This window comes from Saccopteryx leptura, chromosome 5 (genome assembly GCF_036850995.1).
Source record: "Saccopteryx leptura isolate mSacLep1 chromosome 5, mSacLep1_pri_phased_curated, whole genome shotgun sequence".
Taxonomy (NCBI): Eukaryota; Metazoa; Chordata; class Mammalia; order Chiroptera; family Emballonuridae; genus Saccopteryx; species Saccopteryx leptura.
The window spans coordinates 201771559-201832961 of record NC_089507.1 but is presented as its reverse complement, the minus strand read 5'-3'; the positions used below and the strand labels follow the sequence as shown (position 1 = coordinate 201832961).

The 61403-nt window shown below is 47.5% G+C and overlaps 2 protein-coding genes and 1 pseudogene across 2 annotated transcripts; all 3 read left to right on the top strand.

The window, feature by feature from the left end:
- The first annotated feature begins 9811 nt into the window (after positions 1–9811).
- On the top strand, positions 9812–29882 carry RNF114 (ring finger protein 114). Its single transcript, XM_066387528.1, has 6 exons — positions 9812–9976; positions 15034–15184; positions 18108–18214; positions 19301–19415; positions 25407–25514; positions 28132–29882. Exons 1-6 carry the CDS (start codon positions 9837–9839, stop codon positions 28195–28197), a joined length of 687 nt encoding a protein of 228 aa, XP_066243625.1. The 5' UTR covers positions 9812–9836; the 3' UTR covers positions 28198–29882.
- LOC136405660 (microtubule-associated proteins 1A/1B light chain 3B pseudogene) lies at positions 20928–21584 on the top strand (annotated as a pseudogene).
- Positions 29883–48158: 18276 nt separating the features above from the next.
- On the top strand, positions 48159–54448 carry SNAI1 (snail family transcriptional repressor 1). Its single transcript, XM_066385883.1, has 3 exons — positions 48159–48315; positions 48995–49522; positions 53524–54448. The coding sequence occupies exons 1-3, from the start codon at positions 48234–48236 to the stop codon at positions 53706–53708; spliced, it is 795 nt and encodes a 264-aa protein (XP_066241980.1). The 5' UTR covers positions 48159–48233; the 3' UTR covers positions 53709–54448.
- Positions 54449–61403: the final 6955 nt, after the last annotated feature.

Sequence of the window (61403 nt, the reverse complement as noted above, 5' to 3'; positions counted from 1 at the left end):
AAATAAAAAACTAAATGACCCATTGTTGTTGTAAGTCAGAAAGCTTCCACATTCTTCTCCCTCCCCTCCCCAAGGAAAGGATGGGACAGAAAGCCTGACCTTTCTTTCTAAAATATCAATATTAATTTTGCAACATTTTGGTACCTTATCACAGGTGTATCAGAACCAACTGAGCTACCCAGCCAGGGCTTGTCAGATCTTACTGGATCATTGCTTTTACCTCACTATGTGGCTGATTTTTAAAAACTTTTATTTATTGATTTAGAGAGAGAAAGAGGAAGGGCAGGGAAGAGAAAGAGAAACATCAATTTGTTGTTCCATTTATTTATACATTTATTGGTTGATTTTTTTTTCTGTTTTTTCCCCCCATCAGTTGATTCTTGTATGTGCCCTGACCAAGAATAGAATCTGCAACCTTGGAATATTGGGACAACTCTCTAACTAACTGAGCTACCTGGCCAGGGCCTGTGCAGCTGATTCTTTTTCTTTTTTAAATACTTATTTATTGATTTTACAGAGACAGGAGAGAAAAAGGAGCATGGAATGGGAAGTATCAACTCATAGTTGCTTCATGTTAGTTGTTCATTGGTTGCTTGTTGTATGTGCCTTGACCAGGGCAGCCCAGGGTTTCGAACCAGCAACCTTGGCATTCCAGGCCGAAGGTTTATCCACTGCACCATTACCGGCCAAGCCAATTCTGTTTTTTTTAATTAATTTTTTTTTTACAGAGACAGAGAGAGTCAGAGAGAGGGATAGATAGGAACAGATAGGAACGAAGAGAGATGAGAAGCATCAATCATCAGTTTTTCGTTGAGACACCTTAGTTGTTCATTGATTGCTTTCTCATATGTGCCTTGACCGTGGGGCTACAGCAAACTGAGTAACCCCTTGCTCAAGCCAGCGACCTTGGGTCCAAGCTGGTGAATTTTGCTCAAACCAGATGAGACCGCGCTCAAGCTGGCAACCTTGGGGTCTCGAACCTGGGTCCTCCGCATCCCAGTTCGACGCTCTATCCACTGCACCATTGCCTGGTCAGGTGGCCAATTCTTGATGTAATATAAACTGTAAAATGCTATGTGAAAACAATGAGCTGGTAGAGCAGGGGTAGGGAACCTATGGCTCGTGAGCCAGATGATGTGGCTCTTCTGATGGCTGCATCTGGCTCACAGACAAATCTTTAATAAAAAAAATAATAACGTTAAAAATATAAAATAGCCTGACTGGGCGGTGGCACAGTGGATAGAGCATCAGACTGGGATGCGGAAGACCCAGGTTCGAGACCCCGAGGTCGCCAAGCTTGAGCGCGGGCTCATCTGGTTTGAGCAGAAGCCCACCAGCTTGAGCCCAAGGTCGCTGGCTCCAGCAAGGGGTTACTCGGTCTGCTGAAGGCCCGCGGTCAAGGCACATATGAGAAAAGCAGTCAATGAACAACTAAGGTGTTGCAACGCGCAATGAAAAACTAATGAATGATGCTTCTCATCTCTCCGTTCCTGTCTGTCTATCCCTCTCTCTGTCTGTCTCTGTAAAAAATAAATAAATTTTAAAAATTTAGAAATAATAATAATAATAAAAGCATAACTAAAAAAATATAACATAAAAATGTTTTTTAATGTCAGAATAAATTTAATTTTGTCGTATTTATTTCATTTAATTACCATAAAAGCAAGCTTGGACTTTATATTTTTTTCTTTAATACTTGACTTAATTATTATAACATATTTCTCAGAAATTTGTATATAGTGCATCTACAAATATTTGTAGGATTTTAAATGCGCCCCAACTTCAAAAACTTTGAGAACCACTGCCTTAAAGAACTGGAGAAACTAAGGCAGGCAGTGTTCACCTACGTAGTTGGGCCAGGTGAGTCTGTGAGGTACTCATCTGCCCCCTAGTGGTATAGGGGGAAATTCCTCTTGGCTCTTACCAGTTGGCAATCTAAATCTCCTCTTACCAGTTTGAAATCAAAATGAAATTATCTGCCCATAGATTAATAAATGTAGTAATACATAATGCTGTAAATTCTGCCTACTTTAAATGAGTATAGCAGTAAGTTTTACACGTGACCCGAGGCTGAGAGCTAGGGCTTGAGGGTTACATGATTTGAGGGCTGGGGTCATGTCTAATCATCTCAATTATTCTCCCACAGGGCCTAATGCAATATTCTTTCATTTTTACCTAAAAAGCAATGCAGGAAAGTTTAGAAAATACAAGAGGGGAAAGTTTAGATAATATGAGAGGGAAAAGAATGACAAGTAAGCCTTCCTCCAGGCCTAGAACCTAGACCCCTGGCCCCTAGTTTCCCTCGCTGATGATAGACACTGGTACCAGATTCTCAGGACTCCTTCCAGCAGGGTGATTGACTGCTGCTCCCGGGACCTTCCCAGCTTTAGCACGGAAAGCCTGACATCCTGGGAGCCCCCTCAACTCCAGGCAAACCTAGACGATTGGTCACCTTACCTTTCAGAGACATCTATTCCTCATATGCAAACGTATACCAGGTATATAACTCAGCATCTTGGTGTTATTTTAACTAAAAATATATTTCAGGCCCTGGCTGGTTGGCTCAGCGGTAGAGCGTCGGGCTGGTGTGCAGGAGTCCCGGGTTCGATTCCCGGCCAGGGCACACAGGAGAAGCGCCCATCTGCTTCTCCACCCCTCCCCCTCTCCTTCCTCTCTGTCTCTCTCTTCCCCTCGCACAGCCAAGGCTCCATTGGAGCAAAGATGGCCCGGGTGCTGGGGATGGCTCTGTGGCCTCTGCCTCAGGTGCTGGAGTGGCTCTGGACGCAACAGAGCGACGCCCCAGAGGGGCAAAGCATCGCCCCCTGGTGGGCATGCCGGGTGAATCCCGGTCGGTCACCTGCGGGAGTCTGTCTGACTGCCTCCCTGTTTCCAGCTTCGGAAAAATGAAAAAAAAAAAAAATATATATATATATATATATATATTTCAGCCTGACCTGTGGTGGCGCAGTGGATAAAGCAACTTCCTTAAAAAAAAATGAATAAAAAATATATATATTTCAAAGATCATTCCATATCAGCTGTGTATTTATTTAACAAATATGTATGGAGTCATCTACCTTTTAAAAGCTAAAGATATAGCCTGACCAGGTGGTGGCGCAGTGGATAAGAGCGTCAGACTGGGATGCTGAGAACCCAGGTTCGAGACCCTGAGGTCGCCAGCTTGAGCACGGGCTCATCTGGTTTGAGCAAAAGCTTACGAGCTTGAGCCCAAGGTTGCTGGCTCGAGCAAGGGGTTACTTGGTCTGCTGAAGGCCCGCGGTCAAGGCACATATGAGAAAGCAATCAATGAACAACTAAGGTGTCGCAATGTGCAACGAAAAACTAATAATTGGCCCTGGCCGGTTGGCTCAGCGGTAGAGCGTCAGCCTGGCGTGCGGGGGACCCGGGTTCGATTCCCGGCCAGGGTACATAGGAGAAGCGCCCATTTGCTTCTCCACCCCCTCCCCTCCTTCCTCTCTGTCTCTCTCTTCCCCTCCCGCAGCCAGGGCTCCATTGGAGCAGAGATGGCCCTGGCGCTGGGGATGGCTCCTTGGCCTCTGCCCCAGGCGCTGGAGTGGCTCTGGTCGTGGCAGAGCTATGCCCCGGAGGGGCAGAGCGTCACCCCCTGGTGGGCAGAGCTTCGCCCCTGGTGGGCGTGCCGGGTGGATCCCGGTCGGGCGCATGCGGGAATCTGTCTGACTATCTCTCCCCGTTTCCAGCTTCAGAAAAATACAAAAAAATAAAAATAAATTAAAAAAAAAACCTAATAATTGATGCTTCTCATCTCTTTGCTCCTGTCTGTCTGTCCCTGTCTATCCCTCTCTCTGTAAAAAAAAAAAACAACTTCTAGTGAAAAAAAAAAGGACCAAAATTCCTGTCCTCATGGAGTTGACACACCAGTAATTATATCTGTTGTATTTCTTCTTTTTTTTTTTTTTTTGTATTTTTCTGAAGTGAGAAGCGGGGAGGCAGAGAGACAGACTCCTGCATGTGCCCGACCGGAATCTACCCAGCATGCCCGCCAGGGGGCGATGCTCTGCCCATCCAGGGTGTTGCTTTGTAGCAAACAGAGCCATTTAGTGCCTGAGGTGGAGGCCATGGAGCCATCCTCAGAGCCCAGGCCAACTTTGTTCCAATGGAGCTTTGGCTGCGGCAGGGGAAGAGACAGAGAGAGAGGAGAGGGGTGGAGAAGCAGATGAGCTCTTCTCCTGTGTGCCCTGGCCAGGAATCGAACTCGGAACTTCTACACACTGGGCTGATGTTCTACCACTGAGCCAACCAGCCAGTGCCTCTATTGTATTTATTTAATCACTTTGCTACTATGACCCAGTCCTGTCCTGGACATCTGTGTGCCCACATCCTTCTCACATTTATGAGTAGGTCTATAGAAGCACTATCCACAGAACTTTCTGTGGTGATGGAAATGTTCTGTATCTGCTGTGTCCTGATACATAGCCACTTAGCTACATGTGGCTACTGAGCACTAGAAATATGGCTACTAGTGAGACAGTGATTTTTTTTTTTTTTTACAGAGACAGAGAGAGGGATAGATAAGGACAGAGAGACAGGAACAGAGAGAGAGATGAGACGCATCAATCATCAGTTTTTCGTTGCGACACCTTAGTTGTTCATTGATTGCTTTCTCATATGTGCCTTGACCGTGGACCTTCAGCAGACCGAGTGACCCCTTGCTCGAGCCAGCAACCTTGGGTCCATGCTGGTGAGCTTTTGCTCAAACCAGATGAGCCTGTGCTCAAACTAGCAACCTCGGGATCGCGAACTTGGGTCTTTCTGCATCCCAGTCCAACGCTCTGTCGACTGCACCACCGCCTGGTCAGGCGAGACAGTGAATTTTTTTTTTTTTTTTTTTACAGAGACAGAGAGAGTCAGAGTGAGGGAATAGACAGGGACAGACAGACAGGAACGGAGAGATGAGAAGCATCAATCATTAGTTTTTCGTTGCGCATTGCGACACCTTAGTTGTTCATTATTGCTTTCTCTTATGTGCCTTGACCATGGGCCTTCAGCAGACTGAGTAACCCCTTGCTTGAGCCAGAGACCTTGGGTCTTAGCTGGTGAATTTTTTTTTGCTCAAACCAGATGAGTCCGCGCTCAAGCCGGCGACCTCGGGGTCTCGAACCTGGGTCCTCTGCATCCCAGTCCGACGCTCTATCCACTGTGCCACCGCCTGGTCAGGCGAGACAGTGAATTTTTAAAAATTTACTTAAAATTAAATAGCCACAGTATGGGATGGCTCTGGTCTATGGGATAAAGTCCTGAAATATTATAGAAGAGATAAATCAAAGGGTCTGTGTTCTTCTTTTATAATTATAGGCAAATTACCCACTAAAGAGATTGTATTGCCTGACCTGTGGTGGCGCAGTGGATAAAGCGTCAACCTGGAAACACTGAGGTTATGGTTCAAAACCCTGGGCTTGCCTGGTCAAGGCACATACGGGAGTTGATGCTTCCTGCTCCTCCCCCCTTCTCTCTCTCTCTCTCTCTCTCTCTCTCTCTCCCCCTCTCTCCTCTCTATAATGAATAAATAAAATCTTAAAAAAAATTTTTTTTTTAATTAAAAAAAAAAAGAGATTGTATTAGTTATCAGTTGTTGCCTAACAAATGGCCACAAACTTAGTGGCTTAAACAACACACTCACAGTGGGTGAACAGTGTGGGCCTGACATGGCTAGATTGCCTCACACTAGAGGAAATCTCCCTGCAACTTTCATTAGGATCATTATTTAGTTGAAAAACTTTTCAAAGCACCGGCCACCACCACCTACCTCACCTCTTTCTTCCTAGAATTATATCTATCCCCTGCACCCTGCAGAGGGCCTGGCACACAATAGACCCACAGGGACTCTTTGTTGTCTGAATGAATGAGTCTACCTTAGCAGTAAAAATCAAGTTCGCAAAGGCTTTGAGCAAAACCTATTCTCCCACTCCAGGCTCACGGAACCCAAGAGGAGGTTAGACAGTGTGGACAACCTAGGAGAGGCTGCCAAAAGCTGAAGAAGAGGAAGAGACTATGGTGGGAAATATTTTCCTTAAAAACATTTAGGGGCCCTGGCCGGTTGGCTCAGTGGTAGAGCATTGGCCTGGCGTGCAGGAGTCCTGGGTTCAATTCCCGGCCAGGGCACACAGGAGAAGCGCCCATCTGCTTCTCCACCCCTCCTCCTCTCCTTCCTCTCTGTCTCTCTCTTCCCCTCCCGCAGCCAAGGCTCCATTGGAGCAAAGTTGGCCCGGGCGCTGAGGATGGCTCTGTGGCCTCAGGCGCTAGAATGGCTCTGGTTGTAACAGAATGATGCCCCAAGATGGGCAGAGCATTGCCCCCTGGTGGGCATGCCGGGTGGATCCTGGTCGGGCGCATGCGGGAGTCTGTCTGACTGCCTCCCCGTTTCCAACTTCAGAAAAATACAAAAAAAAAAATTTAGGGGAACCCTGGCTACGTAGCTCAGTTGGTTAGAGCATCATCTCGATATGCCAGGGTTATGGGTTCCATCCCTAGTCAGCGCACACACATATAAGAATCAACTAATGAATATAGTGGAACAACAAGTTAATGTTTCTCTTGCTTTCTCCCCACCCCCTAAAATCAATCAGTCAATCAATAAAAATTAAAAAAAAAAAACATAAGGGTAAATGGGAAGAGTACGTTTCATTCGTTTGACACACATTATTAGGTTGATATTGCTGAGAAACCAAGTTATAAGTGGGAAGGAAGAAGGACTGGTTATATATTTGCAAGCTAAGAAAGGGAAAATGTCCTGACCTGCAGTGGCGCAGTGGTTAAAGCGTGGACCTGGAACGCTGAGATCGCTGGTTCAAAACCCTGCACTTGTCTGGTCAAGGCACATATGGGAGTTGATGCTTCCTGCTCCTCCCCCCTTTCTCCCTCTCTCTCTCTCCTCTCTAAAATGAATGAATTAATAAATAAATAATAATAATAATAAAAGGGAAATTTGGGACATTGTCCATGGGGATACTTCAGAAAACCAGGAAGAGATGGAGCACATTCCGTCTAGCTCAGCATTGCTGGAGGGTAGGGGAAGACAATGTAGGCTAGTGGTTCTCAAAGTATGGCCCCGGGTCCTGCAGCATCAGCCTCACCTGGAAAACAATTACAAATGCAAATCCCCAGACCTACTGATGCGCTGGATCAGGCACTCTGGAGGTCGGTTCCAGCAGTCAGTGTTTTAAAAAGCCTTCCAGGTGACTCTGATGTACAGGCACCCTGAAGGGCACAGGTGGCAAAGCCAGACTGCATGTGATATTCAAATCCTGACTCTCATTTTCCATCTGTGTTAAAAGGTAATTAAATCTCTCTGTGCTTCGATTTGCACAGCTGTAAAAGGAGATACTAATAAAAGGACCCAAGATATAGGTTACTGTGAGGATTTATTCATACAAAGTAGTTATAATAATAAGCACCCCAAAAAGTTCACTATTAATATTATGTCAATCCTATCCTCTTGTCTTTGTAACTAAGCGTATGAGGTTGTGGAAAGTTCATTTCAAAAGTCCAAATGAGCCTGACCAGGCGGTGGTGCAGTGGATAGAGTGTGGGACTGGGATGCAGAGGACCCAGGTTCGAGACCCTGAGGTCGCCAGCTTGAGCGTGGGCTCATCTGGTTTGAGCAAAAGCTCACCAGCTTGGACCCAAGGTTGCTGGCTTGAGCAAGGAGTTACTCGGTCTGCTGAAGGCCCACGGTCAAGGCACATATGAGAAAGCAATCAATGAACAACTAAGCTGCTGCAACGAAAAACTAATGATCGATGCTTCTCATCCCTCTCTATTCCTGTCTGTCTGTCCCTATCTATCCCTCTTTCTGACTCTTGCTGTCTCTAAAAAAAAAAAAAAAAAGCCCAAATGAGGCACTCTGTGGATTTTTTTTTTTATTCATTTTTAGAGAGGAGAGAGAGGGGGAGAGAGAGAGACAGAGAAGAGAGAAGGGGGGAGGAGCTGGAAGCATCAACTCCCATATGTGCCTTGACCAGGGAAGCCCAGGGTTTCGAACCTGCAACCTCAGCATTTCCAGGTCGATGCTTTATCCACTGCGCCACCACAGGTCAGGCCTCACTCTGTGGATTTGAAGCTCAGGTGTGGAGGTCTCCTGCTCACTCCCCCTTCTTCATCCCCACAGGGTCTGGCATCAGTTACAAGGCCAACGCAAATCACTAATACCCACAGCACACCTCTGTCCCTGAGTGAGTGTCTGGCATAGGAACAGGAAACAGAAACAGGAAAGCCTAAGCATTGGCCCTTTTGGGCTGCTGCCTCCGTGCCAAATTGTTTGTTGTAGGATGCCCACATGAATAGCTATAAATACTCTTCTTGCTGCCACCAGGTCAAGCAAAATCAATCCCGGCATTTGGGAGTGAGACAAAGAAGGCACAAATTTGCATTCAATTAACCTGGTTTAACCAACATGATTTATTTATCCCATGTAGACTCCTCACTGTGAGGCCTTTGTGGCTTTTCAAGTAGAGGTTTAATTGATCATTAACTGTCCAGGTTAAGAGAACCATGTAAGGCCCTGGCCGGTTGGCTCAGTGGTAGAGCGACGGCCTGGCATGTAGAAGTCCCGGGTTCAATTCCCGGCCAGGGCACACAGGAGAAGCGCCCATCTGCTTCTCCACCCCTCCCCCTCTCCTTCCTCTCTCTCTCTCTCTTCCCCTCTCGCAGCCAGCCGAGGCTCCATTGGAGCAAAGATGGCCCGCGCGCTGGGGATGGCTCTGTGGCCTCTGCCCCAGGCGCTAGAGTGGCTCTGGTCAGAGTGACGCCCCGGAGGGGCAGAGCGTCGCCCCCTGGTGGGCGTGCCGAGTGGATCCCGGTCGGGCGCATGCGGGAGTCTGTCTGACTGTCTCTCCCCGTTTCTAGCTTCAGAAAAATACAAAAAACAAACAAACAAAAAAAACACGATGCTTTAAAAAAAAAAAAAGATGTCTCTTCTGTTAAATGGTTGTTCAATGGGGTGTGTGCCAGACGCAAAAGTGGAAAGTTGAAATTCAAAACATCTGGGATGTAGGCCTGCTCCTTTCTTGTGAGATTGAGGTTTAGTCTATCACATCACGCCTCAGCTTCCCCATCTATACAGAGTATGAGCTGGACCTTATCACCAGGAGGCATGTGGACACAATTTTAAATAATGTTGACTCAGGGAGGGAGACATGCTTCCCATTACTTTTGCTTTCACTAGCAAGTGTCAGCGTGGTGATAGCCTGTCTTCAACCCCTCTTGCATAATGGCTAATGTCTTTTTAGTGTCAACAGTATATTCAGCATGAATTAATAATATTGTTTTGTTTCCATTGTATTTTTACAGTTCCCTTGTAGAAATAAGTGATAACTGGTTTTCTATTTGTAGCTCAGGAGTGATATCAGATCTCCCTTTAAAATTTATTTGCTTTTTAAGTTTATTTATTTTTCTTTTTCTTTAAAAATTTGTTCTTTTTGTTGTCGTTGTTTGCTTAAGTTTAAAAAAATCAACTCGGTTTGAAGAGAAATATTGAGTAATAATGATTTAAATTTAGAAAACATGCTGAAGCACAAAGCCGGTCCCAATTTTGCCAACTCAAAATCCGTTTTCCATATTTTCCAGATTTCCCTCGGCCTCTTCCTCCCTCCCTCCCGTCAGAGGGGCCAAGAGGCGTGGCGCACCCTTAGCCCCGCTCCCAGCCGGATGCTCAGCCCATAATCCAAGCCCCTTGAGCCCTCACCGCCCACCAGCCCCGCCCCCGCCCCGCCCCTCGCGTCGCTGGCCGGCCCCCTGGGCCCCGCCCCCTCAGTCTCCTACTTCTCGGCCGCCGTTACGCTGCTCTCCGAAGCAGCAAGATGGCGGCACAACAGCAGGCTCGTGAGGCTGGTGCGCATCTGGCAGGGCCGGCGGCGGAGGCCGACCCACTGGGCCGCTTCACGTGTCCCGTGTGCTTAGAGGTGTACGAGAAGCCGGTGCGGGTGCTCTGCGGCCACGTGTAAGCGGCGAGCCCGGGCCTGGTCGGGGGGCGTCTGACTGGGAGGGGAATGGAGCTGAGGGGCGAGGCCCCGGCCGGGAGGGTCTCGGGCGGGAGCAAGAGGATCGGCCTATAGGGCGCTTCTGCCGTCTTGCCTTGCTCACTCCCCCAATATTCCGCCCTTCTGTTGAGCTCCTACTGTGTTGCAGGCGGCCTGTCAGCTCCTTCCCACGCGAGATAGTGGCGTTCCACCTCGCCGGGGGTTAGGTAGGGTCCAGAGTCTGCCCGCGAGCGCCCCAATTTCCCTTGAATAGTGCGTCCATCGCCCAGGTTTCTAGCTCTGCCCGAGTAATTCTAATGGGCCCTCAAGTGGAAGAAACACCGAGCTAAACTAAAAGAACAAAAGGAAAGTCTTCACATAAATATGACCCATCTGCCCTTAACCGTGAAGGGGCTTGAGAGGGGGTAGGTAGGGATTGTTAGCGTTACTGCTTACGTGGATACAGATGTGTTTCACGCCATTTGAAGTGAAGCCTCCGTGGCCTGTGCATTGGTCGTCACACACGACTAAAGGAGGTGTGTGTGTGACAGTGTCATGACAATGTCCCGGTCCTAGGCTTGGGGGGACGTGTTTTGAGTTTGGCCGAATCTGAATCTCAGCCTTCCTCCATCAGACACATAAACACACCTAAGTTGAAAGAATTGTAGAGAACTTGGCCGCCTGCTTCTTGCCTCTGGGAGTTGGCATTTTCTCCACGGCTTCCCTCAATGTATAGAGGGGGCGTCACCTTGGCATTGGTCTTAGGACCCTTTCACGGGTCAGTTGTCACAATAGGCACTTGTTGGGCCTCACAGACATTCTTTTCTTTTTTTTTTTTTCATTTTTCTGAAGCTGGAAACGGGGAGAGACAGTCAGACAGACTCCCGCATGCGCCCGACCGGGATCCACCCGGCACGCCCACCAGGGGCGACGCTCTGCCCACCAGGGGGCGATGCTCTGCCCATCCTGGGCGTCGCCATATTGCGACCAGAGCCACTCTAGCGCCTGAGGCAGAGGCCACAGAGCCATCCCCAGCGCCCCGGCCATCTTTGCTCCAATGGAGCCTTGGCTGCGGGAGGGGAAGAGAGACAGAGAGGAAGGAGGGGGGGGGGGTGGAGAAGCAAATGGGCGCTTCTCCTGTGTGCCCTGGCCGGGAATTGGAACCCGGGTCCTCCGCACGCTAGGCCGACGCTCTACCGCTGAGCCAACCGGCCAGGGCCTTTTTTTTTTTTTTTCTAATTTTCTTTTATAAAAGTTATTTATTTTTAGGGCGAGAGAGGAAGAGAGAGAGAGAAAGCAACATCGATATGTTGTTTCACATGATTTCACTGGTTGAGTTTTTTTTTTTAGGTTTTATTCATTTTTAGGAGAGAGAGAGAGAGAGAAAGGGGGGAGGGGCAGGAAGCATCAACTCCCATATGTGCCTTGACCAGGCAAGCCCGGGGTTTTGTAAAAGGCGAAAGATTTATGCGATCTGAAGAGAAACGAGAGCATAAGCCCAGGGTTTTGAACTGGTGACCTCAGCGTTCCAGGTCAGTGCTTTACCCACTGCACCACCACAGGTCAGGCCCTTCCTCTTTTTTTAAAATCAATCAATCAATAAAAAAATATCTTCTTTGCCCTGGCGGGTGGGCTCAGTGGTGGAGTGTTGGCCTGGCGTTTGGATCTCCTGGGTTCCATTCTCGGGGAGGGCATACGGGAGAAGCGACCATCTGCTTCTCTCCCCTTCGCCCTTCCCTCCTCTCTCTCTCTCTCTCTCTTCATCTCCCACAGCCATGGCTGGAGTGGCTGGAGGGAGGTGGCCTCAGGCGCTGAGGATGGCTCCATGGCCTTCGCCTCAAGAGCTAAAAATGGCACAGGTTTCAACAGAGCAGAGGCCCCTAGTGGGCATGCCGGGTGGGTTCTGGCCAGGGCGCATGGGGAGTATGTCTCTGCCTCCTCTCCTATCACTAAAAATAATTAATTAATTAATTAAAATAATAAGATTTTAAACTTTATTTCAAGCTCTAAATGGAGAGGACAGGTGGCTGGGTGCCCAGGAGAAGGGACTTTTTACATGGCACTGTAACAGAAAGGGTGGAGCATCTGGAAAGCTGAGCTAGAAAAACTCCGGTATAATAGGAAATGAAACTGAAAGCGGGCTGTTTTATTGGGCATGATTCATGGCCCCAAAAGTCTTCCTTTCAGATACCCTTCTGCACTTGGTGTCATCTTTGTGTGGCACTCTGCATCCAGGTCTGTGTGCTTCTCATAATTTTAGGTCTCAGCTCAAATGTTACCTCCTTAAAGAAGCTTTCTATGGTCACCCCAACTGATCTCATCACTTTATTAGCTCAGTGACTTAATCACTATCTAAAACTAACATTTGTGTTTTGCTTCACTCTGGAATAGAAGCATTATGAGGACAGGGACTTAGTTAGGTCACCATTGTGCCCTCTGGTGAATCAGTAGATCCCCTCACCTTCTTCTAGCCTGGTCTGGAATTTTGCCTAGCAGAATAACATCTAGTTTAATGACAAAGAGGAAAAAAATTCTTAAGAGACAGTAAAACATTGTTAAATGTGCAGATTATCTTTGATTATACATTCTGCCAGGGTATTTTCTTGCCTTCTTATCCATTCTTTCTGTGTACTTTACCTCAGCATTACCATTTGCCTAGGCTTCAGGATATAAACTTGGTCATTTTTCATTTTAGTTTTTTCTTCTCCAAATGCAGTTGGGTAGCAGTGCTACTGATTCCAGCCCTGAATCATGTCCTGACGTCATTCTCTGCTGCCCCAGTCAGGCCTCACAATCCTTTGCCATTAGCCTTCTGTTTGGTTTCTACTTCAGATCTCCTCTCATCTTTCCTCACCTAAAAAATATTATTATTGGCCCTGGCCGGTTGGCTCAGTGTTAGAGCGTCGGCCTGGCGTGCAGAAGTCCCGGGTTCGATTCCCAGCCAGGGCACACAGGAGAAGCGCCCATCTGCTTCTCCACCCCTCCCCCTCTCCTTCCTCTCTGTCTCTCTCTTCCCCTCCCGCAGCCAAGGCTCCATTGGAGCAAAGATGGCCCGGGCGCTGGGGATGGCTCTGTGGCCTCTGCCTCAGGTGCTAGAGTGGCTCTGGTTGCAACATAGTGACACCCAGGATGGGCAGAGCATCGCCCCCTGGTGAGCGTGCCGGGGTGGATCCCGTTCGGGCGCATGCGGGAGTCTTTCTGACTGTCTCTCCCCGTTTCCAGCTTCAGAAAAATGCAAAAAAAAAAAAAAATTATTATTATTTTTATTTAGTGTGAAAAGGGGAGGGAGAGACAGACTCCCACATGTGCCAGGACCAGAATCCACCCAGCAAGCCCACTAGGGAGCGATGCTCTGCCCATATGGGGCCCTTGCTTCGTTGCAACTTGAGCCATTTTTTAGTGCCTGAGTCAGAGGCCATGCAGCCATCCTCAGCGACTGGGACCAACTCTCTCCAATCAAACCATGGCTGCAGGAGGGGAAGAGAAGAGAGAGAAGTGAGAGGGGGAGAGGTGGAGAAGCGGATGGGTGCTTCTCCTTTGGGCCCTGACTGGGAATTGAACCTGGGACATCTACACACCAGGCCAACACTCTACCACTGTGCCAACTGGCCAGGGCCTAAAAGATATTTTAAAACCAAAAACTATTGGCTATTGTAATCCCAGAGTTATTTTTTTATAAGGAAAAGTTTATTTAGAGGTAGAAGAAATAGGCTTTAAGAAACTAATTACAGAGACAAAAGAAGGGCCTTGGAGCTTAACACAAGGCAAAGTCTCAGAGTTGTTTTTGTTGTTTTTCTAAAATTTGGATTTGGTCTTGTCTATCTTTGCTTTAAATATCTGGATCCCTACTGCTTATGAGGGAAAATGTTAGGCTCTTATTTCCTCAGATCATGAAATTTTTTTTTTTTTTTTGTGGCAGAGACAGAGTCAGAGAGAAGGGATAGATAGGGACAGACAGACAGGAAGGGAGAGAGAGAGAGATGAGAAACATCATTTCTTTGTTGCGGTTACTTAGTTGTCCATTGATTGATTTCTCATATGTGCCTTGACTGGGGGGCTGCTATAGCAGACCGAGTGACCCCTTGCTCGAGCCAGTAACCTTGGGCTCACGCTAGTGAGCTTTGCTCAAACCTGATGAGCCCGTACTCAAGCTGGCAACCTTGGGGTCTCGAAACCCCAGTCCTCCACGTCCCAGTCTGATGCTCTGTCCACTGCACCACCGCCTGGTCAGGCTAGATCATGACTTTTTAAGTCTGAGGGTCTATAATATTCTTCCCTTGCTCCGCCAGCTGAACTCTCTTTTAAGTCTTTCGTAGATGCTGCATCTGAAGTCTTCCGAGCTCTGTCCTTAGGTCACAACTAGTTGCTCTTTTTTATTTTTTTAATTTATTTATTTGAGAGAAAGGAAGAAAAAGAAATGTCAGTTTGTTGTTCCACTTATTTATATATTTGTTGGTTTAGTCTTATATGTGCCCTGACTGGGGATTGAACCCACAACCTTGGCATTATCAGGATGACGTTCTAACCAGATGAGCTACTGGGCCAGGGCTACAACTAGTTTTTCTTGTATTTGTGTTCCCATCGTGCTTTGCATTCACCTCAAATGACAGCAGCTCCTGTTGGTGGTGCATTTCAAATGTGCTATTCACTGTACTAAGGTCTGATGTACATATTTCACCCAGCACTTCTAGCGGTGAGTACTACTGTCTCTGTTCCACTGAGGAAAAGCAGATTCAGGAAACCCTTCAGTGCTGAGGGCTGTTTGAAGACTGCAACCTGCACCATAACTGTAATACCTTTTTCCATGTATCATAGTAGTTTGCATTTGTTTCTGGTGCTGACCTCTGATTCTTTGTAGGATCTCCCCCCCCCCCCCCCCCCCGTTTTTCTTTCATAGAAGGACTCAGTATTTGAATCAGGAGTAGGGAACAAGTTGTCTTTAACCTGTTACTCATTGATGTATTTTTAAAAGTTTATCCATTTTTGTTGTCTTGCCTCCACAATGCATGACTCAGGTTCTCTGTATGTCTTGTTCTAGCTTTTGCTCTGCATGCCTGCAGGAATGTCTGAAGCCGAAGAAGCCTGTCTGTGGGGTATGTCGCAGCCCTCTGGCACCTGGTGAACGAGCTGTGGAGCTCGAGCGACAGATTGAGAGCACAGAGACTTCTTGCCATGGCTGCCGTAAAAATGTATGTGGAGGGAAAACGGAAGAGTCAGTCTTTCTGTGATGAAATGGGTAAAACGTAGAGCTGTTGCTGTGTAGTTTCTGAAAGTAGAGCATGATTAGATGACTAATAGCACGTGTGCATGCTAGTTCTCTGTGGCAATGGCTGTGCTGTTTCATTTTGGTAACCTTACTGGGTTTCTGGTTTATTTTGGGGGGTGTGTGTTAAGAGTTGGCTTAGTGTATTACATATTTTAGCTTTGAAACCATAGGAATCTGTTATCTCAGTTTTTTCTTATAAAAGACCCATTTTTTTCAAAGCATTATGTACACTTTTAATTAGACTAATGGCAGGATATTTCTTTCTATTTTTTTTCCTTAAGTGAGAAGCAGGGAGGCAGAGTGACAGACTCCTGCATGCACCCCAACCAGGATCCACCTGGAAAGCCCCCTATTGGGCAATGCTCTGCCCATCTGGGGCCGTTGCTCTGTTGCTTGGCAACCAAGCTATTTTTAGCAGTCCTCTGCCCAGGGCCAACTTGCTCCAACCGTGCCATGGCTGTGGGAGCAGAAGAGAGAGATAGAGATAGAGAGAAGGGAGAGGGGGATGGGTGGGAGAGCAGGTGATCGCTTTTCCTGTGTGCCCTGACCGGGAATCGAACTGGGACCACACTCCAGGCCAGTGCACTACCACTGAACCAACTGACTAGGGCCTGGATGATACTTCTTAATATTTTTTTAAATTTAATTAATTTATTTTTTACAGAGTCAGAGAGAGGGATAGACAGGGACAGACAGACAGGAACGGAGAGAGATGAGAAGCATCAATCATTAGTTTTTCATTGCACATTGCAATACCTTAATTGTTGCTTTCTCATTGATTGCTTTCTCTTATGTGCCTTGCCCATGGGGCTACAGCAGACTGAATAACCCCTTGCTGGAGCTAGCAACCTTAGGTTCAAGCTGGTGGGCTTTTGCTCAAACCAGATGATCCTGCGCTCAAGCTGGCGACCTTGGGGTCTCGAACCTGGGTCCTCTGCATCCCAGTCCGACACTCTATCCATTGCGCCACCGCCTGGTCAGGCCTTAATATTGTTTAATATAAAATGAAGTCAGTATGGATATACCTTACAGCAGGGGTCCCCAAACTTTTTGCACAGGGGGCCAGTTCACTGTCCCTCAGACCGTTGGAGGGCCGGACTATAAAAAAAAAAACTATGAACAAATTCCTATGCACACTGCACATATCTTATTTTAAAGTAAAAAAACAAAACGGGAACAAATATATTTAAAATAAAGAACAAGTAAATTTAAATCAACAAACTGACCAGTATTTCAATGGGAACTATGGGCCTGCTTTTGGCTAATGAGATGGTCAATGTGCTCCTCTCACTGACCACCAATGAAAGAGGTGCCCCTTCTGGAATTGCGGCGGGGGCCGGATAAATGGCCTCAAGGGGCCGCAGTTTGGGGACCCCTGCCTTACAGTCTCCTTCCTGTTAGAGTGATTAGCACTAGGTACACAGTGGGTATAGTTCTGTTCTGAATGGGGCTGTTTCCCATCCCTTTTCATTGGGAGCTCTTTGGTTGGCAGCTTGAACTTAAGTCTTTTAGCTAGAGGTACGACAAGCATCATGGTAAGCCAGAGCTCAAATATGGAAGCTTTTTTGTTTTGTTTTGTTTTCTTTAATTTAGAAACTCAAGATACTGAAATAAAGTTTATTACCTTCATTTTCATACCTGCATAATGGAGTTTTTGGGGTTTTTTTTCCTGTATGCTTATGATTTTCTCCATTTTAAAGATTAGTGACTGCCTGACCTGTGGTGGCACAGTAGATAAAGCATCGACCTGGGATGCTGAGGTCGCTAATTCAAATCTCTGGGCTTGCCTGGTCAAGGCACATATGGGAGTTGATGCTTCCCACTTCTCCCCCCTTTCTCTCTCTTTCTTCTTCCATCTCCCTCTCCCTCCCTATTTCGCCCTCCTCCCTCTAAAATCAATAAGCCAAAATAAAGAGATTAGTGATTGTACTGTAGTTTACCTTCAAAAAAATGTATCTTCTTCCCTGTAACTCCCTTCTTCTTTCCTTACATATTTTCTTTCTTTTTAGAACACCTGTAATGAAGTACTTCTTTAGGTTTTCTTTTTCTTGTTATATTGCAAAGACTAGATTTTATAGAAGAAATAGAAGTTAGATTTGTTTTCTTTTTAAGATCACTTATTACAATCTGGCAATTTGTACTTTAGGATTACTAGCCTTTCTCCCTTTTACATGCATGGTCACTTTTCTCTGCTGCACATAATGGAATGTGGTTCTTGGCTTGCTGTAAGGAAAGGAGTTTAAATACTAGTATGAAAAACTTTAAAACTTCACTGGGTTTAGAGTGTGTCTGTGAGCAGAGAGCATATAGTGAATAAAGCAAACCTCTAGGAGAGTTAGGGAAGCAGATATCTTGATTTGGTCAAGTAAGTGCTTGCTTTGGCAGCACATACAGTGGTACCTTGAGATAAGAATTTAATTCATTCTGTAACTGAGTTCATAAGGCAGTCAGCTCATATATTGAACTGCCAATACTGGATCCATGCACCAATGCGCCAACTAGCGGCAGCTTCTGGAATCATAACTCATATCTCGGAATTTCTCTTGGATCTTGAACAAAAATATGGACCGAATCGCAGCTTGTATCTTAAAAAATTCGTATGTTGGTCTGTTTGTATCTCAAGGTACCACTGTATACTGATTTGGTCAAGTAAAACATCAGCCTTGGTCTTAACAAAAACCTTGCAACAGACAGGGATTTAGCCTCATCCACAGAGCCTGGGGACTGGTAAGATTGTTTGCCAGGGTGGTATGGGTCTAGTTTTCATCTTGTCTTTGCTTTGGGATTATGTTAGGCCTGGCACAAGGTGCTGACTAACTTGTGGCCTCTGATTCTTCCTGTCCAAGTTTGTCCTATCCAAGATCCGGACCCACGTAGCTACCTGTTCAAAATACCAGAATTACATTATGGAAGGTGTGAAGGCCACCACCAAGGATGCATCCCTTCAGGCAAGGTAAATGACTCAATCACTCCCTTAGGTCAAGGTCATCTATTGCTACAAAGGCATTGGACACTTTGCATGTTCAGAGTTGAGTTGTGTGTGTTTTAGAAAGTGGAGGTATAAGTGGTGGCACAGTGGATAGAGCATTGGCCTGGGATGCAGAGGACCTAGGTTCAGAACCCTGAGGTCACCAGCTTGAGCACGGGCTCACCAGCTTGAGTGTGAGGCCACTGGCTTGGGCACGGGATCATAAACAAGACCTTATGGTCGCTGGCTTGAAGCCCAAGGTATCTCTGGCTTGAGCCCAAGGTTACTGGCTTGAGCAAGGTGTGACTGGCTCGGGGGGATCCCCTGGACAAGGCACATATGAGAAAGCAATCAATGAACAACCAAGGTATCTCAACGAAGATTTGATGCTTCTCATCTCTCTTCCTGTCTCTGTCTCTCTCTCTCTTTCTTTCTCACGCATGCTAAAAAAAGAAAAAGAAAGTGGAGGTATAATTGTTATGCTGGTTAAAGCTGATAAGTTTTTTGTTGTTGTTTTTTTTGTGGCAGAGACAAGAGAGAGTCAGGGAGAGGGACAGACAGACAGGAAGGGAGGGAGATGAGAAGCATCAATCATCAGTTTTTCGTTGCAACACCTTAGTTCATTGATTGATTTCTCATCTGTGCCTTGACCATGGGGCTACAGCAGACTGAGTGACCCCTTGCTCGAGCCAGTGACCTTGGGTCCAAGCTGGTGAGCTTTGCTCAAACCAGATGAGCCCACGCTCAAGCTGGTGACCTCGGGGTCTTGAACCTGGGTCCTCTGCATCCCAGTCCGACGCTCTATCCACTGCGCCACCACCTGGGCAGGCTAAAGCTGATACAAGTTTTTACGTGGAGGTGGTTTTGAGGAAGACTCTCTGATGTTCACTTCAAATATTAGCTGTGTGAATGTTATTTTCAGAACACTTGACCTGATTCTAAAGTAATCATCACAATCTCTGTTGAAACACATTCAGTAAACTTAGCTCCTTTTTGGTGGGTACAGTGGCTGTAGTTGTATGAAAGATACTCACGGATGTGTTTTCTTTTTTCCTGCCTTTCCTCTTCTAGGAATGTCCCAAACCGCTACACCTTTCCTTGCCCTTACTGTCCCGAGAAGAACTTTGATCAAGAAGGACTTGTGGAACACTGCAAGTTATCCCATAGCACGGATACCAAATCTGTGGTAAGTAACTTTTTAAATACTTTTTATGGGGAAAAAGACTGGCAGTGCTCAATAAAGGGTGAGGGTGATAATAGTAGTGGTGAACTTGGTGGGAATGAAGGAAGTGATGGGCAGTAAGGTAGGGGAGGTGGGAAAGGTGCAGGTGGTGGGATGGTGTTGGTGGGTGGTGGGGTAGTGGAGGCAAAAGTGGTAGAAATGGTGGTGGAGGTGATGGGGGAAGGGAGAGTGGAAGTGGTGATGTGGACAGAGGTGAAGGTGGTTTGGTGGCAAAAGTGTTGATAATGGATGTGTGGAGAAATGATGGAGGTGGTAATGTTGCTCTGGTTTTAATTATAACAATCATCTTCCTCTTCATAATAGCAATTTGTGTACTAATAATAGTTAATATGATAGTTTCCTAACTAGAATCCTATCAACAGGGATATTTCATCAATTAATACTTCTAAAGAGCAATAGTATAAGATAACCAAAGGGAGCAGTGTTCTAGTGGAAGGCACAGGTCACTGAGAGCAGCGGAAATACAGTGTGTCTGTAAAGTCACGATGCACTTTTGACCGGTCACAGGAAAGCAACAAAAGACTATAGAAATGTGAAATCTGCACCAAATAAAAGGAAAACCCGGCCCTGGCCAGTTGGCTCAGCGGCAGAGCATCGGCCTGGCGTGCGGGGGACCCGGGTTCGATTCCCGGCCAGGGCACACAGGAAAAGCGCCCATCTGCTTCTCCACCCCCCCCCCCTTCCTCTCTGTCTCTCTCTTCCCCTCCCGCAGCCAAGGCTCCATTGGAGCAAAAATGGCCCGGGCACTGGGGATGGCTCCTTGGCCTCTGCCCCAGGCGCTAGAGTGGCTCTGGTTGCGGCAGAGCGACGCCCCGGAGGGGCAGAGCATCGCCCCCTGGTGGGCAGAGCGTCGCCCCTGGTGGGCGTGCCAGGTAGATCCCGGTTGGGCGCATGCGGTAGTCTGTCTGACTGTCTCTCCCCGTTTCCAGCTTCGGAAAAATACAAAAAAAAAAAAAAAAAAGGAAAACCCTCCCAGTTTCTGTAGGATGATGTGGCAGCATGTGCGCATGCGCAGATGATGATGTAACACTGTGTATACAGCGGAGCAGCCCACGGCCATGCCAGTCGAGATGTGGACGGTACAGAGAAAAGTTCAGTGTGTGCTGTGGCTCGCTAAATTCGAATCCATGACCAAAGTGCAACGTGAATATTGGCGCGTTTATAACGAAGCACCGCTGCATAGGAATAACATTACTGGGTGGGATAAGCAGTTGAAGGAAACTGGCAGTTTGGTGGAGAAACCCCGTTCTGGTAGGCCATCAGTCAGTGACGAGTGTCACTGTCCCGTATAGAGGCTATACGGGATAGCTACCTAAGGAGCCCTAAAAAATCAGCGTGAGCCCACATCGAACTGCACTGAATAGGTATGAAACTGGGAGAGTTTTCCTTTTATTTGGTGCAGATTTCACATTTATTGTCTTTTGTTGCTTTCCTGTGACCGGTCAAAAGTGCACCATGACTTTACGGACATGCTGTATAAATAATTAGAATACTGTGTACTGAGGGCCATACAAAGATATGTAGAGTGTTAAAATGATTCAGTGCAGGGATAGATTTGTGCCTGAAGAGGATTGGGAAGACTTTGCTGTAAAAGGCAGTGAGTTGAGCCCAGAAAGTTAAAAGAAACTGTTCACATGGAAACTAGGGGAAGGGATAAGGGAAGTCACTGTTGCCACAGCGGATCCATCACCACCTAAAGCTGCTGGGACCCTCTGCCTCGTCGCCCCCTCCCAGCCTCCCACACCGCTGGAGAAGACTTTCAAGCAGTGCCACACCTTCCAACAAAGAGTAGAAAACGTTCGAATTTTCCAAGAACAGTATCTGACCAAAATCTCAGTGATAATAGAACTATGCAGGGTCAGAAGCAGCTTCCGGTTCTGGATAAAACCAAGTTTCTTGTACCTGATCATGTCAACATGAGTGAACTCATCAAGATATTAGAAGGCACTTACAGCTCAACACTAATCAAGCCTTCCTATTGGTGAATGGGCACCGCTGGTGAGTGTGTCCACACCGATTTTGGAAATGGATGAAAGCAAGAAGGGTAAAGATGGATTACTGTATATGGTATATGCCTCTCAGGAGACACTTGGAATGAAATTGTCATTATAAGACTAGAAAAATGCATCTGTCCTAGAATGTTTTAAACCAGGGGTTGGGAACTTATGGCTCATGAGCCAGATGTGGCTCTTTTGATGGCTGCATCTGGCTCGCAGACAAATCTTTAGTAAAAAAAAGTAATAACGTTAAATATATAAAACATTCTTGCCCTGGCCGGTTGGCTCAGTGGTAGAGCTTCGGCCTGGCGTGCAGGAATCCTGGGTTTGATTCCTGGCCAGGGCACACAGGAGAGGCGCCCATCTGCTTCTCCACCCCTCCCCCTCTCCTTCCTCTCTGTCCCTCTCTTCCCCTCCCACAGCCAGGGCTCCATTGGAGCAAAGTTGGCCCAGGCGCTGAGGATGGCTCCATGGCCTCTGCCTCAGGCGCTAGAATGGCTCTGGTTGCAACAGAGCAATGCCCCAGACGGGCAGAGCATCGCCCCCTGGTGGGCATGCCGGGTAGATCCCGGTCGGGCACATATGGGAGTCTGTCTGACTGCCTCCCCGTTTCCAACTTCAGAAAAATACAATAAATAAATAAATATTATTATTATTATTATTATTTTTATTTATTTTAGAGAAGAGAGACAGAGAATGGGGGGAGGAGCAGGAAGCATCAACTCCCATATGTGCCTTGATAGGGCAAGCCCAGGGTTTTGAACCGGCGACCTCGGCATTCCAGGTCGACGCTTGATCCACTGCGCCACCACAGGTCAGGCAATAAATAAATAAATAAATAAATAAACATTCTCATGTATTATAATCCATTCATTTCCTACCACTCATGTTCATGGTTGCAGGTGGCTGGAGCCAATCACAGCTGTCCTCTGGACAATACCAAATTTTTATTGGATGATGTGTAACATACGGGTTGTTGTATGGCTCTCACAGAATTACATTTTAAAATATGTGATGTTCATGGCTCTCTCAGCCAAAAAGGTTCCCGACCCTTGTTTTAAACCCTTACCAGTGGTGAATAAAAGGGATGTTGCCAACTGAGATTGACCAGCTCATTTAATCACAGATCATCAAAGACAGTTGTGTTCCTGCCAAGGCATTTTAAAAAGTTGTTTTTGGGCCCTGGCCAGTTGGCTCAGCGGTAGAGCGTCGGCCTGGCGTGTAGGAGTCCCGGGTTCGATTCCTGGCCAGGGCACACAGGAGAAGTGCCCATCTGCTTCTCCACCCCTCCCCCTCTCCTTCCTCTCTGTCTCTCTCTTCCCCTCCCGCAGCCGAGGCTCCATTGGAGCAAAGATGGCCCGGGCGCTGGGGATGGCTCTGTGGCCTCTGCCTCAGGCACTAGAATGGCTCTGGATGCAACAGAGCGACGCCCCAGAGGGGCAGAACATCGCCCCCTGGTGGGCATGCCGGGTGGATCCCGGTCGGGCGCATGTGGGAGTCTGTCTGACTGCCTCTCTGTTTCCAGCTTCGGAAAAATGAAAAACAAAACAAACAAACAAAAAAAGTTGTTTTTGTACTTCAGGCAGAAAAACCGAGCTTCAAGTGAGCACATTCAGCTTTGGAAAACTATATTATTTAACCTAGGCTGTCTTGTTTTCAAATTCAGAAGTTTAAAAATAAAATACTTTGGCCTGACCAGGCAGTGGCGCAGTGGATAGAGCGTCGGACTGGGATGCAGAGGACCCAGGTTCGAGACCCTGAGGTTGCCAGCTTGAGCGCGGGCTCATCTGGCTTGAGCAAAGCTCACCAGCTTGGACCCAAGGTCGCTGGCTTAAGCAAGGGGTTACGTGATCTGCTGAAGGCCTACGGTCAAGGCACATATGAAAAAGCAATCAATGAACAACTAAGGTGTTGCAACGCGCAATGAAAAACCAATGATTGATTCTCCATTCCTGTCTGTCCCCATCTGTCCCTCTCTCTGACTGTCTCTGTAAAAAAAATAAATAAATAAAATAAAATAATAAAATACTTTGCATTTTAAGTTACCAATAAAAAGCAAGGGACCAGTTTCCAGGCTGAGAGGGTGGCACGCGCAGAGGAGTGAAGGCATGGAGGGCACAGTGTGTGAGGCAAGGAGGAAGCCGAGAAGAGCGTGCATGGAGAAAGGGGTGGAAGGAGAGGCTGGTCTGACTGAGCTGGGCCTCGACCTGGCTTGTCTGGGCAGTAGAGAGCTCTTAACTGTTTCTAGGTGAGGCAGTCACTCTTACAGAGAATGAACTAAAGAGGAAAAAGGCTAACGACAGAAAGACGGGAATACAACTGAAAGCGCCCAGCTGAGGGAGCACATAAGCATAAGACCTCATCCAGGCACTGGGGATGGGACAGGTGTGAGAATCCACCTGGAAGATGGCGAGAAAACGGGAACTACAGGAAAGTTCCTCCAGCTTCTCTGCACTTAACGTGCCCTGATGTGGGAGATGTGCTTGCCACACTATTGATAAGAAGTTGAAATGGAGCCAAGAATGCAGGAATACAGAGTAGGAACTAGTGCTTAGTAGCTCATGGTCTCTAAACATCTTAAACACTTTCTGGTAGTGTCTAGTTCTTAACTTTTAAGGAAGAGAAATGTAGAAGTCAAAATTTTTTCTAGAGTGTTTTTCTAATCAGTTGAGTGACTAAATTAATGGTGACCATGTTTTCCCATTTAGAAAATCTTCCAGAAAAATAAGAAATCTTGACAACTGATTTTTAATGGAAAAGCAATAGAATTTTAACTTTCTAAAACTTTTCTGAATGTCACTGTTCTCTTTTTATTTTTTAAAAAGATTTTATTGCCTGACCTGTGGTGGCGCTGTGGATATAGCGTCAACCTGGAACGCTTAGGTCGCAGGTTCAAAACCCGGGGCTTGCCTGGTCAAGGCACATACAAGAAGCAACTACTATGAATTGATGCTTCCCGCTCCCCACCCTGCCCCACCAGGCTGACGCTATATTCACTGTGCCACCACAGGCCAGGCTGTCACTCTTCTTATTAGTAATGCTTTTGATTTTCCTGAACAAAGATGTCTCGTAAAAAATTCTGAAGAAAAAGTAACATTAAATTCATAAATAACCAAAAAAAGGTCAGAAAAGTAGTTCAGTAAACTCTTTCTCTATCTTTCACCTAGATTTTCAGATTAATAACATATTACCATATTTGCTTAACCATGCTTTTTGTATATGGATTTTTTGCTGACCATTCGAGAATAAGTTATAGAAGTATGAACCTTGGGCCCTGAATACTTCAGCACATATCTCCAAAGAACAAGAACCATTTGCTTTAAAAAAAATTTACCTATTGCCTTTAATGCTGCCTCTTGGGCTTTTCTCCTTGCTACCACTGCCCCTCCTCTAGAACACCCTTTCATGTTCTGTTTGTCTTTCCTAGTACCTCCCAGTTTCAAAGCCCGGGTCAACCTCTTGTATGAGGGCTTTGAGAGCTTTTCAGCCTGAGCTCCCTCATCTGAGCATTTACTTTGTAAAAAATAGCATATAAGGCTGTGTTTTAGCTTCCTGAAATATTGCTCCTCTGTCATTTTTTTGGTGTTCTTTGTGTCTTGGATCATTTCAAGACTATGGCCGGGTTAGAAGGCCATAGTCTAGGCTCCCACTGGGCTGATAACATTGTTCTCACCACAATAGGGGATCAGAAAAGGGTCGTATCATGGCTTAAGCCTTTACCCAGCCCCATGTGTCATTTGACTTGAGTAGGAGACTGACGGTGTTTCTGGGAGGTAAACATGCTTGCAGGGGAGTAACCTGGCCCTGAACTGGTGTCAGGAAAGCTGTCCTGGAAGAAAGAGGGCCACACATAAGCCACAGAGGGGGGACGCCAGCTCAGACATCAGGAGCCTAAGACTATGAATTGATATTCATATCAATGCTTCTTTGTTGAAAGGTTTGTCCAATCTGTGCCTCGATGCCCTGGGGGGACCCGAACTACCGCAGCGCCAACTTCATCGAGCACATCCAGCGGCGGCACCAGTTTTCTTATGACACTTTTGTGGTGAGTAGGGCCTGGGCTCTGATCCTTCCCTCTCTCTTAACCTGGAGAACTATGGGCCCCATTGCTGAGTTTTGTCACTGACGTAGTGGGTTTCCTAGAATGGCAGTTGCGTGGTCTGTGAGCCAGGTGAGCGGCCACAGCCTTCTTTGTGTGGTTTTGAAGATGAACTAGTCAGCCATCTAGACTGAGATATAGTGACAGTTTGCTCCTGTTTTGTTTTGCTTTGTTTTTCCCCAAAATTGCCCACTTTCTTTTGGTATGTGTAGTTTCTACCTGATATAGAACCTGGTTTAGGATTCTTAAGCTTAGCTGCCCATGGGGCCAGGCAAGTAATGGAAATGGCCCCATAGGGTTTTCAGGCTGGACTGTGTGTGGCTTGTTAACGTTGCCACCAGCTCCAAGCTGATTGTTGTCATGTGGAATATAGGCACAATATTGCCTGTCTCCTCTGCCCACCCCAACCACAGAAGCTGGAAATGCAGAATTTTGTACAAAATATTGCAAATTTATTTATTTATTTATTTATTTTGTATTTTTCTGAAGTTGGAAACGGGAGTCAGTCAGACAGACTCCCACATGCGCCTGACTGGGATCCACCCAGCATGCCCACCAGGGGGCGATGCTCTGCCCATCTGGGGCATTGCTCTGTTGCAGCCAGAGCCATTCTAGTGCCTGAGGCAGAGGCCATGGAGCCATCCTCAGTGCCCAGGCCAACTTTGCTCCAATGGAGCCTTGGCTGTGGGAGGGGAAGAGAGAGTCAGAGAGGAAGGAGAGGGGGAGGGGTGGAGAAGCAGATGGGTGCTTCTCCTGTGTGCCCTGGCCGGGAATCGAACCCGGGACTCCTGCACGCCAGGCCAGCGCTCTACCACTGAGCCAACTGGCCAGGGCTGCAAATTTATTTTTTATTTATTTATTTTTTACAGAGACAGAAAGTGAGGCAGAGAGAGGGATAGACAGGGACAGACAGACAGGAATGGAGAGAGATGAGAAGCATCAATCATTAGTTTTTCATTGCGCGTTGCAATACCTTAGTTGTTTATTGATTGCTTTCTCATATATGCCTTGACTACGGGCCTTCAGCAGACCGAGTAACCCCTTGCTGGAGCCAGTGACCTTGGGTTCAAGCTGTTGGGCTTTTGCTCAAACCAGATGAGCTCATTCTCAAGCTGGCGACCTCGGGGTCTCGAACCTGGGTCCTCTGCATCCCAGTCCGATGCTCTATCCACTGCGCCACTGCCTGGTCAGGCTGCAAATTTATTTTTATTTTATTTTTTTATTTTTTATTTTTTATTTATTTATTTTTTAAATGTTTTTCTTTATTTATTTACAGAGACAGAGAGAGAGTCAGAGAGAGGGATAGACAGGGACAGACAGGAACGGAGAGATGAGAAGCATCAATCATTAGTTTTCCGTTGCACATTGCAACACCCTAGTTGTTCATTGATTGCTCTCTCCTATGGGCCTTGACCGCAGGTCCCCAGCAGACCAAGCAACCCCCTGCTCAAGCCAGCGACCTTGGTCCAAGCTGGTGAGCTCTGCTCAAACCAGACGAGCCCGCGCTCAAGCTGGCTACCTTGGGGTCTTGAACCTGGGTCCTCCGCATCCCAGTCGGACGCTCTATCCACTGTGCCACTGCCTGGTCAGGCTGCAAATTTATTTTTTAAAGTACTTAAGGTCAAACAAAACACATTCACCAGCCAAACATGCTCATTAGGTTTGTGTCCTTTCTATAGAGCTGAGTGGTTTTGAAGGGGCACACTGGTGTTTTGGCATTATAGTAATAGATAAATTTGGCCAGCTGCTTGGAATAAACCTTTTATTATACATGGAAGTTAGAATTTTAGAGTATTAGTCAGTCCTAATGACTGTATTACAGAACCTGAGAAGGAAACATGACTCTCTCCAAAGTTGTCATAAAGAGTGTTAATTCATGGCCTCGTACAGTGTCTGAAACTCAGCCTTGAAAATAACTGTCCTTTTTGTTAATGCTGTAAAGATTAATATAATGCCCAAATAGAAAACTTTGCCTTATTGAATTAGAAAGGCTAGCCTGACCAGGGGGTGGCGCAGTGGATAGAGCATCAACCTGGGATGCTGAGGTCCCAGATTCAAAACCCCAAGGTCGCTGGCTTGAAGCCCAAGGTCTCTGGCTTGAGCAAGAGATCACTGGACCTCCCCCCCCCCCCCCCCAGTCAAGGCACACATGAGAAGCAATCAATGAACTACTAAGGTGCCGCAACTTCGAGTTGATGCTCCCTTCCCCTCCCCTCCCCTTCTCTCCTTTTCTCTCTCTCTCTCTCTCTCTCTCTCTCTCTAACAAAGGGAATTAGAAAGGCTACTTTCACTGCAGTGCATCTACATGTGAGCACTCCATCTGTGCCAGGTCCATCTCTATCTGGGTCCTCAGTCCCCATCTAAGGGAGCCATCATTATTTTCATTGTCAAGATAAGGCAGCAGAGGCACAGAGAGATCAAGCAATCTGCCCCAAGTTACTTGGCCAGCATTGCCAACTGTGGAGCTGGAATCTGGGCCCCGCACTCAGCTGTCCTGCCTGCTTCTACTGAAAGTATTTGCAGCTGCAAATAAATGCTGAGGCTCTGTCTCTTTTGCCCCTAGGATTACGATGTTGATGAAGAAGACATGATGAATCAGGTGTTGCAACGCTCCATCATCGATCAGTGAGCAGAGCTTCTGCTGTCTATCTCGTTTTCCAGAGCTTCCATTATGTGTTATGTGTGAAACCTTAAATATACAACAGGCCTGGAAGTGAGCCCCGTGATATTAAGACAGAGTCAGTTCTAACATGGGAACAGTTTCCCAGGTCAAAGCCCTTCTTCCCTTTGGGCTCTTCCCGTTAACCCTGTTTGTCACATGTCTTGTTTTTTATTGCTCCTCTGCTGCTTCCTGGAGCTTCTGCTTCCTCTTCTGGAACAGAACCCAGCTTCTCCACTTGTCCTTGTGTCACACTTGTTCCTCTCCAGTGTTCATCTCTCAGGTCCTCTGAGCCAGCCAGGGCCTTTTGTGGGTCGTGAATAGCACAAACGAGACAAGTGTTTCCTCCCCTTGCCCCTGAGGTGTGTGAGCTCTGGCAGTAGAGCATCCAATCAGTCATGGAAGTTCCTGTTAGTTGGTCCTTAGCTGCCAGAAGCTGGAGTTACCTCCCAGGAAACCTTTCACAAGTCCTGCTGGGGTGTATGTTCTGATGCTGGAAGCTTTAATTAGTGACATTTTCCTACCACTCCTGTACACCCTTAGAATGAACCAGTTCAGTCTTAAATGCCTGCATGGTGCCTTTTTAGGATAGGTGGAACCACGTATTTTTAGTGGAAATACATATTTCTAGGTTAGAAACTTGGGTTAAACTCCATTTCTCCATAAGTGGGGAGGAGGGTCAGCTAAGAGAGACTGGAGGACCATAGTTTTTTCCTTATGATTTTCAAATTAATGAGGTATTTTCAAATGACTAGGTCATGTTTACTTCTTTATTTGGGCGCCTGCTTACATTCTTGTCTTTAAGGCACAAAAAGGAGTCCTCAAATGAGTTAAGAAGGAAGAGGTTCTGGGGCCCAAGTGGATACCAGTTTTGTTTTGTTTTAATTTGTTCTTAGACTAAACTGAGCATTGCTTTTCTGTCAGAGAGGGGTAGGTAATCTAGTACCACAGCCTGCCATCTCTTCTGACAAGACACTGTTCAAAGGCACAACATCTCCTGTGAGCAGTTGTTTATGGAAACTGACTCCTGGAAACCTACTTTGGTAGCAGCTCAAGAAGCTTGAAGTTCAACATGTTTCATTCACGATATTAATAAACACAAGGCTAAGAGCTGGCAGTCAGATCTGTAGAAGCAGAACCTCTGATCGAACAAAGGGCATCTGGATTTAGGTTCGCTTTTTCATATCAGATCTCTCTAGTCTGTTACGGAAATGTCTTCTGGTCAGTGGCTGAGGTTGCAAGGGACAGCTTCATGCCTGTGCATTGCTGCTCTGGGCCTCCCTACCTGCCAGTAAGTTCTGCAGGTGCCTAGTAACCAGCAAAGATGGGACCTTTTTGAAGCAAAGTAAATTTTCCTAATGTGCTGTTACTTGGGCACAGCTGTTAAGGTCAGCTTCATCACTGTAGCTTTGGGGAAGAGTTCACTCAGACCTGCCTGAATTGAGATCTCTCGGTCTAAGTTTACAGGGAAATTGAATAAAACCTTCATTTGAGGGAACTGAAGAGAGCGTGTCCATCTTACTGTTGGTACCAGGAAACTGATTTCCTTGTATTAAGTGCACTTCATGTATTTCTAATAAGATGACTTTCCAGAAAGTGAAATTTGTTACGTTCTGGCTTTTAAAAGGTGAAATATAAATAAATTTCATAATTTATCCAACTGGTAAGCTACTGTGCCTGTTTTCATTACTACCACTAGCTGAAGTCTGGGCCTAGGGACCTGATTGTTGCTCTTTGTGAGGGGAAGTTCTTGTCTGTCACTCGAGAGTCCCATCCACTCTGATCTCGGCTCTGACACTGCACCAGCTGAGCCTTGCTGGGCCTGTCCTGTCTGGAAGGTGCACACGCTCCCACTTCTCACATTTTTATAACTTACTGATTTTATAGATGAGGGAGAGAGAGAGAGAACCATCAATTTGTTCCACTTATTTATGTATTCATTGGTGGATTCTTGTATGTGCCCTGACCAGGGATTGAACCCACAACTTTGGTGTAGCTGGACAATGCTCTAACCACTGAGATACCCAGCCATAGTGTATTATATTGCCTTTTTTTCTTTTAATATTTTATTTATTGATTTTTAGAGAGGGGATAGAGAGAAAGAGAGAGAGAGAGAGAAGGGGGAGGAGCAGGAAGCATCAACTCCCATATGTGCCTTGACCAGGCAAGCCCAGGGTTTTGAACCAGCAACCTCAGTGTTCCAGGAGGTGGACGCTTTATCCCACTGCGCCACCACAGGTCAGGCCTTTTTTTTTTTTTTTTTTGGTATTTTTCTGAAGTGAGAAGCGGGGAAGCAGAGAGACTCCCACATGTGCCCGACTGGGATCCACCGGCATGCCCACCAGGGGGCAATGCTTCACCTATCTGGGCTTTTGCTCTGTTGCAACCAGAGCCATTCTAGCGCCTGAGGCGGAGGCCATGGAGCCATCCTCAGCACCCGGGCCAACTTTGCTCCAATAGAGCCTTGGCTGCGGGAGTAGAAGAGAGAGAGAAAGGAGAGGGGAGAGATGGAGAAGCAGATGGGTGCTTCTACTGTGTGCCCTGGCCGGGAATCTAACCTGGGTCTTCCACATCCTGGACCAATGCTCTACCACTGAGCAAACTGGCCAGGGCCTTTTTATTGCTTTTATAATTAATTTTTTGTTTGTTTTTGCAGGTACGTTTCAAACAAATAACTTTTTAGAATAATTACATACCAAATATTTGGGAGTATAATTAGTCCAGGTCAGGAAGTGAATGCTAAGAATATTTATACTAAATTGTTTGAAATTAATTTAGGCATCCTGTACATATTTTTATTGGTTAAGTCTAGAACCCGTACTCAATATATGTATATTAGCAGTATAAATGTTCTGAAATCTATGTCTGGGCAACTCACACCTTGTGATTAAATTATTTGTGCAGTATTTTAATGGCTGTCTCCCACCCTAAAAAGTTAACCTGACCAGGCGGTGGCACAGTGGATAGAGTGTCAGACTGGGATGCAGAAGACCCAAGTTTGAAACCCCGAGGTGGCCTGCTTGAGCGCGGCTCATCTGGTTTGAGCACAGCTCACTAGCTTGAACCCAAGGTCACTGGCTTGAGCAAGGAGTCACTTGCTCAGCTCTAACCCCCCCGGTCAAGGCACATGTGGGAAGGCAATCAATGAACAACTAGGGTGACGCAGTGAAGAATTGGTGCTTCTCATCTCTCTCCCTGTCTGCCTGTCCCTATCTGTCCTTCTCTCTGTCTCTGTCACAGAAAAAAAAAAAAAGATCCTCAAAACGTTAACCTCTTGAGGGCAAGGACTATGCCACTGTGTGCACCACTATCCTCTGTACTTAGCCCCAAGAAGACTCAATAAATATTCCTTGAGCCTGACCTGGGGTGGCACAGTGGATAAAGCGTCAACCTGGAAACACTGAGGTTGCCGGTTCAAAACCCTGGCTTGCCTGGTTAAGGCACATATGGGAGTTGATGCTTCCTACTCCTCCCCCTTCTCTCTCTCTCTCTCTCTCTCTCTCTCTCTTTCTCTCTCTCCCCCCTCTCTCCTCTCTAAAATGAATAAAATAAATAAATAAATATTTTTTGAATTGAAATGGAACTGAAACGGGACCCTTTTACAGTAGTACTTATTTCCATGGCCACTCTTCCTGCCTGGAGTTAGACGCCAGTGCAGTAATAAGGAGAGCCTGAAGGGGGCAGTGTCTCCCCAAGGCTTGGGCTGGCCCTTAAATCTGAAGTGCATGCATAAGCAGGGACTTGTCTCGCAAAGGGGGTGAGACTCAGGTGGGCCTACAAGATGGCCACCGCTGCTACCTGGTGGGGACCTTACCTGCCCAGGCCCTCACAGTGATCCCTGGATGCTTTCTTGCCTTTGTTCCTCTCGTTATGCCCTGGCCTTCCACAGTGTCTGCTGAATGTCCCATATGGGGGCCAGTTGGGCGTTATGAACACAGGATTAACGACAACGATGCTAATCTCTCCCATTCCGGGTTCCTGACACAGTGCTGGCCCTCAAATAAATTTGACATAATTTCCTGACCAGGTGGTGGCGCAGTGGATAGAGCGTCGGACTGGGATGCGGAGGACCCAGGTTTGAGACCCCGAGGTCACCAGCTTGAGCGCGGGCTCATCTGGTTTGAGCAAAGCTCACCAGCTTGCACCCAAGGTCGCTGACTCCGAGCAAGTGGTTACTCAGTCTGCTGAAGGCCCACGGTCAAGGCACATATGAGAAAGCAATGAACAACTAAGGTGTTGCAACGAAAAACTGATGATTGATGCTTCTCATCTCTCTCTGTTCCTGTCTGTCTGTCCCTATCTATCCCTCTCTCTGACTCTGTCTCTGTAATAAATAAATAAATAAATTTGACTTTACCCTCCCTCCTTTAGCTCCTGAAAGGTGACCAAAGCCAGACATTGAGGTTACTCAGGAAGAGTCCATCTCATTGAATCTTCTTTTTATTATTATTATTATTATTAATTTTAATGGAGTGACATTGATAAGTCAGGGTACATATGTTCAGAGAAAACATCTCCAGGTTATTTTGACATTTGATTATGTTGCATACCCATCACCCTGAATCCTCTTAACCAGCCCTGCAGGAGGAGCACTAGTAACATTCCCATTATACAGATGAGGGAGTGGAGGCTGGGGACTGTGAGTAATTTGCCCAAGTGTTACAAAGTAGAGGCGTCATTAGACTGATAGTCTCCAGCACACAGCACAGCCCCCTATTCCCAGCATCCACACTGCTAGCAGTGTGACCTTGGACAAGTTACTGGAATCTCTTTGTGCCTTGGTTTCCTCATCCATAGAATGGGGTTGATAAATGTCTTTCTCGGCCCCGGCTGGTTAGCTCAGTAAGAACGTTGTCCTGTAACAGCAAGTTTGTGGGTTACATCCCACATAGGGCATATACGGGAAGCAACCAATGGATGCACAATTTAAGTGGAATAGGAAATGACTGCTTATCCTCCTTCCTCTCTCTGAATCTCTAAAGTCAATCAATAAATTACTTTTTTAAGTGTCTTCCTCAGCATTGTGAGAATCTAGTGAAATAATCCACATAAAGTACTAGAACAGGGCCTAGCATAAAAGAAGTACTTAGTAAATGTGAGCTACCAAAGTCACTTGTATTTCTCATCCATTCCTGAGACAGTCCAGTGCCCCCACCACCACCACCACCACCAAAGCAGCCAGCAGCTGTTGTGTTTTTTTGTTTGTTTCAGGGACAGAGAGAGAGAGGGATAGATAGGGACAGACAGACAGAAGGGAGAGAGATGAGAAGCATCAATCATCAGTTTTCCGTTGTGACACCTTAGTTCATTGATTGCTTTCTCATATGTGCCTTGACCATGGGCCTTCAGCAGACCGAGTAACCCCTTGCTCAAGCCAGTGACCTTGGATGCTGGTGAGCTTTGGTCCTCCACATCCCAGTCCGATGCTCTATCCACTGTGCCACCGCCTGGCCAGGTGCCAGCAGCTGTTTGATGACTAAATGGTACTGTTAGATGAAGTGTTTCCCAAGCTCAGCCTGAAAACAGGAATTACCTAGCCCCTCCTTTGGAGATTCTGGTTGGTAGGTGTGGATGAGGCCTGGGAATCTGTATCTTCTCAAAGAGCCTCAGGTAAAGGAGCCCTTAGGCTGGTTCAGGAAATAGTGTTGCACCAAACCTATTGAAGCCAGGGTGGGGAAACAACTTCTGATGTTTAGAATCAGGAGGACAAGCTCAGGCCTTCCAGGTTGCAAGACTTTAGTGATGTCCTTTCTGATTATATAAAAACACCTAGAACATTTATGGTCTCAAATGATCTCCCACAAATTATTTACAAAGGGAAAATACTACTGTATTTCCCCCTGTATAAGATGCTCCCATGTATAAGACGTACTTTAATTTGGGGGCCCAAAATTTGAAAAAAAAATGTATTATATAAACTTATTGAACTCAAGTTTTATTCATCATAAAATTCATACAACTCATCACTGTCAAAATTCCCATCCATTAGCCTGTCTTCATCTGTGTCTAGTGACGAATCACTGTCTTCAACAATGAGCACAAAAAAAGCGCAAAAAAGCAGGAAATGCAAGTAAAAAAGTCTACAACCACTGTACAAGACGCACCCAGTTCTTAGACTCCAAATTTTTCGGGAAAGGGTGCGTCTTATACACAGGGAAATACAGTAGTAACGTTTTAGTAGAGAAACTTAGCAAACACCTTCACCAAGTGATCAGTTAGTATCACTGGTAGCAGGACAAACCGCAGGTGACTTGTTGGGTTGCTGAGGACGCAGCTCTGCTTCTGAGGTTCCAACAGGAAAACATCTAACATGAGTCTGATTGTAAGGAAAAATCAGGCAAGTCGTCCAAATCACGGGACATTAAACAAAAGCTGGAGTCTTCCAAAATATCAAGGTGAGATGAAAGGAGACTGGAGAGGTGTGAGAACTCACTGCAATGATGCAGGGTCTTGAATGGGATCCTTGATCGGTAGGGTTGCCAGAAAGGATGCTACTGAGCTTATTGCTGACATTTATATAAGAATGTGGAATAAGCAATAATATTTTATCAGTGTGAGATCTCCTGAATTTGACAATTATACCACAGTTACATAAGAATGTCCTTGTTCTTAACAGAGATATGCATGGAAGAGCTTATAAGGAAGGGACATGATGTCTCCAATTTACTGTCAGATGGTTCAGAAAAAAAATAGTGTATGCCTGTGTATAAGTGTGAAGCTATAGATAGGGATATGATAGAGCAGACGTGCACAAAGTTAAACATTATTATGCCTTTTTTTTTTAAATTTATTTTTATTTAAGAGGAGAGAGAGAGAAGGGGGGAGGAGCAGCAAGCATCAACTCCCATATGTGCCTTGACCAGGCAAGCCCAGGGTTTTGAACCAGCAACCTCAGCATTCTAAGTCAATGCTTTTTCCACTGTGCCACCACAGGTCAGGCTGTTTTTTATTTTTTTTTATTTTTATTTTTTTGTATTTTCTCTGAAGCTGGAAACGGGGAGAGACAGCCAGACAGACTCCCGCATGCGCCCGACCGGGACCCAACCGGCACGCCCACCAGGGGCGACGCTCCGCCCACCAGGGGGCGACGCCCTGCCCCCCTGGGGCGTCGCTCCACCGCGACCAGAGCCACTCCAGCGCCCGGGGCAGAGGCCAAGGAGCCATCCCCAGCGCCTGGGCCATCCCCGCTCCAATGGAGCCTCGGCTGTGGGAGGGGAAGAGAGAGACAGAGAGGAAGGAGGGGGTGGGGGGTGGAGAAGCAAATGGGCGCCTCTCCTGTGTGCCCTGGCCGGGAATCGAACCCGGGTCCCCCGCACGCCAGGCTGACGCTCCACCGCTGAGCCAACCAGCCAGGGCCTGTTTTTTATTTTTTTAAGAGAAAAAAAAAAAAGAAAGGAGGACAGGCCTGACTAGACGGTGGCACAGTGGATAGAGCATTGAACTGGGATGCAGAGGACCCAGGTTCAAGACCCCAAGGTCGCCAGCTTGAGCGTGGGCTCATCTGGTTTGAGCAAAATCCTACCAGCTTGAACCCAAGGTCACTGGCTTGAGCAAGGGGTTACTCGGTCTGCTGAAGGCCCGTGGTCAAGGCACATATGAGAAAGCAATCAATGAACAACTAAGGTGTTGCAACGCGCAATGAAAAACTAATGATTGATGCTTCTCATCTCTCTCTGTTCCTGTCTATCCCTCTCTCTGACTCACTCTCTGTCTCTGTAAAAAATAAAAAATAATAAATAAATAAATAAATAAAAAGAGAACAGGTAGGGCAGAAAAATACAAAGAAGAAAATGGAAGCCATTGCTCATCCCACCCCACAGACAACCACTTCCACCAATAGTGGAATAACTTACATGTCCTTGGATCACCATATTTTTGGTTGAAACTTAAAATGGATGAATGCTTTGCTTCTTGCCTATAACCTGTGTTTTAATCTCCGTCAGTATCCTTCATGTCAGTGTGGTGGTTTTTTTTTTTTTTAGATTTTATTTATTCATTTTAGAGAGAGGAGACAGAGAGAGAGAGAGAAAGAAAGGAGGAAGGAGCAGAAAGCATCAACTCCCATATGTGCCTTGACCAGGGAAGCCCGGGGTTTTGAACCGGCAACCTCAGTGTTCCAGGTCGATGCTTCTACCCACTGCGCCACCACAGGTCAGGCAAGTGTGGTGGTATTTTTAATGGCTGCATGGTGCTCCAGGTGAGGATGGACCATACTGTATTTATCAATGGGTATTTCGGCTGTTTCCAGTTTGACTGTTAGAGACGGTGCTAGAGAGAGAATCCTTACAATCCTTGTATCTTAGCCTGCTTACCTGAGTATTTTATATGCAGAGCTGCTGGGTCAAATGGAGAGAGGTTGAGAGGGACAGAACTAGGGAGAAAGAGGCACACCCAAGGAGAGACAGAGACAAAGAGACAGTGGTGGAGAGAGACAGGGAGAAACCAGGAGGAAGAGACTAGGAGACGGAGAAAGAGAAAGAGTGCACAGTGGAGGGAGAGACTGGGAGAGACCAGAGTTGCTGCTCTTCAGGGTGACTGAGGGGCCACTTGCCTGAGGTATGGCCACAAAAATCCAGGCAAAGATATGATTAAGTGACTTGTAGACACACACCCTACAGATACAATTGTAGATGAGGTCAGAGTCCTTTGTGCAAGGATTTTTATGGAACTATTGTTCCTGAAAAGCAAAAGATGAGAAACAACCTAATTAACCACCAGTTGTAGATTGTGCAGAAATGCTGATAGGAGTCAGTCTCCAGGTTGGGCTGCCAGATTTAGCAAATAAAAACAGGAGGCCCAGTTAAACTTGAATTTCAGAGAAAGAAGAACTCTATCCCATGCAGTCTTCTTACACTAAAAGCTTATCATTGTCTCTTTGAAATTCTAATTTAATTGGGCATCTGTATGTTATCTGGCAACCCTATGTCTAGGATCAGTGAGAACAGCAAGATAAAAGTCGGAATAGAGGGTGTGTGTGTAGAGGGCTTCTGAGGTGGCTCTTGAGGTTCTAACTCCTGACCTACCTGCAGGGTGGTCATAGTTAAGGGGAAGGGACTTATCCAGGGTCTCACAACCACAGGTGGCAGGTCTAGGCTGGATGCCACCTTTGTGCTTTGCAATAATTTATATGTCTTCAGAATGTTCATGTAAAAATGTTAAAGAGACCACAAATTTTTAGACTCCATTTGAGCATTACTGATTTTAAAACATACTGGGAGTCTTGAAAACTCTCAGGGGTTTGAGGCCCTCAGTGCTGGAGCCTCTGCCTTCCTGAAGGACTTTGATATCCTGGAACACTCATCTACTGCTGAGCTGCTGCTCCCCACGCCCCATTTTTATTTTTATTTATTTTGAATTTATTGGGTGACCTTGGCTAACATAATTAGAGTGGCCCCTCGTCTATCGCGGGGGTTGTTCCAGACCCCCCCACGATAGGCGAAAATCCGCGAAGAAGCGACCTTATATTTATTTTATTTATATTTTTAAGGCTTTATAAACCCTCCCCACACTCTTACAAACCTTTCCCACGCTGTTATTAACCTTTCCCATACTCATTTTGCTTATTTTAGCGCAAACATAATTAAACTAATAAATATATAAAAATACCTGTATACTGCAAAATCCTGCGATATAGCGAAAAATCTGTGATACAAAATTAGATATATACAATTTAAAAATCTACAATACAGTGAGACCATGTAAAATGAACCACGATATGGCCAGGCATGACTGTATACAGGTTTCAGTGCCCAATTCTACAACATATTTCTGTACACCTATTGTCAGTTTACCACCCCCCCAGCCAAGTCTTCTCTGTCCCTGTTTTCACCCCATTACCCTCTTCCACTTCCCTCCACACCTCGCCTATCTCTACAGTGTTGTCCGCCCCGAGGCTTCTTAATCATGGAGGTCATTGGTCATTGCTGCCTGGAATATCCTCTCACTTTCTCATCCTCTCCCTTGTCCATCCTTGTGACTTCAGCCTGGAGCCAGTCTGGCAGTCACTCCTGACTCACCCTGGCTCCCTCACCTTGTGAGCCCCATGAGAGTGGGGTCCTGTCTGATTTATCACGGTGGCCTGGCCACTCGGCCAGGTCCACTCCATCGCTTGCTCACTGTGACTCGAGCATGTTGGTACCTCACCTCTCTGGGCCTCAGTTTCTGCATTTATGCAATGAGGCCGATACTCTTGCCTGCCATGCAGGGCTGGCTGAGGGGATCAAAGGGGCCAATGTGACAGAGAGAGGAAAGGAAGACGACATTAGCATCTCTGAGGTGATGATGTTTGAACTGACACAAGCTCTGGGAACATCTGGGGAAGGTGTTTTGGGCAGAGGAAACAGCAAGAATAAAGGCAGTGTTAGGGGAAAGAACCTGTGTGAACAGGAAGCGGAAGGAAGGCCAACGAGGCAGGAGCAGATGAGCCAGGACGGGAATGGGGGAGATGAGCCCCCAGTAATGTGTCTTGAGCAGGGTTGGGGTTTTATTTTGTGTCCAAAACAAAGACCTAGCTTGACCTGAGAAAACCGTTTGCTGACACCTTCCCCTCCTGGCCTGTCTCCTAGAGGTATGACAGGTGGGTGCTGGGAGAGAGGCGGCCCTGGGGGCATTTCCTGGAGATAGGTTCAGCCTTCTGCCAGGAAGGAGGGGGGAGATAACAGGGTGCTATCAGTCTAGTCCTAGGGCGAGATAGTCTGAGAGATACTGTGCTGCAAGCCCCCAGTGGCAGATGCTTGGAGATTAGCTGGGGAAGATGTGGTCTGCACCTTACAGAGATCCCAGCGACCTGCCTCAGCTCTGAAGAGCCGGGGTGGGCCTCCTGGGGGTGACGCTAGGCCAGCCTGGATTCAGGGCCCCCTCAGTCCACACACATCCACCTACCACCCTCCAGGCCTTGGACAACTTTCTTTTAACCAGAGTGCCCACCTGGTTCTTGTTGCCCAAGATGGTCTCAGAACTCCTTCAGATCCGGGCAAACCAGGTTCCCTTTCTTATTACTCCACTGGTTAGGTGAAGAAACTGAGTCTCAGAGGCAGTTAATATCTGCCTTGGTTTTGTGGTTGGGCTTTTTTTTTTACAGAGGCAGAGAGAGAGCCAGAGAGAGGGACAGATAGGGACAGACAGACAGGAATGGAGAGAGATGAGAAGCATCAATCATCAGTTTTTCGTTGCGACACCTTAGTTCATTGATTGATTTCTCATAGGTGCCTTGACCATGGGGCTACAGCAGACCGAGTAACCCCTTGCTCGAGCCAGCGACCTTGGGTCCAAGCTGGTGAGCTTTGCTCAAACCAGATGAGCCTGCGCTCAAGCTGGCGACCTCGGGGTCTCGAACCTGGGTCTTCTGCATCCCAGTCCAACACTATCCACTGCGCCAACGCCTGGTTGGGCTTTTTCATGAAAAAGTATTTTATTTGAAATGGTGATGCATGTATCTGAAATAAAACATTCATACCCTTCAAAAAGGATTTGGAGAAAAAGAAGTCTTCCCACCTGTCTGCTCCCTTCCTCAGAAGGAGCCAGATTCACGGTCTTCTTTCACAGACAGTTGGGCCTACACCATAGATCAGGGGTCCCCAAACTTTTTTCACAGGGGGCCAGTTCACTGTCCCTCAGACCGTTGGAGGGCCAGACTATAAAAAAAAACTATGAACAAATCTCTATGCACACTGCACATATCTTATTTTAAAGTAAAAAAACAAAATGGGAACAAATACAATATTTAAAATAAAGAACAAGTAAATTTAAATCAACAAACTGACCAGTATTTCAATGGGAACTATGCTCCTCTCGCTGACCACCAATGAAAGAGGTGCCCCTTCTGGAAGTGCTGCGGGGGCCGGATAAATGGCCTCAGGGGTCCGCATGTGGCCCGCAGGGCCGTAGTTTGGGGACCCCTGCCATAGATAATACTATCTTACTTATTTGCAGCCTATTAGATATTCTACTCAGTTGACATTTTTTTCACTTAAAAGTCTATCAGTTCATTCATCCATTCAGCTAATATTTCTTGAGCACATACTATAAACCAGGCCCTGTTCTGGGTCTTTAGGTCACAGCAGTAAACAAGACAGTTCCTGCCCTGGCCGGGTAGCTCAGTTGGTTTGAGTATCACCCTGACATGTCAAGGTTGTGAATTGATCCCCAGTCAGGGCACATACATGAGTCAGCCAATGAATGCAGTCCAGGTGGAGTTGTCTAGAGCAGAGAGTGGGTATAAAGCCAGGGGCCTCCATCATGGCCATTCACATGCAGGTTCCCATTGGATTCGGACAGTCGGTAATGAAACAACAGAGCCAAGAACTGGTGGGCCATCATCTTTAATCCTAGCTTGCACCCAGCTGGCAAGTAAAAACACACACTGGGCTCCAAAACCCACTCATTCAGTGCTCACAAAGCTACTGACTTATCTGAGTTTCCTAGAATCAAAGGTTTCTAGCTCACCAGCCTTATTCACCTCTGTTCCCCATCTCCCTCTCTCTGCACAAACTGGCTCCTTCAGCACTCCGCCATCTTGGCTGCTTCTGCTCTCCTCTTGAATGCTAATCTCAGGAACCGAGAGAGAGCAAGCTCCCAGTCTGCCCCACTTTATAGTGTAGAAATCAAAACCTTTAATCCAATATACAAACAGGGAAGTCTCTAATACAAAGTCACTTATATGAGGCATGATGGGATTCCTCCTGAGAGTGCCACCCTACATCATGCAATCAGTCAAGGGTGTGGGGAAAAGCTTAGTCTTAAGACTAAGCCTTAGGCTATAACGACCCTGCCAGTTTACAGCCTGTCTCCCACACCCAGTACAAACTATCAGCGAGCAAACATATATATCATATTTACAAACTTATTTGACCAACAGTGGGTATTTAAGTTTTGCAGGCCTCAATAGTGAGGATAGTATGTAGATACTTATATAACAAGGGAAAACAAATTTCCACAATTTTTTTATTGACAAAGTTCAAAATATAATAGTATTTAAATATAAATTTTTTTTGTAATATAGGTTTATGAATGAGAATGGAATTCTTTTTTGAAGATGAACATTTCGCTGTAAATTGGGTCTCCAAGTTAGAGTGCCCTAACCTCAAATCAATTGCAAATGTTCGTGTGTGAAAGCTATTTTCACACACGAACCATACAAACCCTCAGGTCAGATTTGGCCTGTGGGCTGTAGTTTATACTAAAGTCTGGTCTGAAGGGCAATCAGCAAAATAAGTAAAACATACATTGTGTCAAACTGTCCCATGCATGCAGGGGGAAAAAAAGTTAAACAGGGAGTGAGCCACTCCGAGGCTGGAGCGTGTGGGGTAGTTGTGGCAGGAGCCTTGGGAGCTGGGTGAGCTCAGAGGGCCACGAGGGGCCAGATCATGCGGGGCCAGATCATGCAGGCACCTCGTGACCGTAACGAAGACTGGCTTTTCCTATGCGAGATGGGAACCAGGGCGGGTTTATGTGTACACAGACAGGCTGCGGGGACATTTTCACAGCTACAAAATATTCCACTGGTTATACATTTAACAAGTCCTCTATGATGGACAAATTTGCTAAGCTATTAAAATTAATTAGGTTAATACTTGCAAATAGTTTTAAAAATGGAAGACAAAGGAAAGTGCTTGTAGTCAACTCCCTCCCAGCCCTGCCCTGCAGCCGCCACATCCCTCTTCAGAGACAACCAGTTTCTAGTGTCTCCCTCCAGACATAGTTTCTGTCTCTGAGAAACATCTGCATACTTCTCCCTCTTTCTATGCAAATGTCATTACGTTCTACACTCTGTCTGCACCTTGCTTTTTAACCGCTTAATGTCCACATCCAATACATACAGCACTTTCTCCGTTTTGATGGATGGGGACTATGACTGCACTGGAGTGTATTAACTGGCCCCATGTGCAAGAACCTGGCATAAAGCAGGTGCTCAGCAAACGGGAATGGAAGGGCGGGTACACCTTGTTTGGCACTCCCAACTCTGGACCACACCCAACAGACCTGAACCCAGAAACTTCCCCGGAAAGCCATTTGTATCCTGGGTTGGTGACTTTGATTGCTTCACCAGGGGGCCTGTTGGGTCAGGCCCAAGGCTGAATCACTCTGTTTTCAGTGTGAGACACTCAAAAGGTTTTTGTTTTTTAAATCAAGGATAAAGGTGGAGGTTGAGCCTTGACTCATTTGTTTGAACTTTCCATAGACAATGTACTCTTCCAGGTCCGGATTAACTCTCGGACTCTGACTGATGATCTAATCAGCAGGGGCCAGTTAGTCTAATATGCAAAGAGCTCTTAGCAATTAAGAATTTCATCAATGGATCAAAGGACATGAGAGGACAGTTCAGAATGTAGAAAAACAGAAATGGCTTTGGAGTATGTTAATAAAAGAAGAAGTGCTCCATCCACTCATGAGAAATGCACATGGTAACCAGAACATCTCACTTTCCCTCATCAGATAGGCAAAGATAAAATAGACAATACCCTGCCTGGACCAGGTTTCTTGAATGGGCCCTCACCTCCCTATTAGTGGAAGTATAATTTAGTTTGACCTTTTGGGAGGACATTTAGATAAATCCTATCAACATTTTGTATAACATACCTTTGACCCAGAGAACAAAGATGAATGACAAGATATTTCATTGAAATTGCCATCTTGTTTGTAGTAGAAAAAAAAAAGTGTAATCTGATCTAACTGCCCAATCCTGCAAAAGATAGCTGTGTGTAACAATATGTAACAATTTTCAAGCCACTGAATTTTACTAAGTAAAAGCAAGCGTGTAGGGTCCCGCTTGTGTTACGTAAGGAAGGAATGTGGTACAAATATACACATACTATATCTCTCTGTCTCCATAAAGACCATTTCTGAAAGGTCATACAAGACACTGAGTGGTAAGAAGAGTTGCCTTTGGGGAGGAACATAGAGATGTGAGATGGAGGGGGACTTTCTTTTTTGGTTGGTTAATGGTAAATCACATTTTTTAGTTATTGTTTTTACTTTTGGGGGATGGACACCTGTGGAAGATGCAGGGCTGTAGTCCAATTTATCTTCCTCTCAGAGACCTTTCCGGGTCACATTAGATATTCCCAAACTGCTTTCCAAGGTAGTTGTACCAGTTCTTACCCCTATCGAAGGCTTGTGTTCCCGACCCTGCGCGACAATTCGGCCCAGAGATGGTCGCAGGGAACGCCTTGGCCAGCAGATGGCTCCAGAGGACCGCGCCCCGGGGCCAGGGACGGAGGAAGACCGGGTGCTGGCCGGTCCGCTGCAGCCCTGCGGCGGAGGCCGCCCATTTCCGGGAGGATCTGACACCACGGTGTGGTCTCGCCTTCCCCTGCGGTCCCGGGCCTCGCCCAAAGTCCCCTTCCACCTCGAAGTCTCCACCGCCAACAGGAGGGAGGGACGAGGTGAAGACTGGTCAAGAGAAGGGACGGCTAGGCCATTGAATATGAAGGGAGGGGACGGCCCAGATCTAATAAAGCCCCTCCCCGGCCTTACACCACTTGCCTGGAACAGGTGCCTAAGGAAAAAGGAAAGGTGGAGGCTCAGACGATGGTTTGAGGGGCCTCTGGGCTCTTGATCCATTTGTGTATCTCCACAAGTCACCCACCCTTTACAATTGAGGGAACTGAAGCTCAGAGAGGCTGGGTAACTTGCCCAGGCTGCTGACTCAGGAAGAGGTAGTCATTCACCAAGTACTCGATTGAGTCTCTTAAGTGCTTTGAAGAAAATTGAAGAGGGTAATGGAATTTAAAAAGTGGTGTTCGGGGACAGGCGGGGTTCTGCTTTGGCTAGGGTGGATGATCAGGGCAGGCTCCCTTGAGGAGGTGACTTAATTTTGCTTTTGTTAATATCACTTATACCTAAAGTGTTTAAATTGCCTACATTCAATTTAAAAAGTAATAATGAAGACTTTTCCGTGCTGAAGAAACAGAACATGACCAAGAACTCTAGAAGCCCATCTTCCCCCTGCTAACCAGTCTCCAGAACTTTTTGTTTTTTTAGAATTTTGTATTAAACATTTCCTCTCTTTTCTTTATAGTTTTAGTACCTCCATATACCTCCCTATACAATATAGGGTTTAGTTTGCCTGCTTTTTAACCTTATATAAATCCAACTAACTATATGCCTTTATCTATGGCTTTGATTTTGTTCTTTTTTTTCTTTTAGTTTTATTGAGGTATAATTGACAAATACAGTTGTAACATTTAAACTTTACAATGTGATGGGTTTTTCCTTGGATTCCTCCATTATTGCTTTCTTTTTTTTTTTTTAATGTTTTTCTTTTTTCCCTCTTTTTTTTTTTAAATAAAGGAAACTTTTTAATTATTGTTTGAGTGATTTCAGAGAGAAAGAGAGTGGAAGAGAGAGAAAGAGGCATTCGTTTGTTGTTATACTTAGTTGTGCCCTCACTGGTTGATCCCTATATGTGCCCTGATTGGGGATTGAACCCGCAGCCTTCGCATTTCCAGATGATGCTCTAACCGTAAGAGCTAACCAGCCAGGGCCAAAATTAATTTTTACATTATAGTATGCATACAATATTATATTAGTTTTAGATGTAAAACATAGTGATTAGACGTTTATATACTGTGCAAATAACTCTAGTACCCATCTGTCATTTTACATAGCTATTACAATACTGTATCATTGTCTATATTCCCTATGCTGCGCTATATTATTGACTAAATTCCTTATGTAAATCCACATGACTGTTTTTATAACTGGCAACTTGTACTTCTTAATCTCTTTCACTTTTTCACCCATCCCTTCACCCCTTTCCATCGGCAGCCATCAGTTTGTTCTTTGGATCTATGAGTTTCTGTTTTGTTTTGATTTTTTTTGGTTTTTAGTTTCTACATATAAGTGAAGTCTTATGGCACTTTTTTTCTTTCTGTGTCTGACTTATTTCACTTATCATAATGCCCTCCAAAATTCATGTCACAAATGGCATGATTGCATTCTTTTTTATGGCCAAGTAGTATTTCATTGTATATATGCACCTCATCTTCTTTATCCATTTGTCTATCGATGGTTCCATATGTTGACTATTTTAAATAATGCTGCAATGAACAGAACTGGGTACATATATCTTTTCAAATTAGTGTTTTCAATTTCTTCAGATAAATACCTAGACATGGAATTGCTGAGTTGTATGGTAGTTCTATTTTTAATTTTTTTGAGGAACCTCCATACTGTTTTCCATAGTGGTTGCTCCAATTTACAATCCCACCAACAGTGCACAGAGGGTTCCCTTTTCTCCACATCCTTTGCAAAACTTGTTTATAAAACTATGTTTTAAAGATTTACCCTTACTGCTACATGAAGTGGTAGTTCATTTTTTTTTTATTTATTCATTTTAGAGAGGAGAGGGAGAGACAGAGAGAGAGAGAGGAGAGACAGAGAGAGAGAAGGGGGGGGAGGAGCTGGAAGCATCAACTCCCATATGTGCCTTGACCAGGCAAGCCCAGAGTTACGAACCGGTGACCTCAGCATTTCCAGGTCGACGCTTTATCCACTGCGCCACCACAGGTCAGGCGGTAGTTCATTTTTATTGCTGTGTAGTATTCCATCGTTGGAGTGTACCACAAGTTGTTAATCTATTCTGCTATTGATAAACATTAAGGCTGTTTCCAGTTTTTTGCTGTTAGAAACAAGAGTACAATGAATGTTCATTTGTTTCTTCTGGGTTTAGGGCTGGGCATCAGTTCTCAACTTTGGCTGCTCATTAGAATCCCCTGGGGAGTTTTTTAAAATGCTAATGCCAGAGGCCCCCTCTCTATCAGACTGATTAAATCAGGATGTATGGGGGGGTCCCAAGCTTGGGCAGTAAGGGCTGAAAACCCTGGGATGTAGTTGACTTGGGAGAATTGCTGAGAGGCAGATTGTCACCTGTTACTAGCTGATGCCAAAGTTTTCCACAGTGCCTGGGCCCATTGACACTCCCCCCCAGCATGGGACAAAGGTCCTGCTGTCCTCACATCCTCATCAACACTTGATATTGACCAAATTTTAACTTTTTGTCCTTCTGATGGGTGTGAAATCGTATCTCACTGTGATTTAAATTTGCATTCCTCTCATTACTAATGAGACAGAGTGCTTGGTGACATTAATGCTGAAACAGAAACTGCAAAGGAGCCAGCCATGTGAAGGTTTAGGGGAAGAGAGATTTAGGGGGCAGGGAGGATGAAGGGCAGGTACCAAGGTCCTGTGCTGGGGGCTAAGGCTGGGATGTGAGGAAAAGAAAGATGTGGATGGGGGGTCACTATGCACGGGGAGGGGGAAGAGAGGCTCCAGACAAGGTCAGCAGAGGGGAAATCAGTTGGAGGGCTGTGGTAGGGACTTCGGTTTTTTCTGGGTGAGACAGGAACATGGGAGGGTCTGAGCAGAGGGACGTGGCCTTACTCCCTCCGGCTGCATGTGGAGGGAGAATCATGATTGGAACTACACAGACATAGGAGAAAAGTATGTTCGTAATGACTGCATATGGCCTGTCTCCCCCACCCTACACTGGACTCACCCATTAGAACCAGGGTAAGGATGATTATTTTGTTCTCAGCTATTATCTCCAGCATCTACTGACCCAGACAATCGTTCCTGCCTTAATTCTAGGTGATGAGTGGAGGGACTTACAGATCTTCACAGTCCTTGATTCATTCTACTCCAGACCTGGCATGGCCCAGTTTGAAGTCAGTGAGCTCACAGAAGAGCTAGGGATGAGGGTACAGCTGTCCCTCCTCCGGACCCAAACCACATTGGGACAGTCAGTGCCCCTGGCACAGCCCAGTGTTAGGTCCTTTAGACAGGTGAGGAAACCCATCCCAGCGCCACACTTCCTTACTCCCTTCCCTCAGCTGCCCAGGGTGATCTTTCTCAGTGAAACTCAAACAGGTCCCTACACAGCTGAAAATCCTTCCTTGGCTCCCCAGTGTCATTGGGACAAAGTCCAAACTCCTCTAGACCCTGGAGGCCCAGCAGATCTGACCCCTCCCCGGTCTACAACCCCACCCCCATCCCTGGGAGCTGCTCTCCATGTCTGCAGTAGTTACTGATTCTTACCTCGGGCCTTTCCCCTCAGTGTTTCTGCATTTTTTCTGGGAAGTTGCTTTGGACCCCCTGTCAGGTGACCTGCCTCTTCTTGACTGTCACAGCCTCCCACCTGTGGCCTCTCCCAACCCTCATCAAAGCACATTGTCCTCTGCATTGTAATTGTCTACTTCGTCTCTCTCCTACCGGACAGGGAGCTAGCTAGCCTTCGGTAGAGACCCTGAGTGTTTCGTTCAGGGCTGAATCCCCAGCTCCTGGACCAGTGCCTGGCCCATAGTGGGCGCTCAGTTAACACTTGCTAAGTGAAGGAACGAATGCATTTTGTTAGATGATGCCAGATAACTTTGCCAAAAAGCTGTAGTATATACATTGTCAGCAGCCACGTGAAGATGTCAATTTCCTCGTATCCTCCCCGGAAAAGTGTATTGCTCCTCCTCGATCTCACGCTCTCTGCGAGGCACCAGCGGGCCAAGGAAATTTCCGCCCCCTCCCTAAGCCCGAGGCGGAGGCGGTGTTACAATGTCAGGTGCTCAGAACCTCGGTGCGCAGAAGCGCCAGGGGGCGCCAGAGACGGGCGACAGTCAGCATTGAGCGGGCCGGTGCGCGGGGTCCGAAAGGGGGTCCCGCCTTGCCTGGGGTTCCCCGCTCCCGGCGCCCCGCCCCCCAGCAGCTCGCGGCGGAGCGGTCAATACAGCGCCCAGAGCCCCACGTCGGAGCGGCCCCCGCCCGGGTCTCAGCGCCACGCGGCGCGAACCCCGCCAGCCCCTTGCGCACCTGCTTGGGGCGTGGACTCCGGCGAAGGCGCTCCCGATTGGCACAGAGGTGACAAAGAGGGCGTGTCCTGCCTTGGCCCTGCCCTCTATGGCTGGGCTACTTAAAGGAGTTGCTGCTGGGCTTCGCCTACAGCGCAGCGGCACAGCCTCGCGGGACAGGGTCTTTGCGACGCCAGCACGGCTCGGCGACCCCGGCTTGCTTCGGCCACCATGCCGCGCTCTTTCCTCGTAAGGAAGTCTGCCTGCTCCCGCCGGAGGCCCAACTACAGCGAGCTGCACGACTCTTCTCCAGGTGAGTGGATGGGGACCCCGGGGGTGTGGGTGGGGGGGAGACAAGCGAAGGAGATACTTTAGGGTGGCGGACATAGGGAGAAGGACGAGAGGCCAGAAGCAAGTCAAAGGACTCAGCAGGGGGAAATGTAAGGAGGGGTGTGAGGAGACAGCGGCAGGTGGATCCGGGCGGTTGGGGGAGGACTTTTAGAGGGCGACGGTCTTGGTTTGAAGGCAGTTCTTAGCCGCGAGAGGCGGGGGAGCCCCGCGGGTGAGAAATGAGAGCGGGGGTACTTCTTTGGAATAGACACCGGTCAGGGGCTGGAAAGAGTCCGGAGTCCAGAGGATTTGGGGTAGGGGGAGGGGCGGGACACGGGCGGTGCCTCTGAGCTGGGGTGATTAGGGGCTGGGGTGAAGGGGTCTTGCCTTAGGCTGCGGACTTGGGAATTCCGAAGGAATGGCCCCCTTGAGTTGGCGTTGGGAAGGGGCGGGAAGTCCTCCCTGTAAGTTCTGGAGTCTGAGTTGGGAGAACCAGGACTTGGGTAAGGAAAGGGCTCTGGGAAGGCAGGAACCTACTGTCCGAGTCTTTGATTTATCTAAAAAGTATTGTCAGCCACACTTAGCCCCTGGTCCACACTGGGCTAATGCGGACTGGCCGAATGATCTAATGCCTGACCCTGCCTTTTTCTGTCTCCCTTCAGAGTTCACCTTCCAGCAGCCCTATGACCAGGCCCACCTGCTGGCAGCCATCCCACCTCCTGAGGTCCTCAACCCCACTGCCTCACTGCCCACACTCATCTGGGACTCTCTCCTGGCACCCCAAGCCCAGCCAATTGGCTGGGCCTCCCTTCTGCCCCAGGAGATTCCCAAGGCTGTTGAGCTGACCTCCCTGTCAGATGAGGACAGTGGGAAAGGCTCCCAGCCCCCCAGCCCACCTTCACCAGCTCCTTCCTCCTTCTCTTCCACCTCAGCCTCTTCCCTGGAGGCCGAAGGTTATGCTGCCTTTCCAGGCTTGGGCCCATTACCCAAGCAGCTGTCCGGGCTCTCAGGGGCCAAGGACCCTCAGTCTCGCAAGGCCTTCAACTGCAAATACTGCAACAAGGAGTACATCAGCCTGGGTGCCCTCAAGATGCACATCCGAAGCCACACTCTGCCCTGCGTCTGCGGCACCTGCGGGAAGGCCTTCTCCAGGCCCTGGCTGCTACAGGGCCATGTCCGGACCCATACTGGTGAGTGCCGCGGCGGGCTGGCTGCCCTGCTCGCTGTCCCCACAGCCTTCTTTACCAACCAGCTCTGGTGAGAGAGAGCTTCCTATCATTTGCAGATTGTAGAAACTGAGTCTTATGACTTCTAGCTCAAGAGTTCAGGGGCCTGGCTCTCTGTAATGTTTGGCACAAAAATTCGTTCATTCATCAGCTAAGCAGATGGGCACATACCTCTGCAGTCTCAGCTTCTCAGCCAAATGGGTTGGAGCTGGATATGGGAAAGGTGCAACCAACACCTTGTTGTTGGAGCCAGGTGTGAAGGAACCCTCCTTGCTCCACCCTCCCCCAGCCCACCCCCACCTTAGCCAGACAGGATGTTGTTAGAGACCCCCCCAGCTGACTCTGTCTCTGAATCTTGCTTTAAAAATTTCCTCAAACCTTGGGCTGATGTTTTACTCTGAGCCTCAGTTTCCTCATCTGTAAATTGAGCATAACATGCCTCGGGGTGATTTTTTGTGTGGGTTAAATGAAAGAAAGAATACAGAAAGCACCTGGGATGAGCTTGGTACATGATGAGTAGTTGCCATTCTGCTTCTATGCTGTGTGACCTTTAGTAGGTGATTTGATCTCTCTGAACCTCAGGATTATGATAAGATAATATAGGATGGATTATGATAGTGTTTTCTAGGTTATTAAGATTCAGTGTCTGTTTAATCACTTTATAATTAGTTATTATTATGATGGTTCTCAGATCTACTCTCCCCAGCCCCATCTTGGAGTAGATAAACTCAATCCCGTCATACAGACCTGGGAACACCTTTGATAGCAGAAAACACAATTATGTCTTGGTGTTTCAAATACTAGCCCTGGCTGAGTAGCTCAGCTGTAAAGTATTGTCCTGATACACCAGGTTTGAACCCTGGTCAGGGCACCTAAAAGAATCCACCAATGAATGCATAAATAAGTGGAACAACAAATTAATGTTTCTCTCTCCCTCCATCTCTAAAATCAGTAAGTTTAAAAGATGTAATTATTTAAAAATTAAAAATAAACTGTAACACTAAATGTGTAGAAAATTGTGAAGTGGAGCCTTTTCCGTCCTTTAACGTTCTGGAAATGGGCAAAAGGTAGCCACTTTTCAGAACTTGAGTGGTGGAGGCTACCATGTTTGGGGCTGCTCTTCAGAGAGTGACGGTCGAGGGAGAAGGTTCAAGGGTCATATTATCAACTTTGGGGTCAAGCTGTCCAGTTGGAGACTCAGTTCTGGCATTTCCTGGCCCAGGGGCTGACCTCTGAGACATGAGGGTCAGTGGGGTGGTTTGTGAGTAATGCATTTTACAGGCATTATTGGTGTCATTACTACTCTTACAGAGTGGCCCTGGCATGTCCCTTCCCCCCAGCTTGCAGACTATGGCTACCCATTTCTCTTACTTTGTGCACAAATGCCCTGATTTTAACCTGTAAAAGTCCAACTGCCAGGACTCTGGCCTGGGTGCCTGCCCAGCTGATGGGGCCCTATTTGGGGGGAGTTGAAACTGTGGATGTCCCCCTGGTCCTCCTCTCTCCTCTCATGGGACATTATTTTAATGTAAAGGCATGGCAGACACAAAAAGCTTGTTGAAAATCACCATCGCCATGCCATCCTGGTTGACACCCATTGTGTGCCTCAATGGTGGCCCCAGCGGGTGGGGGCTGGCGGGGTGGAGCAGGTGCATAGGGCAGCGGTGCCCAGCACCTGTTCTGGGTTGCAGCTGCTGGCCCACAGCGTGTCAGGCCCCTTTAATCCAGGGAGTATCACATGTACAGTGCCCCGCTCGGCGGCCTTTGTCCCTGCCGGCCTGGTGCCGATTTCACACCAGGAGCACCATAAAAGCGTCTGGGGGTGGGAGTGCAGTCAGGGGTGGAGGTCTGTGCCTCCTGCTTGCATACACACCTCCACCCCATCACATCCTGTAAGGCCTCCTTCCCCCTTTGGTCAGGTTTCTGTCTAGTCATACATAACATGAAGGTAGTGTTCACTGAGCCTTTCTTCACCTGTGTTAACGCAGTAACTCCATCAACAGCCTTAGGAGGGAGGTGCTATAATTCCCACTTTACAGACAGGGAAACTGAGGCACAGAGCAGGATGTTACTTTCCCAAGTCACAGCTTATAAGGCTGGGGCCAGGGCTTCTTCACCTCACCAAGTGGGTAAGAGGGAATTGGCTTTCTGTGCCCTGGGGAATATATAGAATGAACAGTCATCCCATGACCAAATCTGCATATAGTAAGACCTTTATTCACACAAAGTGTGTGAATGAGGAAGAACTTAGACCTTGTAGAAGGCAATCATCAAACCCTTCAGGCCTGGTATGCAGAGGGTGCTTAATAATGGCAAAGCAAATTATATTTCTTTCCCAATGCTCTGGCTAGGTGGCCCCCTTTCTGCCTCAGGAGACTGCGTCTTTGATTGGATGGTTCCACAGTTAGCCTCAGGCACCTGACTTCTGGACCCCTCCTTTCCAGTGCCCCAGCACAATGCTCCTGGCACCCAGTAAGCTGCTGTAATTCATTCATTCCCTGCTATTCTTGAATTCCAGCCTCAGGATTTAACCAGTTGGCCACGGCCTAGGGGCTAATCAGTAGGACAGTAGAATTGTATTTTTTTGGAAAAGAAAAGATAATATTGAGTGTTATAAAATACTGCCCAGCTCATAGTGGGAGCTTGACAGGTATTTGTTTAATGAATTACTGTTTTAAAACTTTTATTTATTGACTCTAGAGAGAGTGAGAAACATCAATTTGTTGTTCCACTTATTTATGCATCCATTGGTTGATTCTTGGATGTGCCCCGACCGGAGAGATCAAACCCACAACCTTGGCGTATGACGATGACACTAGCCAGCTGAGCTGCTTAGCCAGGGCCTATTCTGACTTTTTGGGAAATGCTGTACCCCCCCAAAAAAAAAAAAAAAACCCAACATAACATTGCCAGTGTCTTGGGCCGTGATATATATACAACAGTATATCCTCTTGGTTGGAATTGGCAGGAATTATGAAAAGTTGAACATGGTTGGTATCTGATGGTGACTGACGTGTTGGGCTCCTCTGAGGCCTTTAAAAATAAAAAGAAAACCTACTCATTGTACAAGTACTTACTGAGCACTTACGTGTACCCAGCCAGCCCTGTGTACAAGACTTCCAAAAACAGTCTTAGCCCGTCAGGTGGCAGGAGGGTCACAGGTGCGGGGGAGTTTCAAACAAGTCCTGAGGGTAAAAGGTTTCCATAGCCTCCTGGGGGGGGGGCAGGCCTTGGGCTGGATTCAGGGGAGACCCTTACCCTCATAGGACTCAGGCTGATTTGGGGGCAGACAGGGAGACGTGAAATAACCTTGAGCGTGGTCAGCGTCAATTTGGCCCAGAGCAGTGCCCCAAACCAGCTGGGGTTGGGGAGCGCTGAGGAGAGGGGGCCTTGAAAACTAAAACTAACTCGAGCTCTGTGCCCAGATGAAGTGAATGTAGGAGTGATAATAAGGAACACCCGCCACGGCCTTCTTAATTGAGAGGTAGTGGTCGAGATCCAGGACTCCTGCGTCGGGCTGCAGGGTCCCTGCTGGGTGTCTCTGCATAGGCTGTTTAACTTCTGCGCCTCAGTTTCACCATCTCTAAACTGAGGCGAGTGGCATGAAACGAGAAATGCAAAACGCTCCTCACTGTGGAGTGAGTGTCCAGTAGATGCAGTTGTCGTTGTTAGTTGATGAATACCTTCTTTCAGTTACCAGCCCCTGTGAGGAGGGGTGAACGATGTATTTTATAGATGGGCCAGTGGAGGCTCAGAGACGCCAGACGACTTGCTCCAGGTCACACGTTGGGAAGCGGCACAGCTCCCAATCCAAACCAGGCCTTTGGACACTGGATGTGGCCTGTTTTATTGGGTCATGGGACTCCTTCAGGGTTTGGGGTGGTGGGGAGGGATTTCAATAAATGTCAGCTGTTGTCCCAAGCGATTTCGCAGTCTCCTGACTGCCTCCTGCTTTCTCTCCCCAGGGGAGAAGCCCTTCTCCTGCTCCCACTGCAACCGCGCCTTCGCAGACCGCTCCAACTTGCGGGCCCACCTCCAGACCCACTCCGATGTCAAGAAGTACCAGTGCAAGACCTGCTCCCGCACCTTCTCCCGCATGTCCCTGCTCCACAAACACGAAGAGTCGGGCTGCTCAGGGGGCCCCCGCTGACCCTGAGGCTCCTTCCACTGCCTCTCAGACCCTCCCCTGCAGCCGCGTCCCCAGCCCTGGAAGGAAGGACCCCACATCCTTCTCACAGCCATAGAACTCCCTTCTCAGCTCCCCTTTTGGTGTATCGGCCCCACAGGACACTGAGGACCGTTTTCTAGTTGTGTTCCGGGGGCCTCGGATGGCTCTGCGGGCGGCTGATGGGAGGGTGGCCCCTTCTGGTGGCTCCCGAGCATTCTGGAGTTAGCATTTCTGTGTGGGCTTGTGTATCCAAAACTGTTTGGATACAGCTGCTTTGAGCTACAGGACAAAAGCCAACAGACTGATAGGAGGCTTCCGCCCCACTCAGGGGACCCCACTCCTCCCCACCCGACACCCTCAGGCCACCTCTCCAGGAGGCGTGAGTAACTGCAATAATCCATCCCCAGGGCACCCACGGGGCCTGCTGCGTGGTCGCTGACACAAGGACATGTCTAGACCCCAGGATGCCCCCCGGGCCTGGGCAGCTATTTCAGCCTCCTGTTAATCATGGCGGCACCTGTTTCATGGGCAATTTAACAGCATCTCAAAAGAGAATGTGAGTAATTGCCGTCAATTGTTGGAGGCCCAAGTAGGGTGCTTCGGCCCAACCAATGTGTCTCCCAGAACTATTTTCAGGGCCCTGACAGGTGGGCCCAGGAGGAAGATGTTTACATTTTTTAAAGGTACACTGGTATTTATATTGCAAGCAACATTTTGTACTAAGGAAACGTTTTGTATAGTTATATGTACAGTTTATTGATATTCAATAAAGTGGTTAATTTATATGTAACAAAGTCTTGGTTTTCTAGAGGAGTGGGTATTTCAAAGGGCCCTTAGGGAGGGGAGAGGGGGCAGGGATTCATGGAGCTCAGATATTCCTGACACAGCTTTAAATCTTGTCCTCTTAAACATCATGTGACTTTGGACTCCTGGGTTTGACAGTCAGGGACCTTGTTTGTGCAAATGGATTTTCCTCTGAGCCCGGTGTCCTGCTGGTGTGGAGGTTGGGAAACACCTGTGGCGGGCTGGACAGTAGGGCTGTGTGCAGGTTCCTGCGCTCTGTTCGTGCGATTCTTATTCTCTCGTTGCCCCACTTTGAAGCTGACCAGGACCCCGGGCTGAGGAGCTGGCTCCCTGGGTCTTATCAACTAGACAGGCTGGGGCTTTGCCTTGAGCTACAGTATTTGAGAGAGGGATTGGCTGCTTCTCCCAGCTGATAGAGTGGAGTGCGGTGAGCAAGAAGGGGACAGAGGATGTCCTTCCTGTTTCCGAGGGCTCTGGGCCCAGCTCTGGCTTCCCTGTTGGACCCACACCTCTGTCTGGCCGCTGGGTACCAAATGGCCTTTGATGCAAGGAAATTGTCTGGCTGGAGCCAGGAGGGTGAGAAGCCAGGCCCAAAGGGTAGGGGTCATTCAGCTTCCTGCTCCAGGACAGGACGGGAAAGACGGTCAGCTTGCGTCCTGGGCTGGGATAATTCACTCCTGGCTGGCAGGCTGTCTTGGTGACCTCACCTCTGGGGCCCTCCTGGGGCCAGGAGAAAATGAGTGTCCTTTTTGAGCACAAAAGGTGCTAAAGGTGCCAGTTTCCTGCGGGGAGCTGAGCAGGCGTGCATGCGTCCCAGAGCACAGAGGCCCGGAGTCAGGCTGGGGGTGGGGGAGCTTCATGTTCCAAAGGAGAGATGATTCTTTCTTCTAAACAGGAAATGGTGACCCGCAGGCCGGGAGCAGCCCTTAATGACTTGCAGCTTTCCTCCCAAAAGAAAAAAAAAAGTTCTCTAACAATCGCCAAATTGTAGCCGGCCTCCCTGAAGGGAAGTTAGAGACTTGGGGGAGAAAGTTAGCGTGTTGGGGGTTAAGCGAGGTTGGACACCAATTTTTTGAAGACCTACTATGTCCCAGGTTCCCTGGAGGCTGTTTACATCCACCGCATAGTAGGTGCAATACTCGGTCTATCCCGGGAGCCAGGTATGCCTGGCTCATGCCTGTGCGTCTCAGGGTGCCTGCTGCCAGGCTCTCCTGGATCCCCAGTTTCTGCTTCTCTAAAACGGGCTGATGATAGTGTCTTCCTCTGGTTCTGATGAGCTCATGTGCCGGGTCCTGTTCTAGGCCCTGGGGTTACAGCCGTGGACAGATGGACAGTCCCTGCACTCACAGAACTTATGTTCTAGCCGAGGAGACAGAAAACAAACAAATGATTAAATAAACAAGCTGCTTTCCTACGGTGACGGTGCCAAGCTGGAATTAAAGTGAGCACGTGCTGGAGAGCAATGGGTGGGGCTCCCTCTGATTAGGCTGGCCCAGAGCTGGAGAGTCGGACATTCCAGTGGAACCCTGAAGGAGGAGAAAGTTCCAACCAGGGGAGGGTGCAGCAAGTGCAAAGGCCGAGGCTGGGAAGAGCTGCCCCCTACCCCCCAAAGACCTGGGGCCTGAGGGCTGGGGAGGCCAGGTGGGATTGGTGAGCCTGCCAGATCCTACAGAGCCCGTGAGATTGGGCTCACAGTGCAGCCCAGAGGGCATCCGCTGGGGCTGCTAAGTGGGGAGTGCTGAGGCCTGCTTCTCTTATAGATTCCCTGGCCCCTGGTGGAGGATGGAGTTAGAGGGTTCCGGGAGGAGAGAACCAGGCTGGGAGCCCAGCTGGCCTGACCCAAGGCGGGGGAGGCTTTGGGGGACAATTGGATTTAAGAAGCCTTGTGGCAGGTGTGCCAGCGGTACTGTGCTGGGCACACCTGAGTGTTAGTGGTTGAGTTATTTGGGATCATTAAAAGGGGACGTTGGACCGGGTGGGTCAGATGGGGGTGGAGGTGGAGTTGAAAAGAATGAGGAACCCACTTGACCTGGAGCAGTCACATTGTTACGTGAAAAAATAACATGCAGTCATGCTCCCTTTTGTGGGAAGAAGAGGGGTGGGATGAGCACATTATTCATTCTCATTTACACTTGCCTGTGGAAACTCTAGAAGGATTTACAATAATCTAATAAAAGCATTCTGGGGTGGGGGGACATTGCATGAGGTGGAATGGGATGATTTAAGAGAGAGAAGGGGTGAGGGAAGGGAGAGAGAGAGAGAAGCATTAACTCGAATTTCCACTCAGTTGCTCCATTTAGTTGTACACTCACTGGTTGCTTCGTGTATGTGCCCCGAGGATCGAACCCGCGACCTCGGCATGCTGGGACAACACTCTATCCATGGAGCCACTCGGCCAGGGCAGTTTCTTAGTTGTTGTTTTTTTAAAGCTTTTGATTTCAACATAATTTCAACCAGGGAGAAAAGTTGTAAGACAAGTGCAATAAACTGGAATCTTTTTTTTTTTAATTTTTAAAAAAGATTTTATTTATTCATTATAGAGAGGGGAGAGAGAGAGAGAGAGAGAGAGAGAGAGAGAGAGAGAGAGAGAAGGGGGGAGGAGCAGGAAGCATCAACTCCCATATGTGCCTTGACCAGGCAAGCCCAGGGTTTTGAACCGGCAACCTCAGCATTTCCAGGTTGACGCTTTATCCACTGTGCCACCACGGGTCAGGCTAAACTAGAATCTTTGATTCGAATTCTTCACATGTTAACATTTTATCATGTTTGCATTTTCTCCCTGTCATACCCACATGTTACTTTCTTCGGCACCATTTGAAAGCATGTATTTTTTGAGGATAAGGACATCCTCTCATATAACCATAGTTCAATGATCAAAATCAGGAAATTTACCATTAGTGTAATGCTATGTCTAATCCACAGTCATAATTAAGTTTTTTCAACTGTTCCAATGATGTCCTCCAAAGTTCTTCCGAGGCTGGAGGTAGGAAGAGACCTAGGATTACAAATTGCCTTTACTTGGCCTGTCTATTCTTTTGTTCTGGCACAACTCCTTTCTTGGTCTCTTGTGACTTTGACATTTGGGTTTGTTGTTGTTGTTGTTTATGTATTGATTGATTGCTTTTTGAGAGACAGAGAGAGTAAGGGAGAGAGAGAGAAGCATTCATTTGTTGTTCCATTTAGTTGTGCTTTCATTGGTCGCTTCCCCTGTGTGTCCCAACCCAGGATCCAATCCACACACTTGGTGTTTCTGGGTAATGCTCTGACTGAATTAACCAGCCAGGGTTGACTTTGACATTTTTCAAGAGTTCAGGCCAACTGTTTTGTAGGATGTTCCCTAAATCGCACTTTCCTAATGCTTCCTCGTGATTAAATTTGGGTTGTGCACTTTTGGCAGAATCCCAGAAACGGCGCTGTGTCTTAGCGCAAGGTATCATGGGGCACACAAGGTCAGTTTGAACCATTACTGCTGACGTTAACTTGGACCACTTGGTTAAGATGGTGCCTGCCAGCTTTTGCCTGGATAAAGGCCCTCTTTTTCCCCTTTTGTACTTAATCCATATCGTGTGGGGAGACATTCCGAGACCATGTGAATATCCTGTTACTCCTCAAACTTCCACCCATGAGTTTTAGCCCTCACTGGTGATTTTTGCTTAAATCAATTACTACTAAGGTGGCTGCCAAATGGTGATTTTCTAGCTCCATCGTCTCTTCTATTTTTACTGGTTGGTTTTCTACTGTAGGGAAGAGCTTTCTCTCCTCTGTCCAGGCAGCGGCTCCGAGCCGTGGGGTTGGGAGAGGTGGGACGGGGAGCAGCAAGGTCTGCTGGGGCCATGAGATCCTCCCCTGGACTTTTCTTTAAAACGAGTCCAGAAAATAAATGGGCTGTAAAGCCGATCATCATGTGAGTGTCCAGGCAGGCAGGACTGGGGCTGGGGCCACCTCTGGGCACATCTGGGCCTCATTAGTGACCCGGCAGCTACTCATGGGTGTCCCTTGAGCTGGGATGGGTGGTATTCTGGTGGGCAGGGATCTGGATCCTCCTTGCCCCTTGTTGCTTTCAATGTGTCAATTTCACACAGGTTTTAGAAATTTGTTTTTTCTTTTAAAAACATGAAGATTAGATGTGAGGCTGAAGTGATGTGTGATCACCCCATCTTGATGCCTTTACTGTCCCCAGTGTGATGCTGTGAATATCTTCTTAGATTAGAGACAATAGACATACACATTCACAAGCACATCTGGCTCTAATCTCACTGGCAGGAAAAGCCAAAGTCCTCACCTTGGCCCACAGGCACCTGCACTACTGGCCCCATCACCTCTACCTTTCCCTCCCGCACCTCCCTCACTCCCTCCAGCCACAGGGGGCTTTCTGCCACCTCAGGGCCTTTGCACTTACAATTCTGCCGGGAAGACTGAGCCCTCCGAGAGTCACATGACCGGCTTTCCCCACCTTTGCATCCAGTGCCCCCCCCCTTGTTCTTTTCCATCACACTTGTCACCAGTTACAAACCACATATTTTACTATTCACAGTTTCTCTATTGACTTTGTCTCCCACCAGAATGTCAGCTTCACGCAGGTGGAAATGTTGTCTGCTTTATTCACTGCCAGGTCCCTGGTGCCTCATGTCTTGGATACAGGAAGCGTATACTCAGTAGAACTTTGCTGACTGGGTGATGAATGCATGTATGTGTGAACCTAGGACATGCAGCGTGATCACCACTCTTGGGAGCACTTTCTATGTGTCAGGCACAGGGCCGAGCACCGCACATAGATGAACTCATTAAACCTTCCCGGCCAACCCCAGAAAGAGAAAACCAGGACACAGAAAGATTAAATAACTTGCCCAGGGTCACACAACATGTAAGTGGCAGAGCTGGGATATGAACCCTGAGTTCTTTTATTACTGTTGTTATTTTGTTCTTTCTATCTTTGGGATAAATATAATTAAATTTTTCAAACTAAGCCTTGGCCAGATAGCGGTTGGTTAGAGCATCGTCCCAAAATGCAGAGGTTGCCAGTTCGATCCCTGGTCAGGGCACAGACAGGAACAAATTGACGTCCCTGTCTCTTTCTCCCTTCCTCTCTCCAAAATCAATAAAATGAACATTAAAAAAAACACAAAACACTTTTAAAATCGAAGTATAGCAAAGCCTTTGTCTTTAACTACTACACTTGCTTGCCTAGACCCTCTTACAGAGAGGGGCTCGTTTCACCCTTTAACAGGTGTCCCCAAACTATGGCCCGTGGGCCACATGTGGCCCCCTGAGGCCATTTATCTGGCCCCCTGCTGCACTTCCAGAAGGGGCACCTCTTTCATTGGTGGTCAGTGAGAGGAGCACTGTATGTGGTGGCCCTCCAACAGTCTGAGGGACAGTGAACTGGCCCCCTGTGTAAAAAGTTTGGGGACCCCTGCTTTAACACCTCCTGCACCAGCCAGGTAGACAGCCAAAGGTATCTGTAGATATGGGGTGGAGGATGGACCCAGGTGGTCCCTGCAGACCAGGAGCTCCATGAGGGCCGGACCACCCACCTGGCAAGACTTCCCTCCCCACCCAGGGCCTGGACCCAGTCTGGGCGACCACAGTTGGGTGATATATTAGTTTCCTAGGGTTGCCATAAAAAATTCCCACAAATTGGGTGGCTTAAAACAACAGAAGTCAATTCTCTCACAGTTCTGGAGACTCCAAGTCTGAAATCAAGTGTCAGCAGGGCTGTGCTCCCTCCCAAGGCTCAAGGGGAGAAGCTTTCCTTGCCGCTTCCAGCTTCTTGCGGCGGCTCCTGGTAATCCTGGCATTCCTTGGTTTGTAGCTGCCTCGTTTCCGTCTCTGCCTCCATCTTCACAGGGCCTGCTTCTGCGTTCTATTTCTCCATGTTCTTTCTTCTTATAAGGACACCAGCGATTGGATTAGGGCCCACCCTAACCCAGTATGACCTCATCTTAACTCGATAACATCTAGGGAGACCCTGTTTCCAAATACGGTCACATTCACATGTTTTGGAAGTTGAGACTTGAACATATCTTTTCTGGGGGGACATAATTCAACCCCCTACAGGTGGCCAGAGCCAAGGGTGCTGCAGGCCTTTCTCAGGGTCTGGAATGGATCTGGAACTTTTTATTATTCACCTGCCAAACCCCGAGGGAGAGTCTGGAAGCGTGGGCGTGGGGGGAGCCTTAGGAGGAGGAGTGGGAGTTGAATTTTGCCCCTGTGGTTCCTGGAAGAGAGAGGGCCAAAGGCAAGAGCTCCTTTGACCCCTGATCTCAGAAGTGTGAGGAGGCCCCGGGGCTGGCGGAGAGCCAGCCGAGGTAGGCGGGGTCAACCGGGATTAGGGCCAGGGCCACGCAGGCCTGAGGGGGAACTGGCTTTATTCTGACAGCACTGCCAGCAGAGGAGTCGTGGGAGGGTGTGAGCAGGGGGAGGGACATGAATAGATTTGTTCTTTGGGAAGATCCTCTGGGAAGCTATGTGGGGAGCAAGGCCAGCAGCAGGGAGGTCCCAGCCCTCTCAGTGGCCGGTGGTGGCCGGTGTGGCTGATGGGACAGAGGGAAGGGTGGAGTCAGAGATATTTGGGAAGTCTGGCAACTTGTGGATGCAAAGAGTGAGGGGAGGGCCAAGAGTGATGCCTTGTCTGGGTTTTTCAGCCACTGAGGGAAATTAAGACCAGCGAGGCAAAGAGCCATAAATCGGGTAAATAATAACAATAATAATAACGAAACCTTTCATGAAGGTTCACTACAGGTTTTGCAAAGATTTAATCTTGACAACAACCCTGGGCAATCTGAGTGTAAGACGTGGGTGCCAGAGCCAGACTGCTGGGGCTCACACCCCTCCTCCATTGCCTACCTGCTACCTGACCCGTAGCCAGAGGCC

Bases quoted from the DNA above. Each gene is read 5' to 3' on its own strand.
- RNF114 (XM_066387528.1), top strand. From the start codon at position 9,837: ATGGCGGCACAACAGCAGGCTCGTGAGGCTGGTGCGCATCTGGCAGGG. The intron at 15,185-18,107 runs GTATGTGGAGGG...TTCCTGTCCAAG, and splicing joins GCCATGGCTGCCGTAAAAAT to TTTGTCCTATCCAAGATCCG. The intron at 18,215-19,300 runs GTAAATGACTCA...TTCCTCTTCTAG, and splicing joins GATGCATCCCTTCAGGCAAG to GAATGTCCCAAACCGCTACA.
- SNAI1 (XM_066385883.1), top strand. From the start codon at position 48,234: ATGCCGCGCTCTTTCCTCGTAAGGAAGTCTGCCTGCTCCCGCCGGAGG. The intron at 48,316-48,994 runs GTGAGTGGATGG...GTCTCCCTTCAG, and splicing joins GCTGCACGACTCTTCTCCAG to AGTTCACCTTCCAGCAGCCC. The intron at 49,523-53,523 runs GTGAGTGCCGCG...TTCTCTCCCCAG, and splicing joins CCATGTCCGGACCCATACTG to GGGAGAAGCCCTTCTCCTGC.